At 44.4% G+C, this 60,948-nt stretch overlaps 1 protein-coding gene across 1 annotated transcript; it reads right to left on the bottom strand.

Annotated features, from left to right (window-relative positions):
* Positions 1–9,999: 9,999 nt before the first annotated feature.
* LOC143940874 (uncharacterized) lies at positions 10,000–58,091 on the bottom strand. Its single transcript, XM_077462670.1, has 5 exons — positions 57,735–58,091; positions 54,819–54,967; positions 53,522–53,690; positions 28,449–28,584; positions 10,000–10,408 (listed from the first exon to the last, which is right to left on the bottom strand). The coding sequence occupies exons 1-5, from the start codon at positions 57,781–57,783 to the stop codon at positions 10,126–10,128; spliced, it is 786 nt and encodes a 261-aa protein (XP_077318796.1). The 5' UTR covers positions 57,784–58,091; the 3' UTR covers positions 10,000–10,125.
* Positions 58,092–60,948: the final 2,857 nt, after the last annotated feature.

Genomic DNA, 60,948 nt, shown 5'->3' with positions numbered 1-60,948 from the left:
GCCATTCCCCCAACACTGTCTGTAGGGCTTGCGAGTATAGAGTTGGCGAATGCGCCATTCCTTGCGGTAGGCGTGTCCAGGTCAACTGGCGGTTTTTGAGACGGAACGCAAACCACGGTTGACATTCCTCCGCCAGGGGTACAGAAAAGAAAGCATTAGCCAAGTCTATAACAGTAAATGAGGAGCTATCTGATGGTACTTCTGAAAGTAAAGTATGCGGGTTTGGTACTAGTGGCGTTATTGGGACCAATATTTTGTTTACCGCCCTTAGGTCTTGTACCATTCTATACTTTACTGGGCCATCCCCCAATGTCTTTTTCTTGACCGGATACAATGGGGTATTGGCTGGTGACTGTATTTCTTTTAATGCTCCACTTTTGAGTAGAGCCTCCACTTGTAGTTCTATAGCTGCTTCCTGGGGCGCACTGAGTGGGTACTGTTTCTGCTGGGGGAGAACTGCTCCTGGAATCAGCTGTAGAGTAACCGGGGGTATGGGCAAAAGCCCAACGTCTGCTGGATGTGTTTCCCATAGCCCTTCCGGAAGGCTAGACAGAATTTGATCTATTTCCGGCGAGGGTGTATTGGACAGTTCTGGTTCTACTTCCAAAAACTGTATTTTATTACAGATTTCTATACCCTCTGGGTCATCTCCTATTGCTAAGGTGACCATACCATCTGGATGATAAGTAATGTTTGCTCCTATTTTCTGAAGAATATCTGCTCCTAATAAATTAGTAGGGGCTCCTCTGGAAATCAAAAAGCGTGACAAAAACATGTGATTCCCTATTTTTACTTTTAAAGGTTTAGTCAGTGGGGCATCGGACAAAAGACCGTCATAACCACTTATGGGTATGGTGTCACGGGATGTCATGTGTGGAGGGACTACTGAATCAGATAATAAGCTGCGTGATGCTCCTGTGTCAACTAAACAAGGAATATGTTTACCTTCCACCTTCATCAACATGTGGAGCATTTTATTCTCTGATTCAGCTAGGACTGGGGCAAGTCATGCGGTCGGATCGTCCCTATCGTTGGTACGCCTCTGTCTGTAGTCCCTCGTGTCTCTGTCCGTGTTTCCTTCCTGTTCGTCTTTTATTCTTTTCCTACAGTCTCTTTTTATATGTCCCACCTTGTTGCAGTAATAACAGGTAAGAGGTTTACGGGAGGAATTCCCTCCTTCATTGACCCGGGCAACAGTGTTAACTCCCGGTGTCCTTCTGGGTTTAGCTTCTGCTAAATCAGCCTCTATGCCTTGTGCTTTCTGCAACAATGTTCCTCTGTCCCGTATGGCTCTCCATTCGGGAGTACATGCCTTCAGTTTGTCACCTATTTGGGGTACTAGTCCTTCCATAAACTGTCGATTGAAAGCCCTAATGGTGACGGGTAAGGCTAAATCTAGACCTTCGTCAGCCATCATGCTTTCCATGTTGAGGTAAAATTCTGTAACAGTCTGACCTGGGGCCTGTTTTATGGGCGCTGTCGAACCCCTTTCCTGCTGTTTCCTTTGGCAAAATTCTCGTAACTGATTAATAAACAGGGGTCTAGAGTCTATATGACGGGGGTGTACTCCTGGTGGATTTGTCGCTGGATCCCCTTGTGGTCTATGTGGAGCAATTTCATTCATAAATTGATTAAACATTGTTAGTGTCATTTTATGTCTACACAAATCTTCCCCATCTTGCCAAGTTGCTTCATGTGTGTCTAGTAATTGTGTCACGAATCTACAGAATGCGGCAGGTTTTGCTACGGGATCAGGAGCATTCTGTATTAATGCCATAAGAGTGTCAGCCGACCAAGGTGCCCATGTCCTCAGAACGACTTGTTGAGTCACTGTAGGTGGCTGTCCTGCTTGACCCGCATTTGGATTATTTACTTGTATTACCCTAGTCCGACTGTGGACTGGAGCTACGGACTCTGGTCTTTGAGCTCCACAATGTACACATTCCTGTGCCCAGTCTGTATTCTGGGTACCGCATACTCGGCATACCCATCCTCTTCCTCTTAAGGAAGGATAAAGTTTTGGTCTTTCGCTACCTGGTGTGGTAGTGGTATAAGGAGGTGGAGTACCTTCCGTTTTTACTCCATCCTCGGGAGCAGAAGGGAGACTCTTGCGTCGGACCTTCATGTCCCATCCACCCTGTTCATGACAATACTTCCATCCCTCCTCTTTAGCCCTGTTGGAAACCTTAATTAAACATTGTATTTGTGATACCCATCTGTTCTGCAGGACCTCCCCCTGTCTGTCTCTCTTTATATTCTCCCAACCTTCTACACTTAGCCCATTTTCTCCATCCATTCCAAATTTCTTGAGAACCCTATTCGTGCCCTGTGCCTTGTCCTTCCCATACAACATTGTAATTATGTCTTTAACAGCATAACATTTCTGAGATTCCTCCTGGGGTTTACCATGTGTCTGGCCCATTTTGACAGTCCTGCCTAGGTGGCGTTTGGATCACTTACTAAGTGTCTCGTTGCCTTCTCCTCCTAGGGTGCCAAAATACTAAAAACCTCTCCTGGATGAGATTTCTGAAATCGAATTACTTTATATGCTAGCCAACTGACAAATATTATGACCAGACTGACGGCTACAACATATACAAGCATTCCTTTTGGTGGCCAAACACATATAACTAGATCTCCGGACTTTGTGGAGACCTTATTCCCTTCCCATTACCATGGAATCTCTCAGCAATCGTTTCTTATTCCTGCTTTATTGAGGCAGTCAGGACTTATACTTTCAACCCGTTTTTAGGCTCATGAATCAAAAAGCGTATATCAAACTTAAGTGTCGGACCCCCAAGTACTCTTACGAGTTAAGGGCGCATTCCGTTACCCATTGGGATGATATATGTTTCAATTCACACCATACAAACAGGGCTTATCTCAGTCACAACAGACAGATGACAAGGAGACAGACAAGAAACAACGGTAACATAAGTCAAATATTAAATTCAAGACTCGCTTACTACAGAGGTTGGTTTTACCTGAAGAACAATACAGACAGATCGGGTGGGCACAAATCTAAGAAGCACAGAGTTTATAAGAAAATAAAGCTTTTCTTACCTGCGCAGGTTTTGTCTGTGGTTCCTGATGTGCCCGACCTCTTCGTTCCGTCCTTATGTTCGTTCGCCTCTTGTAGTTTCTTTAGCGAAGTCCCTTGTTCGTGCGCCAAAAATGTTAGGTGTGACTACTGCAAGTCACCTATTCATAAGTTATGTTACCGTTTCCCAATTATTATTAGAGTCTTATCTAAGCAAGGAGACACGGAAAGAGTTCTCAGTATGTCTGCTCAGACGGTCACACTCACTCACTCTGAGGTCCTTTATTATCACACAGCTCTTTTTATACACTAAAAAAGACAGGCGTTAAAAAATGTTGAAACAAAACAACTTCTATAAAAGGCAATTTCTAAGTGTCTTCTGCTTTTAGAGCTGATGCAGCAGTTGACCCTTACGACATGGCTTCCTCTTTGTGTGTACGTGACTGCACCCATCCGGCCTTTAAGAATGATGTCTTTAAAACAACTGAAAACAGACGAGATAAGCATTTAGTGAAACATACTGTCAACCATTTTTATTCTTATACCTTGATCCTCACAAGCCACGTCGCACAGCCGCGCAATTGTCAGTTAAATCGACGCAGTGCCGAATCGCAAAAAATGCTCTGGTCTTTGGCCAGCCAAATGGTCCAGGGCTTAAATGGTTAAAGAAGCAATGAGGCTATTGCAGCGTCTTGCAACTGCTTAGCCATGCTTTTGGCTACATAACTCCAACATAGAATCCAAGCAAGCAGATATACACAGACACTGTTTACTTATAGTGTTCACTTTGCTTTACCCATGAGCTCCTGCCACAGATTCTTCCAGGGCTGGACTGGGCCAAAAATGTGGCTATAGACTTCATCCAGACCAGTCCAGGGCACAACACATCAGGGTACAGTACATCAGGGCACAGCACATCAGGGTACAGAGCCCAGCGCATCAGGGCACAAGGCACATCATTGTGCAACACATCAGGGTACAACACACCAGGCCACATCAGGGTACAGAGCCCAGCACATCAGTGTACAGGGCACAGGACATCAGGACACAGGTCACAGTACATCAGGGCACAACACATCAGGGTACAGGGCACAACAAATCAGGGAACAGTACATCAGGGTACAGGACATGATGGCACAGGACATCAAGCCGCATCAGTGCACGGGGCACATCAGGGCATAGGACATGAGGGCAGGGGCATATCAGGTCATGGGGCTCATCAGGGCATAGGACATTAAGGCACATCAGGGCACGGGTCACCTCAGGGCATGGGGCACATCAGGCCAGATGGCACATCAGGGCACTGGGCACATCGGGGCACATCAGGGCACGGGACACATCAGGGCATGGGGCACATGGCACATTGGGGCACATCAGGGCTCAGGGCACATTATGGCACATGACACAGGGCTCGGGGCACATTATGGCACATCAGGGCACAGGGTACATTATGGGGTACATAGCACATCAGGGCACAGGGAACATCAAGCCACAGGGCACGGGGCACATGACACATCGGGGCACGGGACACATCAGTGCCCACCACTGCTCCCTGTTGAAATCAATGGGGCAGCGCTGTGATACCTCCAGCAAAACGCGGCTGGCGCCACTTTACTGCTGACACCGGTGGCGGCACAGTGTGAAAGGGGTCTTAGTACACTATGTAGTCCTCTGCATTTTCATCCCAAACCTTACAAGTCTCACCTGCATAAATGGACTACCACTTGAAGGTAACCTATACTGAGCAAAGTATTTAAGTTGCCATTGCTGACACCCTTATAAAAATGCTATTTACCTGGGTGTCTCTGGCTTCAGTACTTTCTAAATCACTGTCCCTAATCAGCTTGTAACTAGTATTAACCACTTCAATAAAGGGCACTTTTACCTCCTTCCTGCTCAGGCCAATTTTCAGCTGTCAGTGCTGCCACACATTAAATGACAATTGCACATGCAACACTGTACCCATACTAAATTTGTATCATTTTGTTCACACAAAAAAGTGCTTTCTTTTGGTGAAATTTAATTACCACTGGGGTTTTGCTAAATAAACAAAAAAAGACAGATTTTTCCTAATTTCTGTTATGCTCCAGTTATGGTGTATATATCTAGAAATTGATCAATCCTGATGTACTGACGGCCCATCTAATTTCTTGAGGCCCAAAAATGCCAGGGGAGTACTAATACTCCCAAATTCCCCCTTTTTGGGATGTAGACAGTCCAAGGTATTTAGTAAGAGGCATGGTGATTTTTTTTGAAGTTGTAATTTTTTGGAAAATTAAGAAATTACACATATATAGATCTATATCTATATAGATATAGATATAGTATATCACAAAAGTGAGTACACCCCTCACATTTTTGTAAAGATTTTATTATATCTTTTCAAGTGACAACATTGAAGAAATGACACTTTGCTACAATGTTAAGTATTGAGTGTACAGCTTGTATAACAGTGTAAATTTGCTGTCCCCTCAAAATAATAATAAGTGTCAATATTTTGTGTGGCCGCCATTATTTTCCAGCACTGTCTTAACCCTCTTGGGCATGGAGTTCACCAGAGCTTCACAGGTTGCTCGCTTCTTCACCTTCCATTTGAGGATGCTCAATAGGGTTTAGGTCTGGAGACATGCTTGACCAGTCCATCACCTTTACCCTAAGCTTCTTTAGCATGGCAGTGGTAGTCTTGGAGGCGTGTTTTGGGTTGTTTTTATGTTGAAATACTGCCCTGCGGCCCAGTCTCCAAAGGGAGGGGATCATGCTTTGCTTCAGTATGTCACAGTACATGTTGGCATTCATGGTTCCCTCAATGAACTGTATCTCCCCAGTGCCAGCAGCACTCATGCAGCCCCAGACCATGACACTCCCACCACTATGTTTCACTGTCTTTGTACTCCTCACCTGGTTGATGCCACACACGCTTGACACCATCTGAACCAAATAAGTTTATCTTGGTCTCATCAGACCACAGGACATGGTTCCTGTAATACATGTCCTTAGTCTGCTTGCCTTTAGCAAAGAGTTTGCAGGCTTTCTTGTGCATCATCTTTAGAGGAGGTTTCCTTCTGGGACCACAGCCATGCAGACCAATTTGATGCAGTGTGTGGCGTATGGTCTGAGCACTGACAGGCTGGCCCCACATCCCTTCAACCTCTGCAGCAATGCTGGCAGCACTCATATGTCTATTTCCCAAAGACAACCTCTGTATATGACACGGAGCATGTGCACTCAATTTCTTTGGTCGACCATGGTGAGGCCTGTTCTGAGTGGAACCTGTCCTGTTAAACCACTGTATGGTCTTGGCCACTGTGCTGCAACTCAGTTTCAGGGTCTTGGCACTCTTCTTATAGCCTAGGCCAGGGCTCAAAATTTCAAGTCCTGAGCTACTAGCCAGGCCTCAAGGGTTACTCGCCGCCAGTTGCACCGCCCAACTCCAACCTTGCCCCACCCTCATAAATTATCTCATGAAATTACATATTAATGTTTTATGCAATTAAGTTATAAAAATATTAACTTTATCCATGTCCACCAATGCAGCCTGTGCCCAACGTGCAGCCTGTGTCCCACCATGTGCAGCCTACCTGTGGAGGGGAAGAGAGGAGAGCCGCCGGCTGGATGATCTGAGCAGGGAACATTACAGCTTTCGTTTCAATAGCTGTGTGTTCCTCCGCCATGCACGTCACATAAGCCCCTCCCCTTGTCCGGGGGAACTTTGATTCATGTCACCCGTCCTAGGATTGGACAGGTAATCTGTCTATCAGTCCCAGAAAAAGAGACGGGGCTTATGTGACGGTGCATGGCAGGGGACAGCTATTGAAACTAAAGCTGTGATGTTCCCTGGTCTGATCATCCAGCCGGTGGCTCTCCTCTCTTCCCCTCTGTGATTGGCGGTGCTCGACCCCCCCCCCCCCCCCCGGCTCCCAGGCAGCCCTTCTCACCAGCCCTCAAAATTCACTTGCAAAATGCAAGTGTGTGTGTGTGTAATTTTTGAGGGCTGGCCTAGGCCCTCTTTATGTAGAGCAACAATTCTTTTTTCAGATCCTCAGAGTTCTTTGCCATGAGGTGCCATGTTGAACTTTCAATGACCAGTTTGAGAGAGTGATAAAGTCACATGACACCGGGGAGGAAAAATGGCTAATTCGGCTCAATTTGGACATTTTCACTTGGAGTGTACTCACATTTGCTGCCAGCAGTTTAGACCTTAATGGCTGTATGTTGAGTTATTTTGAGGGGACAGCAAATTTACAGTGTTGTCACATGAAAAGATATAATAAAATATTTACAAAAATGTGAGAGGTGTACTCACTTTTGTGAAATACTGTATATATATATATATATATATATATATATATATATATATATATATATATATATATATATATATATATATATATATATATATATATAGTGTGTGTGTATACTGTCACCAGTGCAGTACAGCATCATCATATAACTGGTGTGACGGTGATCAGGGACACTGACAGTATGAAAAAAAAGAATAAAAATATAATAAAAAAATGTTTTTTGTTTTTTTTTTACAAATATTTTAACACACTTTGACCAGAGCAATATAATGTTACCATAGTAACATTGTACTACTCTGGGTAAGTAATCTGTATTTTTTTTGTACATATTATGTTTGCTTATAGCAATGAATTTCATTGCAAATGCAAGCATTTTACTGAATGAAATTGATTCATTCCGTTTGTTTAGCTGTAATTGGCCACAGCTGATCACATGGCGCAGATGGGCTGTGATTGGCCCAGTCTGTACCATGTGATCACTGTGACCAATCACAGCTAGCAACACAACACAATTGTACACAATGGATGGCTTGAAAGGAAGCCATCCATTGCTTAGGACAGTCATGTGAACTGATTGGTTACAGCAATCACATGGTACTGGCAGTGGGCCAGTACAATCAGTCATCGGATGGGTTCTGTGGATACAGCCGGTAACAGATTGTGTCGGAGCATGCCCCTGCAGGACCGCACGAAGCACGATCTGGTAGGACGTCATATGACATCTACCCAGATCGACGAGAGGCCAGTCCCCGCATCATTTGTCCATAGGCTGGGTGGCAACGGGTTAAAGACAGAACTCCTGATCTACATACTTGTTTTCTTAAGGATGCCACAAATGGCAGCCTACATGTTTCTCTCAGTAGTGGTTACCTGTGTGAAAAGGTTCTTCTAGGTCAGTGGTTCTCAACTCCTGTCCTCAGGACCCACTAACAGGCCAGTTTGCAAGATAACTGAAATACATCACAGGTGATATCATTTTCTGCTCAGTGATTGCAGTACTCTAGTCTGCATCTCCCCAAGGTAATACTTAAAACCTGGCCTGTTAGTGGGCCCTGAGGACAGGAATTGAGAACCACTGTTCTAGGTAAAGCATAAGTTGAAACTAATCTTAAAAAAAAAAGTATGTATTCCTAACTCAAAAAGTACCTTCTTCCTATTTGAGGGTGGCTATGTTTATTCTTCATGGTCCCACAGTATATAGGAGCCATCATTTCTTGATTGCTTCCAAGATGGCAGAGATAGAGGAGCACATGGAGGACATTAATTACATTATTTAATTAAAAATAGATTACAGGGCCATTAGGTAGTGACTGTGTATAGATAATATATAGAAAATGAGGGTATTGTTTAACCACTTGCTTACTGGGCACTTAAACCCCCCTCCTGCCCAGACCAATTTTCAGCTTTCAGCGCTGATGCACTTTGAATGACAATTGCGCGGGCATACAACACTGTACCCAAATGAAATTTTTATCATTTTTTTCCCACAAATAGAGCTTTCTTTTGGTGGTATTTAATTACAGCTGGGAGTTTTATTTTTCGCTAAACAAACAAAAAAAGATGCAAAAAAAAAAAATCATGTTTAATAGTTTGTTATAAAATTTTGCAAACAGGTAATTTTTCTCCTTCATTGAAGTGCGCTGATGAGGCGGCACTGATAGGCTGCACTGGGGGGCACTGATAGGCTGCACTGGTGGGCACTAATAGGCACAGATAAGGTGGCACCGATAGGCACAGATAAGGCAGTACTGATGGGCACAGATAAGGCGGCATTGATGGGCAAAGATGGGCACAGATAAGATGGCACGGATGGGTGGCACGGATGGGTGGCACTAAGGGGCACTGATAGGTACCACTGATAGATGGGACTGATGGGCACTGATAGGTGGCTTTGATAGGTGGCACTGCTGGGCACTGATGGGCGGCACTGATGGGCACTGGTAGATGACACTGATGGGCATGGATATGTGGCACTGGGGTGCAGCACCGTTGTTGAGGCAGATTGTGGGCACTGATGGGTGGCACTGTGGGCACTGATGGGTGGCACTGTGGGCACTGCTGGGTGGCACTGACGGGGGCACTTATTTATTAATGAGGTGGCACTGGCAGGGGGCAGGTGGGCACTGGCAGGGCTGGTCGTGATTGGGACTGATGTCTCGATCACGGCCGCCGGTGATCGGCTCTTTTTTTTTTCTCCTTGCGCTGTCAGCGTGAGGAGGAATAATAGCCGATTACCGGCTCCGTTGTATCACATGATCAGCTGCCATTGGCTGACAGCTGATCACGTGGTAAGGGGTCGGGATTGACCCCTTGCTCGGATCCGTGATCAGGCGAGTCTCATAGACTCGCCTATCACAGAGCGCGCAGGCCGCTCGTGCACGGGGCGACGTCAATAGACGTAGTCCCGGCAAAGGAGGTCTGCGCTGTAGCCGTCATTTGGCTATAGCGCGGATCTCTAGTGGTTAATGTCATTTACTTTCAGGTTTGTATTTCTGTACACTCTTGACTTGCTGTACATCTGTGCCTGAGAGAATGGTGCATATAGTCATTTAAGGGATGGCAGCAAGATAACAAGTGGCACATCTGCAATAAGGGATTATTAATTTGTTAGAAAATAAATATTCTGTTTCACAATATCACAAGCAAAAAGAAGATATGTCCTGTAAAGAGTTGTATTTAATGGACATGCTAATGTATAGTTCTTTAAAGATTATGTAGCTACTGGGTTGAGTTATATAAATCCAGCACTGAATTTGATGTCACATTTCTCCTTGGTACATGGTTTCACCTGTATCCAAGCCCTAAGTGTGTATGTGTGTAAAATTTCCTGGATTTTTCCTGTAAGTAATCCACGCTAAAGCCGAGGTCCATTACTTGGGAGCGAAGAGTCCTGTGGTCCTTTAGGTCAGACTCAAAGACAGTTTCTTGTAGTCGTCTCACTAAGGCCTGGAGTTCAGTGTTTAGGTTCTGCAGAGCTTCGTTTTCACTACCTAGGACATTTTTCTCTCTGATGGCAAGGTCACGCTCCCATTTGGCTATAGTGATTTTCTCTTCAAGTTCCTTCAAGCTGTCAAGACACAGTTATACAGACATTATGAAAGGGCAATCTCCCTGCAGTGCTCCCCCACAATGAAGAAAAAACAAATCAGTATATATTCTTTGTTTTTTTTTGTTTTTGTTTTTATTTCAAAGTGTTATCGACCAGGTTCCATGATGTCATGGGTCCTCTTCGCCCTTCTCTTCCTCCCATGATGGGCGGGAGGTAAATAATTTGAGTCCAGGGCAGGAAGGGGGGGGGGGGTTAGGCTTGATGTCCTGATCTTAGAGGAAGTGGCATGAAGGCTGTGGGTGCCATTTAACCAGAGCAGGGGAGGCAAGTCTGCAAAGCTGCTTTTTTTTTTTTAAAGTACAACTCCAGTCAAATACTAACTACAGTGCCTTGAAAAATTATTCATACCCCTTGAAATATTCCACATTTTGTCATGTTACAACCAAAAACCTAAATGCATTTTATTGGGATTTTATGTGGTAGACCAACACAAATTGGCACATAATTGAGAAGTGGAAGGAAAATAATAAATGGTTTTCAAAATATTTTACAAATAAATATGTGAAAAGTGTGTGCATTTGTATTCAGCCCCCTTTGGTTCCCCTAACTCAAAATCTAGTGGAACAGATTGCCTTCAGAAGTCACCCAATTAGTAAATAGAGTCCACCTGTGTGTAATTTAATCTCATTATAAATACAGCTGTTCTGTGAAGCCCTCAGAGGTTTGATAGAGAACCTTAGTGAACAAACAGCATTATGAAGGCCAATGAACACACCAGACAGGTCAGGGATAAAGTTGTGGAGAAGTTTAAAGCAGGGTTAGGTTTTAAAAAAATAAAATAAATATTCCAAGCTTTGAACATCTCACGGAGCACTGTTCAATCCAACATCCGAAAATAGAAAGAGTATGGCACAACTGCAAACCTACCAAGACGTGGCTGTCGACCTAAACTGACAGGCCGGGCAAGGAGAGGATTCATCAGAGAAGCAGCCAAGAGGCCCATGGTAACTCTGGAGGAGCTGCAGAGATCCACAGTTCAGGTGGGAGAATCTGTCCACAGGACAACTATTAGTTGTGCACTCCACAAATCTGGCCTTTGTGGAAGAGTAGCAAGAAAAAAGCCATTGTTGAAAGAAAGCCATAAGTCATCCCGTTTGCGAGAAGCCATGTGGGGGACACAGCAAACATGTGGAAGAAGGTGCTCTGGTCATATGAGACCAAAATTTAGCTTTTTAGCCTAAAAGCAAAATGCTATGTGCGGTGGAAAACTAACACCCTGAACATACCATCCCCACCGTGAAAGACAGTGGTGGCAGCATCATGTTGTGGGGATGCTTTTCTTCAACAGGGACATGGAAGCTGTTCAGAGTTGATGGGAAGATGGATTGAGCCAAATACAGGGCAATCTTAGAAGAAAACCTGTTAAGAGTCTGCAAAAGACTTGGGGCAGAGGTTCACCTTCCAGCAGGACAACGGCCCTAAACATACAGCCAGAGCTACAATGGAATGGTTTAGATCAAAGCATATTCATGTGTTAGAATAGCCCAGTCAAAGTCCAGACCTAAATCCAATTGAGATTCTGTGGCAAGACTTGAAAATTGCTGTTCACAGACGATCTCCATCCAATCTGACAGAGCTTGAGCTATTTTGCAAGAAGAATGGGCAAAAATTTCAATAGATGTGCAAAGCTGGAAGAGACATCCCCAAAAAAGTCTTGCAGTTGTAATTGCAGCAAAAAGTGGTTCTAGAACGTATTGACTCAGGGAGTTGAATACAAACGCATGTCCCAATTTTCACATATTTATTTTGAAAACCATTTATCATTTTGCTTCCACTTCACAATTATGTGCCACTTTGTTTTGCTCTATCACATAAAATCCTAATAAAATACATTTACATTTTTGGTTGTAACATCATAAAATAAAATATGGAAAATTTCAAGGGGTATAAATACTTTAGGGCACTGCATACTTAAAGGGGTTGTAAAGGTAAATGTTTTTTCACCTTAATGCATTCTATGCATTAAGGTGAAAAAAATCTCACAGTGCCGGCGCCCCCAGCCCCCCCGTTTTACTTACCTCACCCCTCGAAAGTCCCGCACTCGCCCCCGCCGTCCTCTTCACCGCTCAGCCTGGCCGCTGATTGGCTGGAGTGAATGGATTGAAGGCAGCGCAGACATTGGCTCGCGCTGCTGTCAATCACATCCAATGATGCGGCGCGCAGGGGGCGGGGGCGTGTAATACAGCGAGCGACTATAGCCGCCGGCTGTTTCACTGGAGCGCGTCTGCAGGTGCTTCTCACCATGCGAGGGAGCTCGCATTAACGTGAGAAGTACCTGCGGGAAGAAGCAGAGAAAGCCGCAGAGGGACCCTAGAAGAGCAGGTTTGGGGCCACTCTGTGCAAAGCGAGCTGCACAGTGGAGGTAAGTATAACATGTTTGTTATTTTAAGAAAAAATAAATTTACTTTACAATCCCTTTAAACCTGCCCCCGCCCCTATTCGAAGCCAATTCTAACCATCCTGTAAAGAAAGGATGTGTATACTTACCTATTCTGAGGATACTCTGGCCCTGTCACTTGATCTCACCAGTGCCAGCTTCAGTGAGGATTAGAGATTGCTGACAACGGCTGCAAAGCCTGGGCAATAAGGTCACCCATAGGCTTACTATGGGTCATCTGTTGTTGGCTGTCCCTCCTCTACACAGAAGCCAGCGCTGGGAGCCGAATATGTGACCAGACCAAAGTGCCCTTAGAACAGGTAAGTATAGACAACTTTCCTTTACAGGGTAGTTATAATAGGGTTAGAATGGGGGTGGGGGGGCTCAGACCTACCGCTCGCTCCAGAGACTAATGCTGCCGAGGTAGTGTGGAGGAGGAGGAGGGAAGGAGAAGCCGAGCGTTGAGGTGCCGAAACGAGGGGACGCTGCGAAGCTGTGACACCACCAAAGCGAGAGTAACGGTACATTCGGTTGACCGAATGGCGCAACAGTGGAGATATGTGGAGGTCGCCACAGGAAGCTCTCCCATAGAGGAACACCGATCCCCACGTAAGAAACCCTGTGAGAGAGGGAATCAAAGCGAAGGGAGGGATTGAGCGATACCCCCCCCCCCCCCGGTGGAAGAGACGTAAGACCTGAAGGTATGACTAGGAAAAGGGGGGTGGAGGAGGCGACCACACATAATGGATCACAAACATTACGTAGTTCCAAAGATAAGGCTGGTCACTCGACCGGGCTGACAGGCGTTGCTGCTGCTGCCGCCGCTTCTAAACTAGAGCGATATGCCCATACGCCTAATCAGACTCCAAACCAAACACCCAAAAAGAACGTGCAAGTCGGAGAGGGGCGGCCGCAGAGTACTGCAGCCGTGCAAACGGTCGGAAGGAAAAGCCAGGGCTTGACGACCGAAATAGAGCCGACAAGTTTAAATAAAGCAATATGTGTGGCAGTCCGGTCGGACACTACGGGTGTAATGGGTGGAATATCGGAAGCACAAGCGTCCGTGAGTAATCTCTCCTTGGAGAGGGGGATTGGACGGGACATTGAGATAAGTACAGAAGGAGAAATTTGGGTAAAAGGTAAAGAACCATCACTAAAAGAAATTCTTTCTGCGGTGAATACATGTAAATTATCATTGGATGATGTATCAGATCAATTAAAGCAGATAAGAGAAGATGGGATAAATCTTAAAAATGAAGTACAGAAAACTGCGGCCCGTATATCAGATATGGAGGAGAGAGTCAGCCAGGTGGAGGATGATGTACTCCCGCTGAAACAGGAGATGCAAATGATGAAGGGCCAGTTAAATTTGTGTATGGCTAAAATGGACAATATGGAAAATATTATACGCAGGAAAAATATCAGAGTTTTAGGTGTTCCGGAGAAAAGTGAAGGCAATAATCTTGCTGAATTTATGGAAATATGGATAAAGGATAAAGTAGGGAGTGAGAAGCTATCAAGATTTTTTGCAATTGAAAGGGCGTATAGAATTCCGTTTAGGATGGTGGAAGAAAGAAGTCATCCTAGACCCATAATCATCCAATTGCTGTCCTATAGAGATAAAGTTGTTATCCTTCAAAGAGCAAGAGAACTGCGTAACCTTGAATATAATGGGATAAAGATTTCATTGTATCCGGATTTTTCCCCAGAGCTGCAAGGACAGAGAGCCAAGTTTATAGAATGCAAAAAGAAATTGCAGAGTCTTAAAGTGAACTATGCATTGCTTTATCCGGCAAAGTTGAGGGTATCAGCATTTGGGGAAAATACATTTTTTAATAGTCCAGAAGAAGTTAAGTCGTGGTTGGAGGAAAATAAATGTCTGCTGCAACAGAGGGGAATGCTGTAATATGAAAACAGAAAGAAAATGGACATTTTTTTCCTTTTTTTTTTTTTTTTTTTTTGGACTAAGAGGGAATGCCCCCATATTGTTCTGTTTGTCTCCCTCCCTCTCGTCTTCCCCCCTTCCCCTTTTTTTTTTTTTTTTTCTCGGCAGTAATGTGGACTATTTTTTGTTATAGAAATAAGAGTAATGGGAGTGGGTGGGTAGGGCGAGTAGGTGGGGAGGATATATCACCCTGGGAGGTAAAAACGGTCATGTTGGAAGCCCCTTAGAAGGGCCCCAAGTGGGGCATGGGAGGGTTGGGGAGGGGAAAGAAAAAAGGGATGGGGAGTATCAATGGATGAATGATAGCGAGAGAAAGGAGGTTGAAAGGATAGGAAAGGATATAGGCAGGCATGGTAAAGGATTATTAATTACACAAAAAAAAAATATTTAAGTATAAAGTTGATGGGTGAAATTGCATTGAATACGGTGGTCAGGGAAAAAGGGCACAAGAAAATGAAATTAAGGGAGGCACAAGGAAATAATATTGTTCAATTTATATAAAATGTGTGTAAAATGTGCATAAGAAATATGGTAAATTTGAGATACAAAATATGTGTGGGACTAAAATTTTGGAGCACAGGGAAAAAAGAAAAAAGTAAGGGGGAGATCACGTATGAAAACACAGAGAAAGCACGTAGAATGGAGAATAAAAGTATGATATTGTGATTTAGGCTTTAAATATGGGAGTAAGCAGTAAGGTAGGGAACTTCACTAAAAAGGTTAAAATTTGTTCTTGGAATATACGGGGGGTGAAGGAACAGCTGAAGAGACGTGCGTTATTTTCCATGGGGAATATGGGTAATTATGGGATGCTCTGTTTGCAGGAGACCCACCTGGACCGTGATACAATTAGCGTGCTAAGACACAGAAAATATAGGATACAATATCATTCTACATACACCTCCTACTCAAGGGGAGTGAGTGTCTTAATAGATCCTGGGTCGGGCCTAACCTGCAGGCAGAGCATCATAGATGTTAAAGGGAGATATGTGTTCCTTTTTTGTGGTATAGAAGATAGAGTATGTGTGATTGCAACTGTGTATATCCCTCCACCATTTAATGCAGAAATATTATATGAACTGCTGAAGTTTATAAAGGATAAGCCTGGAATCCCAGTCATAATAGCAGGGGACTTTAATATGATAATGGATCAAAAAATAGATAGGTTCCCACAGAAGGTCGGTAGTAGGGAGGGACCTAATGGGTTGTTATTTCAATTCTGTGAAGAAACAGGTTTTGTGGATATATGGAGAAGGTGGAACCCCTTAAAAAAACAGTATTCTTGTCACTCTAAGACGTACTCCACCTTGTCCAGGATCGATATGGTGCTGTGTAATGAAGAGGCGCTGGGGATGGTAGAGAAAGTGGAGTACGAGCCAAGGGGAATTTCGGACCATTCACCGGTAATGTTTTTAATGACAATAGGGAGAGGATGTAGTAGAAGGGAATGGAAGATAAACCCATTTTGGTTAGAACTAATGGATAACATGGAGGGGGTAAAAGAAAATCTAAAAGAATTTTTGAGCATAAATGCGGGATCTACGTCCCTGGGAATAATGTGGGATACCTTGAAAGCCTTCTTAAGGGGGGAACTAATAAAAAAGATATCGCAGATTAAGAAGAATGGGTTAGCAAAGGAAATAGAAGCAAAAGAAAGGGTAAGGAGGTCAGAAGAGAGGTATATAAGGGCCCCCTCAGAAGAAAGTTCCAAGGAATGGGAGAAAAATCAGGTAGAATATAAAAGACTTATATGGGAGAAAGAAGAGAAGAAAAGGCAGTTCCAGAGGCAGTCCTTCTTTGGCGAAGGGGAACAAGTGGGGAGGGTATTGTCATTGATTGCTAAATCAAATAGTTCGTCCCCAATAATACCGGCGATATTGGACAGGGAGGGAGGTATGAGGAAGTCAACACCTGAAATAGTGGAAGAGTTTAGAAAATATTATGAGGAACTATATAAAGTTTCAAACTCTGAAGTAGAGGGGGAGATGCAGGAATTTTTTGGGAAAATAACATTACCCAGGCTGTCGGAGGAAGATAGGGAGGGCTTGGAAGCACCATTGACCCTGGAGGAGCTGCAAAAAGTAACAGCAGAAATGACAAATCAGAAAGCACCAGGTCCGGACGGACTGCCGATAGAGATTTATAAAAAATTTGGGGAGATACTTTTACCGGCTCTCCTACAGGTGTTCAATGGCGCTTTTGAAGCGGGACAGTTGCCGCAATCAATGATGGAGGCCACAGTGGTGGTCCTAGCAAAAGAAGGGAAAAACCAATTGGAGACCGCATCATATAGACCTATATCGTTACTGTGTTCAGATGTTAAAATCTTGGCAAAAGTACTTGCAACAAGGGTAAAAAATATAATATCAAAACTAATACATCAGGACCAAACTGGGTTTATCCCAGGGCGGTCCACAAATATGAATGTGAGACGCACCTATTTAAACATTCAGATTCCTTCAGAAAACAAAGGGAATAGAGCAGTTATGTCCTTAGATGCAAAAAAAGCCTTCGATAGCGTGGAGTGGCATTATTTGAGGAGGGTGTTGGCGGAATTTCAATTTGGTCCGAGATTTATGCAATGGATAAGAGTACTGTATACAGGTCCTAGGGCGAAAGTGAGAATAAATGGGGTATGTTCAGAGGGGTTCCATTTGGAGAGGGGGACAAGACAGGGGTGCCCTTTGTCGCCCCTGCTTTTCGCCCTCTTAAAGCCTCTGGCTATAGCCTTGAGAGAGGCGCAGGATATCCGGGGGTTTAAAAGAGGGAACGAAGAGGAAAAGGTTGCTTTGTATGCAGACGATGTATTGTTGTTATTAGGGGACACGGGGCCCTCATTGGTGGCGGCAATGACCCTGATAAAAGAATTAGGGTATTTCTCTGGACTTGAAATTAACTGGGAAAAATCTGCCCTCCTACCAGTGGATCCCCTCGATACCCCACTGCCAGTACAGGTATCCCAAATAGAAATAGTTAAACAAATGAAGTACTTGGGAGTGAATACGGCAGATCCAAGGCAGTATATAGCAGGGAATTTAGTTCCACTTATGTCAAAATTAAAGCGTAAAATTAGAATATGGAAGAACCTCCCTTGTCAGTAGCCGGTAGGTGCAACTTAATTAAGATGGTGTGGATGCCTCAAATATTATATGTTATACAAAACTCACCGGTTTGGATTCCAAAATATTGGTTTAAAAAAATGGAAAGTTTGTTTAGAGAGGTGATATGGAAGAACAGTGTGGCAAGAATTAGCTTACAAGTACTACAGAGACCAAGGGAAATGGGTGGGATGGCACTACCTAATATGAGATACTACTTTCTGGCTGCCCAATTACAGTATATGAGGGGAGGTAACCTGGTAGCAGTGACAGGAAGGGGGGGTGGTCCCCTGGGGAGGGATACTCCACATAATACGGTCGCGGAAGCCGTGGAAGCCGACTCATTTAGGACCAGCTGCCCCACAGTCCAACTGATGGTAAAGTGTTGGGAGGAGGTAAAAGTAATATTGGGGTATAGAGGATATACAGAATTCTCACCAATATGGGAAAATAAAAACTTAGAGGAAATTAAGAAAATGGGGAGATTAGTAGAATGGGATCGGAGGGGCGTACACTTCTTAGTACAACTATATAAGGACGGGAGACTGAAAACATTTCAGGAACTAAGGGATGAATATGGGTTACCGGCTTATTACCTCCTTAATTATATACAAATTAAACATGCGTTAGAGGCACAATTTAGAGACAGGAAGTTGGAATGGAGTAAGATGCCTGCACTCAGGAGAATCATAAGCTATAATATATCGAAAGGAGGTATTTCTGAGATCTATAGGTATCTAAAGGGAACAGAACAAGAAGGGGTAATAGAGGAGAAAAAAAAGGCAAAATGGGAAAGAGAGGTGGGCCCAATATCGGTAGAACAGTGGGAAAAGGTTCTGGCATTGGGGGCGAAAGTTTCCTTATCTCCATCACATAGTATATCTCAAATGTATTTAATCCATAGGGTATATTACACTCCTCTTAAAATGTTTAGATTTGGGAGTAGACAGGACGCAGAATGCCAAAGGTGTGGGGACCGAAGAGGAGATTTAATACATATGATTTGGCGATGCCCAAGATTATATAGATATTGGGTAGGAATAATAGGGAAAATTAATAAAGTGTTTGGGTTATCATTGGAAGTAGAAGCTAAAATCTGTATAATGGGATTGATAGAAGAAGAGGAGGTACGAGGGGATATCCACACAGCGGTTATTAGATGCCTTTTTCAGGGGAGGAAATTAATTGCGTTTAAATGGCAGAGGAGGGAAGCGCCTACAGTAAAGGAATGGATGGAAAGGGTGAAAGATAACATAAAAAAGGAGGAATACATATATAGGAAAAGAGGTAATTATGGGAAGTTTGTTAAAATATGGGGAAAGTGGGGTGAGCAATGAGAAAGGGTGAGTAAGTTGTAAGAGTGATGGATGAAGGAGGGAATGAATGAGAGGTGGGGAGGGGGATGGGAGAAGGGAATGAGTAATTTGTTTAAGTTTGATGTTATTTAAAATTTTTCTTTTGTATAAATTGTGAATTGAATATTATCGGCGGAGGGAATGGGAGGGGGAGAGGGTTGATAGGGGAGGGAGGATGGGAGGGGGGGATAAGGGAAATTTGTTTGTAAGGGGAATTATTGTATGTGATTATTTTGTGGCAATATTTGTAAATTTGAATATAAAGCAAATAAAATAAAAAAATTTAAAGATTAAAAAAAGAATGGGGGTGGGGGCAGGTTTAGGTATAGTTAGGATTTTACATGATTTCTACCTTAATGCTGCTATGGGGGATCTTATATTTGGCCTCAATCCCAAACTGCACGTGGGCTTTAAATTCAAAAATAAAATACAGCTTACCAATTCTTTTTTTTTTTGGCTTTCTTTTAACCTGGTTATCTGGCCAATAAATCTGTTGTTTTTCAACAGCACAAGCTTTCCTGCAGTTGTAGCAGTTAGAGCGTTGACACAAACAGCTTACCACTGACAGGGTTGCTTACAATGACTGGCTTTTATTTATTTATGCAAGGACCTCCATACCAAGGACTCCACTGCATGTAGCAACCGGACCACTCCTCAGAAGCGCCAGGTGTTACAGCAAGCCAGGACCACCAAAACCGGACCACCTCACAGCTAACCAGGGCCACCGCAACCAGGTAAGCTCGCACCCCCCCCCCCCAGCAATTGATCCAGGAGCTGCGTCCGACCGCCTTCGTGGGTCAGGAAGGAATTTTTTTCCCCACTGGTGCGATTGGCCGCCACTGCCAGGGTTTTTTTCGCCTTCCTCTGGATCAACGGGAGGGCCGTAGGTTTAGCATACCCCTACCACCCCCTCCATGTCCATTTCACACCATCTCTAGTACTACCATTCCGCCTCACCAACGGGTTCTATTCTGGGCAGGGATCTTCGCCCTAAAGCAAAGGTAGCTGGAATAGCCAGCAACTCACGACCCAAATACAAAAACTCCCTCCGCACAGGTGTCCCAAGATCAACTTGCGCGCTTACTAATAGCCACAGCACGGCGGCAAGTCTGATACCTAGCCCGTCCTCAGGTTAAAACCCTGATCAGGATCATCATCTTAGGCCCCCTAGTACTATCAACCTCATCCACGGACCATGTGCTACTTCAAATACTCAGCAGAAGTTCTCCACAGACTAAGGAATGCTAGCACAACATTGCCATCTTCCATACAAAAAATCCTTCAAAAAGAACTACTAAAGACCGGACGACAAGCAACCATCAAACACAGGAAGATATCTACTCAACCACAACAATTAGCATGCGCCTTGATTAACGCCAGGCCTGCAGTCAAACACAGACTGGAAGTACACGACTTCATCACCAAGAACAACTTAGATTGCCTCTTCATCACGAAAGCTGGCTAACCCCTGACTGCAACACCATCCTCACCGAACTACAGGATCCTAACCGAGCACCGGAAAGGAAAAAAAGGAGGAGGCCTAGCAGTGATCTTTAAATCTCACCTGGTGCTCACCAAACAATCTTCACACAAACCAGTGCCTTTTATGGAGACCCTGACGCTACATCTTCAATCAACACCCCATGATACCACTCATATTCTACTATGCTACAGACCGCCGGGACAACATCCCATGACACCACTCATATTCTACTATGCTACAGACCGCCGGGACCCAAGTCCAATCTTCTTTCACCCCTCACGGAGTTCATTGCAATACACACCCTAAAATTCAAAAATTTCCTGGCACTCTGAGATTTTAACCTCTGGGCAAACGAGCCCCAAGACCCTATCGCGACCGCCTGTATCAATCAACTGGAAGAACTGGGTCTCCAGCAACTGATAAAGACTCCCACACATGGGTCAGGACACACCCTGGACCTCATCTTTAAACAAAACATTGACATCAACATACTGGACAACATGACATTGCCATGGACGGACCACCACGCCATCAAATTCAAACTCTCCTCCAACATCACCCACGAAAAACGGAAACCTGCAACAACAACGCATTGGACCAGATCGCAGAAAAAACTGTACTCCGAAATCCTTCAAAACCACTTTATCCAATAAGATAACTACAATGAACTTAAGCCACTCTGCGGAGCAAACACTCAACTCCCTGAACAAGGCATTACTACGATCGGCAGACTCAGTAGCCCAAAACGCAGGACTCTCATCAGGAAAAAAAACTTGGGATGGTTTAATGGCTCCCTCTCTCTACTAAAGCAAGAACGCAGAAGAGCTGAAAGAACTTGGAGAAGAAATCCCACAGAGGAAAACCACTCAAACTACAGAGGACTCACGGAGAATTATCACAAAGCAATCGTCAAAGCTAAAAAGGATCATTTCTCATATACGATTTCAACAGCCTTAAACCGCCCTTGGGAACTGTTTAAAATAGTCACTCAATCAATGAACCCGGTATGCCTAGAGCCCCCAGCAAACGAAACCCAGGATTACTGCAACAAACTGATTTTTTCATCGATAAAGTCGAAACCATCAGGAAAACATTTTTTCAGAAGAAAACAGCCAACCTCAGCCATCAAAAACAAAAATATGATGTCTACACCAACATCCCACAACCGCCAAAGTTTTTACTGAACCCAATTACTGCGGACACCACTAAAAACATCATCAATAAACTTTGTGACAGTACATCCCCAATTGACATCATCCCCACAAAACTACTGAAATAATGTTCCGACATTGTGGCTCCCACTATAACGCACCTCATAAACCGATCATTCCAAGAAGGGATCGCTCCTGGCACCTTCAAACAAGGCATCATCAAACCCCTGCTAAAGAAACCTAACCTCGACCCTCAGGATCCAAACAACCGTAGGCCAATTACAAGCCTTAACACCATTTCCAAGATCATGGAGAAAGCTGTAGTACAACAGTTACAACTCCACCTGGATACACACAAACTCCTGGACCCGCTGCAATCAGGCTTCTGCCCAGGCCATGGAACAGAAAGAGCTCTCCTCAAGATATGGGACGACGCCCTCGAAGCAGTGGATGACGGAGAGTCATGTCTCCTGGTACTGTTAGACCTCAGTGCATCGTTTGATATAGTAAACCACAATACTCTACTCGTCCGCCTTACAGAAGTAGCAGGAGTCAAAGGTTCAGATCTCCAGTGGTTCAAGTCCTTCCTAGGAAATCGTTCACAGACAGTGAAACTAGGAGAATTCTTCTCTGAATCCCGGGCAGTCGCTTGCGGAGTCCCTCAAGGATCACCCTTGTCACCAGTCCTCTTCATCATTTACATCCGCTCACTCCTCCAAATTATCAGATGTTCAGACCTCTGCTTCCACTCGTACGCTGACGACACGCAACTCTATTTCCATATAACTGGACAAAGAGATCACCACCAACAACTAGAAAATTGCCTCAATTTAATAGAAGACTGGATGACCACCAACTCCCTCAAACTCAACGAATCAAAGACAGAGCTTCTTATCCTACACCCAAACCATAATTCCTTAACCAAAACCTCCTGGACCCCACCCGCCATCTTTGGGCAGACCATCCCCCCAAAGACCAAGGTCCAGAGTCTCGGGGTCATTTTGGACTCACAAATGTCAATGGATGCACAAATAAGAGCAGTAGTCAGTGGTTCTCACCATATGCTATGCCTGCTACGCAGACTCATCCCTTTTATCCCAAAGAATGACAAAGCAGTGGTAGTTGGAACAGTCATTAATTCACAACTGGATTACGCAAACTCGCTTTACATAGGATTACCACAATATCAACTTGCACGATTACAACTTATCCAAAACATGGCGGCAAGGCTGATAACAGGAAAAAAAACCCTGGGAATCAATCGCCCCTTCCCTGAGGAGCCTACATTGGCTAACCGTAAAGAATCGGATCACATTCAAGACCCTCTGCCTCACCCACAAATGCGTGCATGGAGACGCTCCTCAATACCTAATTGAGAAAATAAATCATTACACACCAAGCCGCAGTCTTCGATCAGCTAACAAAAACCTCCTCCTCGTGCCCAAATCCCGGTACAAATCAAAGGGGATCGGAGATTCGCTGTCCAAGGACCTCGGTTATGGAACACTCTACCAACCAACATCCACCTGGAAGAAAACCACCTGGCCTTTAGGAAAAAATTCAAGACCTTCCTCTTCTAGATGTAAGCTCTTCACAGCGCCTTGAGGCGATTCAGTTCGCGTTGTGCGCTATACAAATACTTCAAAAGATCATTGATGCCAGTAGTTATTTTCCCAAGACAAAAATGAGGTTCGACTAGTTTCACACCTCTGCTGGGCGATGTTGGCCCTATGAGGGCACCATCAGGTGGAAGGTAAATCTGCCGCTCCTCAAGGAACCCCTAGAAACCACTGGAGGAACCTTGGCTGAGAAAGCCTGCTCTAGACCACTGACCACTGTGTATATGGAAAAGTGTTAGGCAATACTCAGACCCCCGCTTAAAGTGTATGTAAGCCTGATTCATGAAATTTGAGCTGGGCACATATATCTGTAGTGTTTTTTTTTTTTTTTGTATCTCTTCAAAGCCCTCTGCCCTGTAGCTTTGTCCTGCTCCTGATAACTTTTGACAAGCTGACATAGATGGGAGATAGAAAGGCGGCTCTAAGCTTTGTGAGGCCTTTGGCAAAACTTAGACATGAGGCCCCACTCCAATAATGGGAAAAATAATTCAAGCAATAAAAATGAATTGCACTATACAGTGTACAATAAACTGATGGCAATTCACCCATGGCCAGTTCTCAAGTAGGGATGAGCCGAACACCCCCCGGTTCGGTTCGTTCCAGAACCTTTCGAACGGACCTAAAATTCGTATGAACTTTAGAATCCTATTAAAGTCTATGGGACTCGAACGTTTGAAATAAAAAGTGCTAATTTTAAAGGTTAATATGCAAGCTATGCAACAGACAATGCCAGCAATAAGGGGTATCTTCAGGTGTATACTGTGCTGGAGGCACACAACACACACTTTAACTCCTGCAGATGCCTGTATTAGAGAACACCAGCAATAAATGGTAGATACAGGTGTATACTGCGCTGTATGTACACAACACCCACTAACTCCTGCAGATGGCTGTATTAGAGAACAACAGCAATAAAGGGTAGATACAGGTGTATACTGCACTGGAGGCACACAACACCCACTAACTCCTGCAGATGGCTGAGAAAAGAACACACTGTCCCTGCCTATCTAGCACTTTCCCTGCACGCTAACACACTACACAAGGCCGCCGCGCTGGCGGCCTTATATAGTGTGGGGCGTGTACTAAACCTCCTGAGCTATAATTGGCCCCAGGCATCCTGCCTGTGGCCAATTATGGCTCTCCTCGCTGCCGGCGCTGTGATTGGCCAAGCATGTGGGGTCACAGTGCATGCTTGGCCAATCATGAGCCAGCAATGCACTGAGATGGCGTAGTGTATTGTGGACCGTTCGTACCACACAAATTTGGTGCGAACTGTCCACAAAGTTCTGAATTCTCCGAAAAGACGAACGACCGATGTTCGAGTCGAACATGCATTCGAATCGAACACAGAGCTCATCCCTATTCTCAAGGATTCCAGCATGTCATTGGATCATACCACAACAGCATATGCACTGCAACACAAGCTCCCTCTATATAGTGATGTCCGTTATGCCTACATTTCACATTACCCAACAAAGGCCATATATCCATCATCTATTTTCCTAAACCTATGCCCCATACTTGTATTTACTATGGTCAGTGAACCTGAATACAGAACAGCGCCTGGTGCTGAATTTCTTTTTTACAGCAGTGCCAGGAAAAGGCAAACTAGTATAGAGACAAATGAAAGCAGGGTCTGACTGGCAACTTTTGGCCCAGGGGGCAGCAACTTGGCCTACCTCCCACTCTCCCTCTCCCCTGCCAAGAGAGGGAGAAGGGGAAGAAAGAGTGGGGGGGGGGCAAAAGGGGTGAAAGAGGAGAGTGAAAGGGAAAAAGTGAGAGGAGAGAAAGAGGGAAGTAGGAAAAGATGTGACAAAGTAGGGGAGAAAATAGGGTAAAAATAATGGGGGGGGGGCAAAATAGGGGAGGGGAGGAGAGAGGGGAGTGATAGGAAAGAGAAAAGGGGGAGAAGAGGGGGAGAGAGAGGAGAGGGATGATAGGAGGAGAAAGGAGAGGGGGGAGGGGTGGGGTGAGAGGCAAGAGAGAGGAAGGGGGAGAGAGAAAGATGGGGAGGGGGAGACGAGAGAGAGAGGGGGGAGAAAGAGAGGGGGGAGAAAGAGAGGGGAGAGAGGTCAAGGGCAGGGGGGGTTGAAGAGAGGAGACAGAGGGGGGAAGAGAGGAGAGAGAGGGGGATGAGGGGAGAGGAGAGAGAGATAGGGGAAGAGGAGAGAAAGATGGGATAGAGGGGGATGAGAGGAGAGGGGGGTTAGGAGAGATAGGGAAGGAAGAGGAGAAGAGCTAGAGAGGGGGAGAGGAGAGAGAGAGGGGGGGAGAGGAGAGAGAGAGAGGGGGGAAGAGGGGGAGAGGAGAGAGAGAGAGGGGGGGGAGAGAGAAAGAGAGGGGGAAGGTGAGGAGAGAGAAAGAGAGGGGGAAGGTGAGGAGAGAGAGAGAGAGAGAGAGAGAGAGAGGGTGAGGAGAGAGAGAGGCGTGAGAGGAGGGTCACATGGAAGAGGAGTGGTTTGCTGGGTGATGGACAGAGCGGCCATGTGTAAGTGTGCAGAAAAATGGATCCTCCCTGTCATTGGACTCACCCCAATCTCATCAGACTACCAGCACCCAGAGCAGCCTCTGAATTGCCGGTGTGAATCCACAACACATGAGGGGGCTTCACCTACCAGTCAACCCCGCAGTCTGCAGCTCATTAGTCTCCGGACCAAGCCATGAGATGGTTTTCCCTCCGCTGGCCACGCCCACCTGTCAGCCATCTGGCGCGCCGATCTGCAGGATGTGCAGAAGACAGAGCATTTTCTGCAGGCGATGTGTGAGCGGATTCCAGAATCATCCTCAGTCATAGAGGACCTGTACAGGACAGGCTGACTCTGCTCACCTACCCTTTCATCACTGGTGCGGCCCTTTTCATAGGCATAATAGCAGCCAGGGGGCTGGTGACTCACACCGTACAGCCCGCGAAAGAGGAGGGAGGGTGTTAGCAGACAGTGCAGAGTCCCGGCATGAGGAGATCATTCCTGCACATTTGTAAGCAGCGCAATCCTTCTTCCCGATGCTGGGCTCTCCTCTCCCATTATAAGGCAAATTAGGTGGCCGCGAGGCCTTAGGCAACTGCATAATTAGAGAGCCGCCTCTGGATAGAAGTGTGTGTCAGGAAAGATTGATATAAATAGATTAGCAGACTGCTAAACTATTCACAGGCACGCTCTGCATATGTGGGGAGGGGGTGTGTGCCTTTCCTCCAATCAGTTGTCTCACAGTGCCTAGCAATAATCCCCTCCCTACTGCTGTAGGAGGGGATTATTGCTAGGCACTGTGAGACGTTCTATAGGAAGTGAAAAAATCTAATAGGATGTGCACTTTCTAAACAGTATCTCACAAAAGTGAGTACAACCCTCACATTTTTGTAAAGATTTTATTAGATCTTTTCATGTGACAGCACTAAAGAAATGACACTTGCTACAATGTAAAGTAGTGAGTGTATAGCTTGTATAACAGTGTAAATTTGTTGTCCCCTCAAAATAACTCAACACACAGCCATTAGAGTGTAAACTGCTGGCAAAAAAAGTGAGTACACCCCTAAGTGAAATGTCCAAATTGGGCCCAATTAGCCATTTTCCCTCCCCAGTGTCATGTGACTCGTTAGTGTTACAAGGTCTCAGGTGTGAATGGGGAGCAGGTGTGTTAAATTTAGTGTTATCGCTCTCACTCTCTCATACTGATCACTGGAAGTTCAACATGGCATTTCATGGAAAGGAACTCTAAAAAAAAAAAAAAAGAATTGTTACTCTGCATAAAGATGGCCTAGGCCAGTGATGGCGAACCTTGGCACCCCAGATGTTTTGGAACTACATTTCCCATGATGCTCAACTACACTGCATAGTGCATGGGCATCATGGGAAATGTCGTTCCAAAACATCTGGGGTGCCAAGGTTCGCCATCACTGGCCTAGGCTATAAGAAGATTGCCAAGACCCTGAAACTGAGCTGCAGCACGGTAGCCAAGACCATACAGTGGTTAACAGGACAGGTTCCACTCAGAACAAGCCTCGCCATGGTCAACCAAAGAAGTTGAGTGCACATACTCAGCATCATATCCAGAGGTTGTCTTTGGGAAATAGACATATGAGTGGTCCCAGCATTGCTGCAGAGGTTGAAGGGGTGAGGGGGGTCAGCCTGTCAGTGCTCAGACAATACGCCGCACACTGACATACTAAAGCAGAACATGATCCCCTCCCTTTGGAGACTGGGCCGTAGGGCAGTATTCTAACATGATGACGACCCCAAACACACCTCCAAGACAACCACTGCCTTGCTAAAGAAGCTGAGGGTAAAGGTGATGGACTGGCCAAGCATGTCTCCAGACCTAAACCCTATTGAGCATCTGTGGGGTAGCCTCAAATGGAAGGTGGAGGAGAGCAAGGTCTCTAACATCCACCAGCTACGTGATGTCGTCATGGAGAAGTGGAAGAGGACTCCAGTGGCAACCTGTGAAGCTCTGGTGAACTCCATGCCCAAGAGGGTTAAGGCAGTGCTGGAAAACAATGGTGGGCACACAAAATATTGACAATTTGGACATTTTCACTTAGGGGTATATGCACTTGCCAGCGATTTAGACATTAATGGCTGTGTGTTGAATTATTTTGAAAGGACAGCACATTTACACTGTTATACAAGCTGTACACTCACTAGTTTACATTGTAACAAAGTGTAATTTCTTCAGTGTTGTCACATGAAAAGATATAATAAAATATTTACAAGAATGTGAGGGGTGTACTCACTTTTGTGAGATACTGTAAAAGGTGAAGACAGCAGATATACTTGTAAAACTTATGTAGGGAGATTTGTTTCATCCCTGTATCATCTGAGGCTGTTCAAATTTCCACATCAAAATTCAGGAGACTAAAACAAAAAATGGAATTGAAAATGTTCTTTGTAAATGAAATGTAATTTGGTGATGGTAAAGAAACATTATAATAAATAGAGCCCTGGCAAAGACAGCTAATAAGAACAACCACTTACTTGCTCATGTATTTGTTTTTCATCCTTTTCATTTTCTTTCTAAGCTGTTCATTTTCCTGCTTGATTGTCCTGTCGTATTCCTGATGTAGTAATATTGCTTCATTCACTAGTTGCTTATTTTGAGGAACTGGCATAACTAAAAAACAGTACATAAATAGAAAAAATAATAAATGTTATAGAAGACAGTTCTAAAACACTGAGGACCTAAACACCTACTATAGCAGTATATATGTATGACTAACATAGGCTATGGACACTGCACAGCCACCTACATTGCATTTTATACACATTCTCTGTGTATAATAAAAAGGTCCCAGACTGGTACTCTGTCTGTATAGGCAATTCATCCAAGTACTTGTTATTGCAGCTCCTGCACAGTTTGTTCATCTTACTTAGTGGTTAGTGTACTATATCTGTATTCCAGGTCTTCAAACCTAGACCCATAAGCGTATGCATGAGGTGTGCCAGATGTGCCTGGGAACACCCTAATCACCCTGTGCACATTAGCATTATCGCTCTCTGTGTGTGTGTATATATATATATATATATATATATATATATATATACACATCACTCACGTTTGTAAATATGTTATTATATCTTTTCATGTGACAAAACTGAAGAAATTACACTTTGCTACAATGTAAATAAACTAACAAAATAACTCAACACACAGCCATTAATGTTTAAACCGCTGGCAACAAAAGTAAGTACACCCTTAAGTAAAAATGTCCAAATTGGGCCCAAAATGTCCAAATATTTTGTGTGGCCGCCATTATTTTCCAGCACTGCCTTAACCCTCTTGGGCATGGAGCTCACCAGAGCTTCATGTGTTGCCTCTGGAGTACGCTTGCACTCCTCCATTACGATATTATGGAGCTGGAGGATGTTAGATAACTTGCGCTCCTCCACCTTCCATTTGAGAATGCCCAACAGATGCTCAATAGGGTTTAGGTCTGGAGAAATGCTTGGCCAGTCCATCACCTTTCCGCTCAGCTTCTTTAGCAAGGCAGTGGTTGTGTTGGAGGTGTGTTTGTGGTCGTTATGTTGGAATACTGCCCTGTGGGCCAGTCTTTGAAGGGAGAAGATCATGCTCTGATTTAGTATGTCACAGTACATGTTGGCATTCATGGTTCCCTTAATGAACTGTAGCTCCCCTGTGTTGGCAGCACTCATGCAGTCCCAGACCATAACACTCCCACCACCATGCTTGACTGTAGGCAATACACACTTTTCTTTGTACTCCTCACCTTCTTGCCATCACACACGCTTGACACCATCTGAACCAAATAGGTTTATCTTGGTCTCATCAGACCACAGGGCATGGTTCCAGTAATCCATGTCCTTAGTCTGCTTGTCTTCAGCAAACTGTTTGCGGGCTTTCTTGTGCATGATCTTTAGAAGAGGCTTCCTTTTGGGATGATAGCCCTGCAGACCAATTTGATGCAGTGTGTGGCATATGTTCTGAGCACTGACAGGCTGACCCCCCACCCCTTCAACCTCTGCAGCAATGCTGGCAGCACTCATCCATCTATTTCCCAAAGGCAACCTCTGGATATGACACTGAGCACGTGCACTCAACATCTTTGGTTGACTATGGCGAGGCCTATTCTGAGTGGAGCCTGTTCTGTTAAACCACTGTATGGTCTTGGCCACCGTGCTGAAGCTCAGTGTCAGGATCTTGACAATCTTCTTAAAGCCTAGGCCATCTTTATGTGGAGCAACAACTGCCCAATTATGGGCCCAATTAGAGCATTTTCACTTAGGGGTATACTCACCTTTGTTGGCAGCAGTTCAGACATTAATGGCTGTGTGTTTAGTTATTTTGAGGGGACAGCAAATTTACACTGTTGTACAAGCTGTACACTCACTACTTTACATTGTAGCAAAGTGTCATTTCTTCAGTGTTGTCACATGAAAAGATAAAATAAAATACTTAAAAAAATGTGAGGGGTGTATTCACTTTTGTGAGATACTGGGGGTTATTTATGAAAGGAAAATCCACTTTGCACTGTAAATGCACTTGCAAGTGCACTGAAAGTTCACTTAGAAGTGTAGTCGCTCTAAATCTAAGGGGTAGATCTGAAATGAGTAGAAGCTCTGCTGACTTTATCATCCAATCATATGCAAGCTAAAATGCAAGCTAAAATGCTGTTTTTTTATTTTCCTTGCATGTCCCCCTCGAATCTACAGCAACTTTGTGGATTTTGTAGAAGCAATGCATACCTCCCAACATTTTGAGATGGGAATGAGGGACACCTACTAACAAATATATGTAGGCATAGGACACACACCCTGCAACACCCCCTTAAAGGTGAAATAACAAAAAAGGTTAATTAAATCCACAAGGACCTTTTTTTTCCACTACTATTCCTTTATATTGGCTTTTAAAATTTACAAATGCAGCAATTTAGAAATTGGATGAATGGTTTAGCACTGGGAAACACTTTTTGAAAGAAAAAAAGTGCATTTTATATACAACTATATAGATCAGACCAAAACGAGGGACAAAAGGTGGAATGAGGGACAGATATTGGTCCAAATCAGGGACATTCCCTCCAAATCAGGGACAGTTGGGAGCTATGGCAATGATGAATAGTCAGATGAATCTTTTGAAAAGCTTGTTTATTTCAGCCAGCAGAGAGCCACATACAAAACCAATTTCATCTAGTTTCACTTTATATCTTCCTACTTCCTGTTCCCACCCCTAGGTCCTAACACAGCTATGTAAATACATCACATACATATTCTACATTTTTCCCCTTTTAAAGAAAGGAATATGCATATATAAATTAAGTGTAATATAGAACCAACAAGGAGTGCAGCATAGCAAGGGACAATAACAAACTACAATATAAAACAAAAGAGGCTGAGTAAAAATCATTGTGTGATAAAATAGAAATGATTTGGTCCAAACTTCCCAGTGACACCTTAATACTATAGGCACCTCATCCTCTAATAATTCTAGAAATGGCGTATATGAAAGGGAAGGGGGAGGGGGAATGAAACAGGGGATTTTTCAACCATGCAGCTTATAAGAAAGTGATAGCAAAAATATAAAAATTCATAGAGTTTTATTTCAATGTAATAAAAATAGATTATATAAACATTAATAACAGATACAAAAATGTACAGAGGTTACTGAGTACATAGCTATTGGGTTTTGGGGATCCCGAAAATATTTGTTGATAAAGTGATCGCACTTCTTCCCAACATGTTTCGCACTGAGCTTCTTCAGGGGAATGTGCAACTAACAATAACATAAAAAGAAAAATGTTTTTTATGAAAACATCAATACACAATATAGTACAAGTCGGAATATATTGAAAAAACATGGTTTTTACATAATCATAAATAATCCCAATATGCTTGGTCCAATACGGCGGTGCTTACCCTGATCCAAAAAATACACCGCAACCCCGGAACCGGCAAAAGTTGGAAAGTAATTGTTTACGCCCGACAAGCAAGATCAGAGGCCCCCCAGCTCAATGGAGGACATAGATGGAGGTAAGCAAACGCTAAAAAAATGAGTAGAATAAAAAAGAAAAATAAGTCACTGGCAACCACCTATGCTGATTCGATTCATCAGCACCGCGGAATTATGGGGATTGTAGTCTGGACGTCGGCGCGACGGGCTTCGCGCATGCGCATTACCCTCCTCTGGTTGTCCGCATCGAGCCGGTGACGTAAGACGCCGGCTCGATGGATGGAGGAGTTATAAGCAGCGCAGTTCAGGGATACACTGATTAGAGGTATGACACGGGCACCGCTGCAATGTTGGATTTCCACTCCTTGGAAACCTAGATTCATTTGTTACTATATTTCAACACATTATACTTTCCTTAAACACCTCCACTTATATTTTCTTTATTTGTTTCTAGGTTTAGCAGATATTCAGGGGCAGCAAAGCGCTGCACTCACTAGCTGGTAAAAAGCAGTGCATCGAATTGGTTAACCTGCTGTGACTTTTTCACATTTATTGTATCTATATTGATACATAGTAACACAATTCAATCTTCCTTTATTTCTGAAGGTACAAGTACTTATTTATATTTTTATACCATTTTTACTCTTTAGTTACACATTTAAATCAGGCTTTAATTGATAACAAAGGTTCAATGTCTGTTTAATTATCATCCAATTGTGTCATTTATCATTAACTATCATAATTAATATATTATATATTCTCTTGATATGGAGGCTTATGCCCCAATTCCCCCATATAATTGAGGGCATTATAATGATTATTATACAGTCCAATTTATTTCTTTATATAAATTTAAAACGTTCTAGTTTTACTTATTTTTCTTTTTTATTCTACTCATTTTTTTAGCGTTTGCTTACCTCCATCTATGTCCTCCATTGAGCTGGGGGGCCTCTGATCTTGCTTGTCGGGCTTAAACAATTACTTTCCAACTTTTGCCGGTTCCGGGGTTGCGGTGTATTTTTGGATCAGGGTAAGCACCGCCGTATTGGACCAAGCATATTGGGATTATTTATGATTATGTAAAAACCATGTTTTTTCAATATATTCTGACTTGTACTATATTGTGTATTGATGTTTTCATAAAAAAACATTTTTCTTTTTATGTTATTGTTAGTTGCATATTCCCCAGAAGAAGCTCAGTGCGAAACATGTTGGGAAGAAGTGCGATCACTTTATCAACAAATATTTTCGGGATCCCCAAAACCCAATAGCTATGTACTCAGTAACCTCTGTACATTTTTGTATCTGTTATTAATGTTTATATAATCTATTTTTATTACATTGAAATAAAACTTTCAACTGCACCGTTGAAAAATCCCCTGTTTCATTCCCCCTCCCCCTTCCCTTTCATATACGCCATTGTGTGATAAAGTTTTGGAACTTTGGATTGGATTTACACAATCTTCCACATCAAATAAAAAATTGTGAGTCTTTCAAGTCTATTATGTGTTACATCCGTTGGTGCAAGTGTCAATTGCCACAGCAGCAGATGGCTGTGCTTGGGGTCCTGAAGTGATCATATGCACATGGGCAGTGGCAGTTCAGTATGATTCAGGTACCTATAGGAGGTGACGACGGTTCCTTACATAGGTCCTACCATCACAATGGACAGCATAGCTGTTTGGTTGGCAGGCCTTTCCATGAACAGAGGCCAGTTTGTCAAATCCACGGGTTGTCTCCATCCTTACCACCTGCCCAGACTCCAGAGGGGAAAGGTGTCTGGCCGATTTGTCATGCCGTATCTTTCCTTTTAGCCTGGTCATGCCATCCCTAGGAGTGTTGCGGAGTACGGCTGCATAAATGTCAGAACCATCATGTGCACATTTCTCTAGGAGATGCTTGGCCGATCTTACACTACGCTCTGCAAGACCATTGGATCTGGGGTAATTGGGACTGCTAGTGACGTGATGAAAATCCCATTGGTGAGCAAAGTTCCTGAATTCTCTACTTGAAAATGATGTTGCATTGCCAGTCATCAGTTGATAGACAATTCCATGTGTTGAGAATATCCACTTTAATGTCCAGATCACTATGTTACTGGAAGTGTTTGGGAGAACATAAAATTCTTACCAGCCAGAGTACGAATCTATCAAGACCAGGTAATCCTTGTTTGACCACTCAAATATGTCTGCTGCTGTGATAGACCATGGTCTGTCAATTATTTGGTGAAGAGTTAAAGGTTCTCTCATCTGGTGCTGTCATAGAGCGTTGCATGGGGCACATCTGGAAACTTCTGTTTTAATGTCGGTGTATATAGTGGGCCAAAACATGGTTTTACGTGCCCTTCTCTTAGTTGAATGAATGCCAGGATGACCTTGATATGTCAAGTAGTATTTTTGAAGAGAGTGAGGGATTACATATCTCTGATCATGCAGGATTAATCCATCATCCACTGTCAATTCATCCCTCATAGAGTAGCATTGTCGGATATCATGTGGGATTTCCTTAAAGGAGCCAGGTCACCCATTGAGAATGATGTCAATTAGGCGCTGACAGGTGGCATCTGCCTGTGTTTCTTGCTTTAGTTCCTGAATTATTCTGTATGCCAACTAGGGATGAGCTTCGTGTTCGAGTCGAACGCATGTTCGACTCGAACATCGGTCGTTCGTGCGTTCGCCGAATTCCGAACGTTTGGGCCGTTCGCGGCAAAATTCGTGTGGCCCACAATGCACTGCGATGGCGCAATGCATTGCTGTCTCACGATTGGCCAAGCATGCACTGTGACCCCGCATGCTTGGCCAATCGCAGCGCCAGTAGCGAGGAGAGCAATGGTTGGCCACAGGCATCCTGCCTGTGGCCAATCATAGCTCAGACTGTGTAGTGCACGCCCCACACTATATAAAGCCGCCTTTCAGGCGGCCTCGTGTAGTGTTTGTTAGCATCTGAAGCAGTGGGTGTTCTGTGTACCTTCAACACAGTTACACACCAATCGTTTTTGGCTGATTTACTATTTTGCTCTTGTGTAGTGGTTACTGTCTGTGCCCTGACCGCAGTATACACCACTATATTCACCTCACCTATATAGCTAGTGATCTAGCTTTAATAATAGAGCTTGCAGTCAGTAGTGTTAGTGCGTGCTGTCTGCGTGCTCTGTACCCAGTACATACCACTATATACACCTACATAGCTGTTCTCTATTTGAGCCCGATTGTCATTTGCTGGAGTTATTGGAAGTTGTGTGTGCCTCCAGCACAGCACAGTATACATCTGTATATACCCCTTTAACTCTGCTGTTTTCTGGTTATTATCTGCGTGCCCTGACCGCAGTATACACCGTGATATTCACCTCACCTATATAGCTAGTGGTCCATCTTTAACAATAGAGCTTGCAGTCAGTAGTGTCACTCAGGAGATAGTGCGTGCTGTGTGCCTGCTCTGTACCCAGTACATACCGCTATTATCCACCTACATAGCTGTTCTCTATTTGGGCCCGATTGACATCTGCTGGAGTTATTGGAAGTTGTGTGTGCTTCCAGCACAGCACAGTATACATCTGTATATACCCCTTTAACTCTGCTGTTTTCTGGTTATTATCTGCGTGCCCTGACCGCAGTATACACCGTGATATTCACCTCACCTATATAGCTAGTGGTCCATCTTTAACAATAGAGCTTGCAGTCAGTAGTGTCACTCAGGAGATAGTGCGTGCTGTGTGCCTGCTCTGTACCCAGTACATACCGCTATTATCCACCTACATAGCTGTTCTCTATTTGGGCCCGATTGACATCTGCTGGAGTTATTGGAAGTTGTGTGTGCTTCCAGCACAGCACAGTATACATCTGTATATACCCCTTTAACTCTGCTGTTTTCTGGTTATTGTCTGCGTGCCCTGACCGCAGTATACACCGTGATATTCACCTCACCTATATAGCTAGTGGTCCATCTTTAACAATAGAGCTTGCAGTCAGTAGTGTCACTCAGGAGATAGTGCGTGCTGTGTGCCTGCTCTGTACCCAGTACATACCGCTATTATCCACCTACATAGCTGTTCTCTATTTGGGCCCGATTGACATCTGCTGGAGTTATTGGAAGTTGTGTGTGCTTCCAGCACAGCACAGTATACATCTGTATATACCCCTTTAACTCTGCTGTTTTCTGGTTATTGTCTGCGTGCCCTGACCGCAGTATACACCGTGATATTCACCTCACCTATATAGCTAGTGGTCCATCTTTAACAATAGAGCTTGCAGTCAGTAGTGTCACTCAGGAGATAGTGCGTGCTGTGTGCCTGCTCTGTACCCAGTACATACCGCTATTATCCACCTACATAGCTGTTCTCTATTTGGGCCCGATTGACATCTGCTGGAGTTATTGGAAGTTGTGTGTGCTTCCAGCACAGCACAGTATACATCTGTATATACCCCTTTAACTCTGCTGTTCTATAAAAAAGGCATCTGCAGGAGTTAGTGGGTGTTGTGTGCCTCCAGCACAATATAAACTACCCAACTACTGTTTTACCCAACTCCCTTCAGGCCATTACCATGTCTGGAAGGCCAGCAAGGAGAGGCAGACAGGCGCGAGCCGATAAAAGAGGGCAAGCAGGCTCTGTGTCTAGAGACAACAGTGCTGGTCGTGGACGCGGTGCATTGTCATCAGCACGTGGCCATGGGACATGCTTGTCCTTCTTTTCTGCAGCTGGACATGTTGAACCGCAACATGCCAACGACTTGGTAGAGTGGATGACCAAGCTCTCTTCATCCTCCTCATCCTCTCTCACCCAGTCTCAGGGTAGTAGAAAAGCAGCTGCCAACACATCGTCGTCCCTCCTCTCAATGTCATCATCAGTGACTCCTTCCCTAGACCCACCACGTCCTCCTGAGGAGTCTCCTGAACTCTTTGAGCACAGTGTTGGGTACATGCTCCAGGAGGATGCCCAGTGTTTGGTGGGCTCTGATGATGACACTCAGCTAGAGGAAGGCAGTAGTGTGAGCACAGAGAGAGGGGATGCTCAAGAAGGACAGCAATCTGGCAGTCATGTTCCACAAGCTGCAGCATACTGCCAGGTTTGCTACAGCGATGAAGAGGGAGGGGATGATGAGGGCACTGACTCCACGTGGGTGCCTGGAAGGAGGGAGGAGGAGGAGGAGGAGGAGGAGGAGGAGGCACATGTCCAACGAGGCAGGATGCCCTCCGGGGGCCAGCTTAGGGGCAGCACACCGACTGAATCACACCGCAGAGCTCCGCCTGCGCAGAGCGCTTCCTCTGCGCAGAGCGCTTCCTCTGCGCGTTATTCTAAAAGTTCTTTGGTGTGGGCCTTTTTTGAGACGAGTGCATCAGATCGCACCGCTGCTATTTGCAACATATGTCTCAAGCGTATCTCACGTGGCCAAAACATCAGCCGCTTGGGCACCACATGCTTGACCAGACATATGTTGACCTGCCATGCAGCTCGTTGGCAAGCATACCTCAAAGACCCACACCAAAGAACAAAGCGGACCTCTCCTTGCTCCTCATCAGCTGGCATCTCCAACCCCACTAGACCTTCAGTCCTCTCTGAAACCTGCTCTGAGAGGAATGAAGGTGTAGAATTAGGTGTGTCACAGCCAAGTGCTTCCGGGAACTCTGCTAGTGGTACATCCACGTCCGATTATAGCAGACAAATGTCCCTGCCCCAGCTGCTGGACCGGCGGAAGAAATTTACTCCCAGCCATCCACATGCCCAGCGGTTGAATGCTAGCTTGGCTAAATTGCTAGCACTTCAACTGCTGCCTTTTCAGTTGGTAGACTCGGCCCCCTTCCGTGAGTTTGTACAATGTGCGGTTCCTCAGTGGCAGGCCCCCAAACGCCACTTTTTCTCACGGAAGGCAATTCCGGCTCTCTACCGGCATGTGGAAGGCAATGTCCTTGCCTCGCTGGACAGGGCGGTCAGTGGTAAGGTGCATATTACCGCTGACTCATGGTCCAGCAGGCATGGACAGGGACGTTACCTGTCTTTCACGGCCCATTGGGTCACTCTTCTGGCTGCTGGGAAGGATGCAGGACAAGGTGCAGTAGTATTGGAGGTTGTTCCGCCACCACGCCTCCAAAATGCTACTATTGGTTGTGACACACCTCTCTCCTCCACCCCCTCCTCTTCTTCTTCCTCCATGGCCTCTTCCAGTGCTCTGTCCTCAGAACCAGCGGTGCTCCGTAGGCGTTGCAGGGGCTACGCAAGTATGCAGGCAAAACGATGCCATGCCGTGCTTGCGCTGGTTTGTTTGGGGGACAGGAGCCACACTGGGGCGGATGTTTTGTCAGCTCTGCAGGGGCAGGCCGAGAGGTGGTTGACGCCACGCCAGCTTAAGCCAGGAATGGTGGTTTGCGACAATGGCACCAACCTCCTCTCCGCCCTCCGACAGGGACAACTGACCCATGTGCCCTGTGTAGCTCACGTCCTTAACCTGGTGGTGCAGCGGTTCTTGGGCAGGTACCCCGGCTTACAGGATGTCCTGAAACAGGCCAGGAGAGTCTGTGTGCAACATTGGCCATGCTGCAGCGGCTGCACACGCAGCAGAGGGCCATCAATGAGTACCTGTGCGACTACGGCACCAGGACAGGGTCAGGAGAGCTTGGTTTTTTCTCACCATGCCAGTGGGGCATGATCAGGGATGCATGCACTGTCCTGTCACCGTTTGAGGAGGCCACAAGGATGGTGAGCAGTGACAGTGCATGCATCAGTGACACTATACCTCTTGTCCACCTCTTGGAGCATACGCTGCGTGGAATAATGGACAGGGCACTTGAGGCAGAACAGAGGCAGGAAGAGGAGGACTTCCTTGCCTCTCAAGGCCCCCTTTATCCAGACAGTGTTCCTGCTGTGCCACCCATCACACAGGAAGAGGGTGAGGAGGAGGAAGAGGAGGAGGAGGATGATTGTGTCAGCATGGAGGTGGAGGCTGGCACTCAGCATCAGCAGCAGCAGTCTTATAGGGATGATTTACAGTCCCAAGAAACACGTGGACTTGTACGTGGCTGGGAGGAGGTAGCTGCGGATCATGTTGTCCTTAGTGACCCAGAGGACTCCGGACCGAATGCCTCAGCTAACCTACGCTGCATGGCCTCCCTGATCCTGCAAAGCCTGCGGAAGGATCCTCGTATTCTTCGGATCAAGGAGAGGGACCATTACTGGCTGGCCACTCTCCTTGATCCACGGTACAAGGGTAAGGTTGCCGACCTTATCTTGCCATCGCAGAGGGAGCAGAGGATGAGACATCTCAGGGAGGCCTTGCAGAAAGCTCTGTGCAACGCGTTCCCAGAGACTGGGAGGTCACAAACTCCTGGTCCTGGACAACGTGTTGCTGAGGCATCAGTCAGAAGGAGCGGTGGAGAAGGTGGCCGTCTGACTGATGCTTTCAGACAATTTTTTAGTCCGCAGCCCCAAGGTATGATTGGTTCCAGCACCCATCGCCAGCGTCTAATTTACATGGTGCAGGAATACCTAGGGGCAAGGTCAGACTTGGACACCTTTCCCACTGAAAATCCTCTGGCTTACTGGGTCTTGAGGATGGATCACTGGCCAGAGCTTGCACAGTATGCAATTGAGCTACTGGCCTGTCCTGCATCCAGCGTTCTTTCGGAACGCACCTTCAGTGCTGCTGGTGGCTTCGTTACCGATCACAGGGTGCGCCTGTCCACCGAATCAGTTGATCGACTGACCTTCATCAAGATGAATCAGTCTTGGATCACCCACAGCTACCAAGCACCTGAAGCTGATGTAACCGAATAATTTTTTTTGAAATACCACATCCCTTCAAGACTGCCTATGCTGATGCTGAGTGACTGTCCTGTTATGTTGATTGTCTATCCTCTTCCTCCTCCGCTGATATGTTGGAAGAACATTTTTGGTTCTGGGTGATGCCAGCAGCCCAATTTTTCTGCCCCTGTTTAACAGGGGCGTTTAAGTACAATTTTTGATGCAATGCTTTGCAGCAGGGCTAATTCCTGCAAAAAAACTAGAGTGTATGGCAGAGGTTGCAGTGTGATGGCACCAGTGCCTAAGGCCCAATTTTTCTGCCCCTGTTTAACAGGGGCGTTTAAGTACAATTTTTGATGCAATGCTTTGCAGCAGGGCTAATTCCTGCAATAAAACTAGAGTGTATGGCAGAGGTTGCAGTGTGATGGCACCAGTGCCTAAGGCCCAATTTTTCTGCCCCTGTTTAACAGGGGCGTTTAAGTACAATTTTTGATGCAATGCTTTGCAGCAGGGCTAATTCCTGCAATAAAACTAGAGTGTATGGCAGAGGTTGCAGTGTGATGGCACCAGTGCCTAAGGCCCAATTTTTCTCCCCCTGTTTAACAGGGGCGTTTAAGTACAATTTTTGATGCAATGCTTTGCAGCAGGGCTAATTCCTGCAATAAAACTAGAGTGTATGGCAGAGGTTGCAGTGTGATGGCACCAGTGCCTAAGGCCCAATTTTTCTGCCCCTGTTTAACAGGGGCGTTTAAGTACAATTTTTGATGCAATGCTTTGCAGCAGGGCTAATTCCTGCAAAAAAACTAGAGTGTATGGCAGAGGTTGCAGTGTGATGGCACCAGTGCCTAAGGCCCAATTTTTCTGCCCCTGTTTAACAGGGGCGTTTAAGTACAATTTTTGATGCAATGCTTTGCAGCAGGGCTAATTCCTGCAATAAAACTAGAGTGTATGGCAGAGGTTGCAGTGTGATGGCACCAGTGCCTAAGGCCCAATTTTTCTGCCCCTGTTTAACAGGGGCGTTTAAGTACAATTTTTGATGCAATGCTTTGCAGCAGGGCTAATTCCTGCAAAAAAACTAGAGTGTATGGCAGAGGTTGCAGTGTGATGGCACCAGTGCCTAAGGCCCAATTTTTCTGCCCCTGTTTAACAGGGGCGTTTAAGTACAATTTTTGATGCAATGCTTTGCAGCAGGGCTAATTCCCGCAAAAAAACTAGAGTGTATGGCAGAGGTTGCAGTGTGATGGCACCAGTGCCTAAGGCCCAATTTTTCTGCCCCTGTTTAACAGGGGCGTTTAAGTACAATTTTTGATGCAATGCTTTGCAGCAGGGCTAATTCCTGCAATAAAACTAGAGTGTATGGCAGAGGTTGCAGTGTGATGGCACCAGTGCCTAAGGCCCAATTTTTCTGCCCCTGTTTAACAGGGGCGTTTAAGTACAATTTTTGATGCAATGCTTTGCAGCAGGGCTAATTCCTGCAAAAAAACTAGAGTGTATGGCAGAGGTTGCAGTGTGATGGCACCAGTGCCTAAGGCCCAATTTTTCTGCCCCTGTTTAGCAGGGGCGTTTAAGTACAATTTTTGATGCAATGCTTTGCAGCAGGGCTAATTCCTGCAATAAAACTAGAGTGTATGGCAGAGGTTGCAGTGTGATGGCACCAGTGCCTAAGGCCCAATTTTTCTGCCCCTGTTTAACAGGGGCGTTTAAGTACAATTTTTGATGCAATGCTTTGCAGCAGGGCTAATTCCTGCAAAAAAACTAGAGTGTATGGCAGAGGTTGCAGTGTGATGGCACCAGTGCCTAAGGCCCAATTTTTCTGCCCCTGTTTAACAGGGGCGTTTAAGTACAATTTTTGATGCAATGCTTTGCAGCAGGGCTAATTCCTGCAATAAAACTAGAGTGTATGGCAGAGGTTGCAGTGTGATGGCACCAGTGCCTAAGGCCCAATTTTTCTGCCCCTGTTTAACAGGGGCGTTTAAGTACAATTTTTGATGCAATGCTTTGCAGCAGGGCTAATTCCTGCAATCAAACAAGAGTATATGGGAGAGGTTGCAGTGTGATGGCACCAGTGCCTAAGGCCCAATTTTTCTGCCCCTGTTTAACAGGGGCGTTTAAGTACAATTTTTGATGCAATGCTTTGCAGCAGGGCTAATTCCTGCAATAAAACTAGAGTGTATGGCAGAGGTTGCAGTGTGATGGCACCAGTGCCTAAGGCCCAATTTTTCTCCCCCTGTTTAACAGGGGCGTTTAAGTACAATTTTTGATGCAATGCTTTGCAGCAGGGCTAATTCCTGCAATAAAACTAGAGTGTATGGCAGAGGTTGCAGTGTGATGGCACCAGTGCCTAAGGCCCAATTTTTCTGCCCCTGTTTAACAGGGGCGTTTAAGTACAATTTTTGATGCAATGCTTTGCAGCAGGGCTAATTCCTGCAAAAAAACTAGAGTGTATGGCAGAGGTTGCAGTGTGATGGCACCAGTGCCTAAGGCCCAATTTTTCTGCCCCTGTTTAACAGGGGCGTTTAAGTACAATTTTTGATGCAATGCTTTGCAGCAGGGCTAATTCCTGCAATAAAACTAGAGTGTATGGCAGAGGTTGCAGTGTGATGGCACCAGTGCCTAAGGCCCAATTTTTCTGCCCCTGTTTAACAGGGGCGTTTAAGTACAATTTTTGATGCAATGCTTTGCAGCAGGGCTAATTCCTGCAATCAAACAAGAGTATATGGGAGAGGTTGCAGTGTGATGGCACCAGTGCCTAAGGCCCAATTTTTCTGCCCCTGTTTAACAGGGGCGTTTAAGTACAATTTTTGATGCAATGCTTTGCAGCAGGGCTAATTCCTGCAATAAAACTAGAGTGTATGGCAGAGGTTGCAGTGTGATGGCACCAGTGCCTAAGGCCCAATTTTTCTCCCCCTGTTTAACAGGGGCGTTTAAGTACAATTTTTGATGCAATGCTTTGCAGCAGGGCTAATTCCTGCAATAAAACTAGAGTGTATGGCAGAGGTTGCAGTGTGATGGCACCAGTGCCTAAGGCCCAATTTTTCTGCCCCTGTTTAACAGGGGCGTTTAAGTACAATTTTTGATGCAATGCTTTGCAGCAGGGCTAATTCCTGCAAAAAAACTAGAGTGTATGGCAGAGGTTGCAGTGTGATGGCACCAGTGCCTAAGGCCCAATTTTTCTGCCCCTGTTTAACAGGGGCGTTTAAGTACAATTTTTGATGCAATGCTTTGCAGCAGGGCTAATTCCTGCAATAAAACTAGAGTGTATGGCAGAGGTTGCAGTGTGATGGCACCAGTGCCTAAGGCCCAATTTTTCTGCCCCTGTTTAACAGGGACATGTAATTACAATTCTTGATATAATATTTCACAGGAGGGCCCCTTCCTGTGCCCACCCAGAGTAACTGTGAGGACTTATAGTGTTGTGGCACCAGCACCACAACCACCAAAGGTCAATTTTTCTACCACTGTTCAACAATGGCATGTAATTACAATTCTTGATATAATCGTTCACAGCAGGGCGCTCCAGCGCCCACCAAGAGTCACTTTGAGGGCTTACAATGTTGTTGCAAAACCAACACCTTGTTCCGCCATTTCTGCAGAGCATATAGGGCAGGCCCCTACTTTCAAACATCCAATTTACAAACATCTCCTACTTGCAAACGGAAGGAGACAACAGCAAGTGAGATGAAAAAAGATGGATGACAAAACAAATTATACAGGGGTGATAACCCTTCCCTATGTTTTCCAAAAAGCTTAAAAATATTTTTTTTGACTGGAGCTACACTTTAAAAATGTACCAGTTGAAAATTACAAACAGATTCAACTTAACACAACAAACCTACACAGTCCCTGTCTTGTTTGCACCGCCTGTATACTGCTGTTCTGAGTATATAGGGCCTGGGGGCCACACGCATTTCCTTTTTTTAATATGGGTACAGGGTTCCCCTTAATATGCGTACAAGACCCAAATAGGCTGGTAATGGGCAGGGAGGGCTACCCATGCCATTTTTCTGAATGATTTTCAACCATATTGCAGGAACCAGATATAACATTAAAACCGCAAGCAGTTTTAAATGGTGTTATTTCCGCTTAATGTCATTTTGTGCAGGGACTGTTCTAAACACGGGAAACACGTGGCACTTCACAGGCATACTACAGACACCCACCAGGCACCATATTTAAAGGAATATTTCACTTTTTTTTTTCACTTTAGTCGTCATTAAAATCAGTGCTCCCACCAAAACGGTAGTTTTTAAAACTTTTTTTTGCAGTGACCCATGTCCCCTGAGGCAGGAGGCAGGTCGCCAAACCCTTTTTAGGACACTATCTTGCATATTAGCCGTTAAAATTAGCACTTTCCAATTCGAACGTTCGAGTCCCATAGACTTCAATGGGGTTCTAACGTTCGTACCGAACGCGGGGGTCGTTCGCAAGTTCTGGTGCGAACCGAACCGGGGGGTGTTCGGCTCATCCCTAATGCCAACACATCATAATCTTCAATAGCGTCAGAGCTATCAGAAGTGGGGAGGTGTGCACGTGAAGGAGCATCCGCAAGAAACAGTTCACAACCACATTTATAGATTACATTTAGGAGGTAGCGTTGAAGCTTTAACATCATTCAGTGGATGTGCACAGATGCTTTGTGCAGGGGTTTTCTCAGTATGGTTATAAGTGGCTGATGATCTGTCTCCACAGTCACAAGGCGGCCATAGATATAATTGTGGAATTTTACACAGGCAAATACTAGTCCCAATAATTCCTTCTCAATTTGTGCATAGCATGCTTCAGTCTCAGTGAGGGCTCTTGATGCAAAAGCCACAGGCCTCCCCTTTTGAAGACAGACTGCGCCAAGACCATTTGGTTATGCCAAGAAACCTTTGCAAGTCATGCTTGTTTTCTGGAGCGGGCATTTAATGGATGACCTTGTTTTTATTCTGGGTCAGGCTCGACGCGTTTATCTGTGAGAAGGTGTCCAACATATGGCAGCTCTGAGACCTTGAAGCGACATTTGGTAGGGTTGAGCTGCATATTGATGGCTTTGACATGGTCTAGTACGCATTTAAGTAGTTTGTCATGTTCTTCAATGGAGGATCCCTAAGTCAAGATTTTAACTATGACTATTTCACATGACTGTCCAGCAAAGAGCTACCGTATTCTATACATCTCTGAAAGACTTCACTTCCAGTTGAAATTCCATATGGCATCCGTAAGCATTTGTATCTCCCATATGCGGTCATAAATGTTGTGTCATGAGTAATGATGATTCCTCATCCAGAGGGATTTGGCAGAATCCACATTTTGCATCTGGAATGCTAAAGACCTTTGCCTGTGGCATGTCAGCAACCACTTTCTCTTTTTAAATGGGTGATAAGGCCTCAGGAGAGCCTTATATCAAAGCGAAGTTCTGCTAAAAAAAAAGAAAAAGTTAAAAGTCAACAGCTACAAATACTGCAGCTGTTGACTTTTAATTATCAGACACTTACCTGTCCCAGGGTCCAGCGATGTGGGGGGGGTGAAGCTTCGCTAGTCTCCCCCTCCTTTCTGTGGCGCCGGCATTGTAAGTGTGGGCGCACAGCCGGGCACCCACTGCGCATTTGCGAGCTGAGCCCACGCGCCGTGACTGGCCGGGCAATCATCTAGGACCTGTGATGTGTCCCAGATGATTGCCGAGAGGGAGGGGGGAGAGGTGATCTCCCTTCTGGTGTCACGGTCGAGGCTTGGACATACAACATTTTGCAAAATGATTCCATTTGTTGCATGAGTTACGCCTTTTGTCAAAAGCTAGACACATGTTGCACCCAGTAGCATATTCACTACCACAGTTGCTACATTTTATTCTGTTGCAACACAAACACTTCTGCCTCTCTTTTTAGTTCTTTAGTGGCCCTTTCAGAATGTTCAAACAACATACACGAGGGCTGTTTCCAGTGTTAAATCTTTCTTCCCGACTGAACACAAACTGCATCGTTGTAGATCCCACATACAATCATGTCACATAACAGTTCATCTGTGCACCAAAAATAGGATTATTATAACAGCTTACCTGTAAAATCCTTTTCTTGGAGAACTTCATGGCACACAGAGCCTTAAATAATTATTTTATGGGTTACTTTTATAGGCCACCTTCAGGTGTTGACACTGGTATACCAAATACAGGAAGTTGACTCCCCTATATAGCCCCTACTCCTTCCAAGAGTACGTTGGTTTTTGTAGCCGAACAACATACTTAAACCCCATAAAAAGAGGGGCAGGATCCATGTCTGTGTCCCATGATGTACTCCAAGAAAATAATTTTACAGGTAAGCTGTTATAAAAATCCTAATTTTCTTTATCATACATCATGGGACACAGAGCCTAAAATATTTACTTAATGGGACGTCCCATGGCAATGCTACTTGAGGGGAGGGAGACACAACCCGTAGGGCACCCCCAGACCTGAGGACTTATACTGCTGCCTGCAGCACACTGTGCCTGAAGGCGATATCCTCATCCCTCCTTACATCCACCTGATAACATTTTGTGAATGTATGCACTGAAGACCAAGTTGCTGCCCTGCAGATCTGAGCCATGGGGGTCTGGTGACGCACTTCCCAAGAAGCACTAACCGCTCTGGTAGAGTGTGCATTGACTTGAAAAGGGGGAATCTTACCCTTTAAATCATAAGTTTGAATAATAACTTGCCGAATCCACTTAGCGACAGTGGATCTCAATGCTGTCTGTTCTTTCTTAGGACCTTCTGGCAGAATAAATAAGACATCAGTCTTACGAATCTGAGCAGTCGCCTTTAAATAGATTTTCACTGCTCTCACCACATCAAGACAATGTAGTGACTTTTCTTCCCTGGAACATGGTTTTGTAAAAAACGATGGCAAAACAATATCTTGGTATAGGTGAAAACCTGAAACTACTTTGGGCAAAAAAGCATGGCCGAGGACATAACACCAATCTGTCCTCATGAATAATAAAATATGGCTCTTTACAAGAAAGAGCAGCCAATTCTGAAACCAGCTTCCTTGTCAGAAGGACTAAGGGAAAATGCTGTAACAGTTCAAATGGCTGTTTTTGTAACACTGACAAAACTAAACTCAAATCCCAAGAGCTCAAGGGTGATTTAACTGGCGGATTAATCTGGATCACCCCTTGCATAAAACCCTGGAATAAAGAATGCGTAGCAAGCGGTCTTTGAAATAAAATTGCTGAGAAAGGCTGAGACTTGGCCCTTAATAGTACTCAGGGCCAACTTCATTTCTACACCTAATTGTAGAAAGGTAAGAATTCTACCTATGATATATCTCCGAGGGTGACAACCTTTGGTTTCACACCAGGAAACACAAGCCTTTCAAACTCTATAATACATAGTTCTGGAAGCTGGCTTCTTTGCATTAATAAAAGTTGAGATAATAGACCCGGAAAGCCCACATTTCTTCAGAATGTGGGTTTCAATAGCCAGGCTGTTAAATTTAATGTTCGTAAAGTAGGATGGAATATCGGCCCCTGAAAGAGCAGGTCTGGCCTTAGTGGGAAGGGCCATGGGACCTCCACTACCATCTTTATGATTTCTGTGTACCATGACCTTCTGGGCCATGCTGGTGCTACCAGAATTATCGGCTTTCTTTCCAGCTTGATCCTGCAAAGAAGTCGTGGCAGCAACCGAATAGGGGGGAATGCATAGATCAGTGAGAACTGATCCCACGGGGTGAAGCGACCATTCCCCTGAGAATAACTGCTGGCGACTTATGTAGTCCACGTGCCAATTCTCTACTCCCAGGATGAAAACTGCTGATAGGCATGGAACATTCTTTTCTGCCCAAGACTCTTGATGCCCTCTTGGTGATTGATATAGGCCACAGCCGTGGCATTGTCGGATTGGATCCTGACAGGACAATTCTTTAACCTGGAGGTCCAGATTTTCAAAGCCAGACACGCTGCTCGAATCTCTAGGATGTTGATGGGCAGGGTTCTTTCGGATCTCGACCACTGTCCCTGGACAGTTGTTTTCTCTAGTACTGCTCCCCAGCCTGAGAGGCTGCCATCTGTCATTACTACTTTCCAGATAATTGGTCTGAAGGATTTTCCTTTCGGCAGATTCTGGGTTAGTAACCACCAACTGAGGCTTTGGGACACATTTGGGGACAGCCGCATTGGCAAGTCCAAAGCTTGCGTCGTTTTGTTCCAAGCAGACAGGATACTGTTCCAGTATCGAATGGAACTGTGCATAGGGAACTGCTTTGAATGAAGCTACCATCTTTCCTAACAACTCCATGGGATTTCTTTTTGACCTGACCATCCGTAACAGCTCTCATATGGAGCTGATCTTTGCCGGAGGCAAAAACACCCTTTTCTGGGCTGTGTCTATGATCAGGCCCAAATACTCCAGCTTTCTTTTCAGATTTAACCCCTTCCCGCCAAGCGTACACAGGTGTGCGTACTCGGCTTCCGGGGGTTATACCGGGATGATACCTGCAGGCATCATCCCAGTACCGTTTTGCAGAGCGGGCGATCGGCTATCCAGCCATAACAACCGATGCGGCTAAAAGCCGCTCAGCTGTTATACCGGAGGAGCGGGAGGGGACTTCCCCCCCTCCCGCCACCTCCCACCGCTCAATCAGGGGCACCGATGCATGATCTGATGTGTCTGGCTGCTGGGCAGGGACTGGAATGAAGCTGTAAGTGGCTTCATTCCAGTCTCCTAATGGTAAACACGGAAGCGACATCATGACGTCACTTCCCGTTTACTCGGCTGCCAATGGCGCCGGATTAAAAAAAAAAAACACTATTCAGAATCGCCGAAAATGGCAATCTGAATAGTTTGAAGTGTAAAGGAGGGATCGGGGGTCTTTTAGACCGCCGATCCCTCCATAAAGAGTACCTGTCACCACCTATTACTGTCACATGGGATGTGACAGCAATAAAAGTGATCAAATTTATTTATTTTTTTAAAAACTATTTATACATTTTAAAATAAATAAAAAAAATTTTTTTTTAAAGTGCCAGCCATCCCCGTGAGCTCGCGAAGCAAAGAAAACGCATACGGAAGTCGCGCCTGCATATGATGTTCAAATCACACATGTAAGGTATCGCTGCAATCGTCAGATCGAGAGCAATAATTCTAGCACTAGACCTCCTCTATAACTCGAACCTGGTAACCGGAATTTTTTTTAAAGCGTCGCCTATTGAGATTTTTAGGTACCGTAGTTTGTCGTCATTCCACGAGTGCGTGCAATTATAAAGTGTGACATGTTTGGTATCTATTTACTCGGCTTAATATTATCTTTCACATTATGCAAAAAAATTGGGCTAATTTTACTGTTTCGTTTTTTTTAATTCATGAGAGTGTCCATTTTTCCAAAAAGTTGCGTCTAAAACACTGCTGCGCAAATACCGTGTGACATAAAATATTGCAACAATCACCATTTTATTCTCTAGAGTCTCTGCTAAAAAAAATATATATAATGTTTGGGGGTTCCAAGTAATTTTCTAGCAATAAATATGCATTTTAACTTGTAAACACCAAATGCCAAAAATAGGCTTAGTCATGAAAGGGTTAAGGAAGATTTGTCTAGGTTCAGAATCCAACCCAGACTTTCCAGGTAACTGGTTGTAATGCGTAGACTCTGCTCCAAGCAAGCCACTGACTGGTCTATTAACAATAGATCGTCTAGGTACGCCAAGACTGTTATGCCCTGTGCCTTTAGCCTGGCTAGAGATGGGGCCAGTACTTGTGAACACCCGTGGTGCTGTGGCTAGCCCGAAGGGCAAGGCTACAAACTGAAAGTGTTGATGTTCTACTTCGAATCTCAGAAAATTCTGGTGAGCAGGAAATATAGGGACATGGAGATATGCATCTCTGATGTCGATGGATGCCATAAGTTATTTTCCTTGTAAGATTGAAACTACTGACTTGATTGACTCCATGCGAAAGGAGCGGATCTTCAGGAACTGATTTCGATCCTTAGATCTAGAATGGGTCTGACATCCCCATTTGGTTTTGGTACGGTAAATAGGTTTGAATAAAACCCCAAACCTTGCTAAGACAGGTATTTTCACCTACTTCCGGGCATAGACTCCCATGTGAGTCTATGCCATTTCCTGTACCGGCGCGCTTTCTGCTGGGACACACACGGGTTCCAGAGACAGCACGGACCATTCCCATTGCGCTGCGCGACTCGTGCACGCACAGTAGGGAACTGGGGAAGTGAAGCCGCAACGCTTCACTTCTGGATTCCCTCGCTGAGAATGGCGGCGGCAGAGGCCGAGCGATCGATCGGCCTCGGCTGCCGACATCGATGGACCCTGGGACAGGTGAGTGTCCATTTATTAAAAGTCAGCAGCTGTAGTATTTATAGCTGCTGGCTTTTAATCATTTTTTTCCAGTGGAATCCCTCTTTTATTAGGGGTTCCACTCCTTTGGACCTTTAGCCTCAGGACAACTTTAGGTAATGTAGCAAGACCAAAAAGAGTCCTGGTTCCTAGGATCCAGCTGTTAAAGAGAAGCGTTACAGGCAAAACCTCATTCTGCTATGCGAGGCACGCGTACGATCCTGTGGCCCAGTGGCGTGGTTGGATCCAGTTGTGGAGGCTTTTAAAATCCAGCATGGATCCCTTCTGGAGCTCCTCAGAGCACATCTTCACTTGTGACCAACACCTTAAACACGGGCGAAAAAACTGAGGTACTCGTGGAAGGAGGAGGGGTTATATAGGGGAGTGAACTTCCTGTATTGGGTACACCAGTGTCAACACCTGAAGGTGGCCCATAACCCATTAAGTAATTGCTTAAGGCTCTGTGTCCCATGATATACGATAAAGAAATCACATTTTATAGCCAGCAGTCTCAGTGTGGCTGCATAGGATTGTATTCCTTCATCAGGTTTCTGAGCCATCGTGTTAAAAGCATGTCTGTCAATTATCACATTATGTCGTGGCAAGCATATCTCATCAAATTTCTTGATTAGGGCATCAGGGACCTCTCTGTCCTCATTATCTTGAAAATGAAATGGCTCATATTTATCTAGTGCATCTGAACCAGCAGAATTGAGAAGAGTGTAAGCTTGTACCTTCTTTGACTTGTCTGAGAGTCCTGCTTTGCTGTACAAGCGTCAATTCTCTTTTGAATTTCAGCCAGTTGTTAGCAATGCCATTATTAAAGATTAGGGGTTGTATGCTATGTAGATTCTGAGCCATGATGTTTCAACGATTCCACTTTTGTCACCATGTAGATTTTGTAGAAGCAATGATGAATAGTCACATTAATCTCATGAAGAGCTTGTTTATTCCAGCCAGCAGAGAGCCACATGTAAAACCCATTTCTTCTAGTTTCACTTCATAACATTGTACTTCCTGTTCCCACCCCTAGGTCCTAACACAGCTATGTAAATATATCACATACATATTCTACAGTGGATAAATTGCCTCTCTCAGCCTTCTCTACCCTCAGACTAAAACTGGCCATATGCATACTGTAGCATACCTCCCAACTGTCCCTGATTTTGAGGGACTGTCCCTGATTGTGATTTGGAGCATGTCCCTCTGTCCCTCATTCCTCCTCATTTGTACCTCATTTTGGTCTGATCTATATAGTTATAAAAAGTGCATTTTATATACCTTTCAAAAGGTGTTTCCTAGTGCTAAACCTTTCATCCAATGTCTAAATTACTGCATTTGTACATTTTATAAGCCAATATAAAGGAATAGTATTTGTAAAAAAGCACTTGTGGATTTAATTAACTTTTTTGGGGGTTAATTCTCCTTTAAGGGGGTGTGACAGGGGGCGTGTCCTATGCCTACATACATTTGCTAGTAGGTGTCCCTCATTCCCATCTCAAAATGTTGGGAGGTATGCTGTAGAATGAGCTCAACAAAAAAAATATACTATGAGGATGGATGAAAAAATGCCAGAGCAGCGGTTGCGTCTAATTCAATGCAACTGTTCAGCTGACAATTTTACGCTTGGCCGCTTAAATGATCCAATTGAAAGATGACAGGGCTGATCACTAACTGCATTTCAGCCAGTTCATCAAGAATCAGACACAGTGTACATTCAGTTTAGGTGTACCGTGTGTAGCTATGATATTGGATTCTGATAGCCAGTCAACCTGGGTGCAATGAGATAGCACAAAATAGTGAACTTAAACTTGAGAATACATTTGGAACTAGACAATTCTCTGTTTACTATGACCACAATGGCCCTGTATTGATGGGCTTTTGTTGAAAACAGAGCTGCTTCTCTCCCCATATAAGTCAATGGAAATGCAAAAGCAACTTGAAGCAGGTCAGATGCAGGTCTCATACACCTTGTCCATGAACTGTGAATGATCTCAGTAGGAGGCTGATTCATGAAACAAAAATCAAGAAAATTTGAATAGTGGAGTTGTTGCCAATTGTCAGGCTTCCCTAATTGTATGTAAAGAATAGAAAGAAAATGGAAAAAGAATTCCAAAAGGTTGCTATGGGCAAGACAGTATATAACCTTCTCAATACATTCCAATATATACACTATGTCAGAGAAACCACAAGAAATGGAAGGAAATTTCTCCAAAGGGAAGGAAAAGCCCCTCTAAAAGAGTTACCATCAAACCCATTGGAAGACTTTTTCCTCACCCCTGCTCAGGTGAAACCATACGATTTTGAATGTCACCACATTCTGTTCTATTGACAATGCTCACTCTGCCAAATAATAATAATAATAGTAAATTTGGTAAATTTTCTTTCACTATACAGGATTTAAATAACACCAACAGTTTACGCAGTGTTTTACAATATAAAAGGGAGACAATACAGTTATAATACAATAAAATACAAGAGGATTAAGAGGGCCCTACTCAGAAGAGCTTACAATCTAATAGGATGGGGCAGGTGGTACAAAAGGTTGTAACTGTGGGGAATGAGCTGATGGAAGTGGTAAAAGATTAGAGATGTGATAGGCTTTCCTGAAGAGATGAGTTTTCAGGGATTGCTTGAAGGTAGCAAGAGTAGGGGATAGCCGGACAGGTGGAGGTAGCGAGTTCCAGGGGGTGGGAGAGCCTCTGGAGAAATCATGGAAACAAGCATGAGAGGAGACGAGAGAGCTTGAGAGTAGGAGGTCTTGAGAAGAGCGGAGAGGACGATTTGGGTGATATTTGGAGACAAGATTGGTGATGTAGCTCGGGGCAGAGTTGTGAATGGCTTTGTATGTTGTGGTTAGTATTTTGAATTTAATTCGCTGGGTGATTGGGAGCCAAATTAGGGATTGGAGGAGAGGGTTGGCAGACACTGAGCAGTTGGTAAGGTGGATAAGTCTGACAGCAGCATTCATGATAGACTGAAGAGGGAATAGCCTATGGAGAGGCAGGCCAATGAGAAGGGAGTTGCAATAGTCAAGGCGAGAGATAACAAGAGAGTGAATGAGGAGCTTGGTGGTTTCATTTGTTAAAAAGGGGCGAATTTTAGAGATGTTACGGAGGTGAAGTCTACAAACTTTTTCGATTTGAGGCTCAAATGACAAGTCAGAGTCTAGGATTATACCTAGCACCCTGGCGTGAGAGGAGGGACTGAAGGTTGCATTGTTTATTTTGATGGGAAAGTCATGGAGGTGGGCGGGGGGATATTAATAGCTCAGTTTTAGAGAGATTTTGTTTAGGGAAGTGGTGCGACAGTCATGCTGATATGTCAGTTAGTAATGTGAGAGGAGACTGGGAGTGAGGTAAAGAGTAGACTTGGAGTAGACAGGATACAGACAGAAACATCAAAAAAACAAAAAAAAAAAAAAACATCTTATTGAGCTTTTAATAATTTCCTACTCTATTTAAAACTAATATTTGTGGCTGCAAATACTGTATATTATCATTATATTATATATTATTTAACCCACTACTTTGAGAACAACATTTGTGGTGGAGAGAACCAATAATAACACACATTCTATGCAAAATGCAAAAATCTTACCTTCAGGTAACTCATCATCGGTTTTGTTTGCTGCCTTTTGAAGGATCTGGGCTAGGTGAGGGTGATCAGTCTCATGCAGTATAGCACAGAACGTTGTAAAAACATGGTGGTCTGCTCTTTTCAGTATATCAATTAGTTTGGAAATCTTCTGCTCTGGAGAGTCTTCTAGCTGCATTTTTAAAATATTATATTTAATGTAAGAATATGCATGCGACATTGCTGACAATGAGATGGAATTTACTTGTATTAAGTGTACATTTGTGTATACAACTGATACAAACTAAAGTGCTCTTCAAACTAGCCATCACCATTATACAGTAGAAGGTAATATCCCAGACCTCACTGTACATTGAGGTTAACACTATTTTAAGACCTGATGTGTTTTGGTTCATACCTTTTCCATCAAGTGAGGGAGTGTGTTTTAACTGAAGAAGGTTGTTGCATCTACTTGGTTTTGTCATTTTTGTTGTAGATGGATATAACTTTAAACCTAAAAAGCCCACTAAGGATAACTTATTGAAAAAAAAAAAAAAACGTAGACAAAACTGGAACTCTATTCTTCACGGGATGCATCAACATGGTTGATTAGTTTTGCATTTGTACCCTCTTTTCCCCCAATAGTCATGCCTTTGTATAATATATAGTACATTTTGCCTGGATCTAATTGGATTCTATCATCTAATGCAGCAATTGACAACCAGGTTTCTAAAGGTTACTAGGAGATTCTTGATCTGTGGATTATTTACCTCTGATTTGATAGTGCCTGCATAGTTCTGGGGCCATTGTCACTTGGCAGTGCCAGTTAGATGACACAAATGATCTTTTTAGTTGTCTATAATTGTGGAATTCTGACTACCAAAGTAAAAAGAGCATTCTTCCCACTGGCCACCAATGTAAAAGAGGCATGCTTCCCGCTGGCCACCATAGACTAAGTTTTAACAGGGGTTCTCCGTGACCTGAAAATAATTGTAAGGGTTCCTCTAGGGCAGTGGTCATCAACCCTGTCCTCAAGGCCCACTAACAGGCCAGGTTTGCGAAATACCTCACAGGTGATATAATTTGCTGCTCAGTGATTGCAGTATTCTAGTCTGCATTTCCCCAAGGTAATACATAAAACCTGGCCTGTTAGTGGGCCCTGAGGACAGGGTTGATGACCACTGCTCTAGGGTAAAAAAAAAAAAAAATGATGAGAAGGGTTGATCCAATGTGGTGAAACACCAGAATAAACAGTCACAATAGATACCACATGAGGCAAACATTTTAACGTGGCATGCATGTAATGGTTGAATGTCCTTACCTCCAATAGACCTATCTGATCAGTTGTCAATATTCCATTTTCCTTAAGCCTCCTATAGACTGGAGAGGTGAGAGAAAGGTGCTTCACAATGAGTTTGCGGTAATGCTGGAGAATGCCACCGTGGATGTCTTTTCTTCCAGCAGAACCCACTAAAATTCAATATACAAACACAAAATACATACAGTAAGTAAGACTAGTAGACCACGCAATATCATAATGAAAAAAGTGCAGGTATATTTATCACAGAGATCTAAATAGTAGCCTGCTTAAAGCGGAGGTCGGCTGAAAAAAAATATTAAAAGCCAGCAGCTACAAATATTGCAGCTGACGGCTTTTAATATATGGACACTTACCTGTCCAGGGAGCCCGCGATGACGGCAGCCAAAGCTGATCTGTCTGTCGGCTCTCAGCTACTGCCGCTGCCATACTTGGTAAGGGAAGCAGGAAGTGAAGCCGTGTGGCCTCACTTCCTGGTTCCCTACTGCACATGCACGAGTTGCGCTGCATGTCCTCATTGGTCCCTGCTGTGTTCTGGGACCTGTGTGTCTCCCAGAAGACAGCAGGGGAGGATAGAATAGGTGCCGGAAGTGGCGTAGGTCACCACGGTGATCTATGCCAGGAAATGGGAGAAAATACCCGTATTAGACAGCTATCTGCTCCCTCCTCCCCCCAGAAAGGTGCCAAATGTGACACCGGAGGGGGGTAAGATTCCAAAGAGTGGACGTTCCATTTTTTTTTTTTTTTTAAAGTACACTCTTGTCATGGCTGCTGGTCAGTATGAATCAAACCACTCTGATATTTCATTTGTTGGATTAAATTAGCTCTGTCTCAGGTATAAAAGGAACATTTTGTATAAAATCTGGTTGATCCAGCTGCTTTCTATCTCCAACTTCTCTCCATGTCCCCAATTCAGCTAAGTATTTCGCTGCTGTGGTGGCAACACTGCACATGTTCAGTTTTCAGTGAGTTTCTATGCTGAGTATTTCCTCTCTAGCACATCTGAGCAGCCCATGTGATTGGAGGCACACATGTGAGCGTATACACAGTGGTAAATTACATCACACTAGGTAGTCCGTAATCATCCGATTTCCCCATAGAGGAGAGCGGTCTCTCTGATAAGTCCTTCCCTGCACAGTGTGCAGAGACAGACTTGTCATCCACTGGCTCAGCGGGGATCAACTGAGTAATCTCCGCTGAGCCAGTGGATGAGTAAAAACAGACAGCCCCGTGTGAAAGGGGCCTACAGTGTACATTTTCTTTCCCCTCAAAATAACTGAACACACAGCCATTAATGTCTAAACCACTGGCAACAAAAGTTAGTGAAAATGTCCCAATTGGACCCAAAGTGTCAATATTTTGTGTGGCCACTATTATTTTCCAGCACTGCCTTAACCCTCTTGGAGTTTACCAGTTTCACAGGTTGCCACTGGCGTCCTCTTCCATTCCTCCATGACAACCTCACAGAGCTAATCGATGTTAGAGACCTTGCTCTTTTCCACCTTCCGTCTGAGGATGCCCCACAGATGCTCAATAAGGTTTAGGTCTGGAGAAATGCTTGGCCAGTCCATCAACTTTACCCTCAGCTTATTTAGCAAGGCAGTGGTTGTCTTGGAGTTATGTTGGAATTTTGCCCTGCGACCCAGTCTCTGGATTACTGGAACCATGTCCTGTGGTCTGATGAGACCAAGATAAACTTATTTAATTCAGATGGTGTCAAGAATTTGTGGCGGCAACCAGGTGAGGAGTACAAAGACAAGTGTGTCTTTCCTACAGTCAAGCAGGGTGGTGGGAGTGTCATGGTCTGGGGCTGCATGAGTGCTGCCAGCACTGGGGAGCTACAGTTCATTGAGGGAACCATGAATGCCAACATGTACTGTGACATACTGAAGCAGAGCATGATCCCCTCCCTTTGGGCAGTATTACAACATAACTACCCCAAACACACCTCCAAGACAACCACTGCCTTGCTAAAGGGTAAAGGTGATGGACTGGCCAAGCATGTTTCCAGACCTAAACCCTATTGAGCATCTGTGGGATTATAGAGGAGTGGAGAGGACTTCAGTGGAAACCTGTCCCCCCCAAACAGGGTTGATAAATAAATATATATATATATATATATATATATATATATATATATATATATATATAAATATAAATATATATAACAAAAACAATGACGCAGTCCATGCGTTATTAGTGCCACTGTCACATGACATAAAAAAAAAAAAAGTAATCAGTATAGGCGAGTACTTGAAAAAAAGTATCGGTACTTGTACTCTGTCTTAAAAGTGGCATTGGTGCAACCCTATTAACAATACTCTGAAATCAGTTTGCAGAATTGGATCAGATTTTGGTGCAGACAAAAAAAAAATAAAGAAGTCCTGCACGAGTTTGGCACGAATGCAGTGCAATTTGAGCCATACAAATCCATAGCTCAAATCACGCCCCAGAGACACCGCATGTAATTCGCACAGGAATGTACTTTTGGTGGTGTCCAATTCCGCATGTGTGTGAACCAGAGCTCAGGGACTTTTTTTGGTTCAATAGACTTCAATGAAGAAGCTGTAGAAAAGCATGTAGTGTGTTTTTTGCCACAATTTGTGTTTTTTAATCTGCCTAACAAATAGGCCCCAAAAAAATAAAACAATTTAAGCGTGGTAAAGCAAATTGCAGCTGCCAAGCTGAACCAAGCCTAAAGATATGCACAAGTAGCAAAAATAAAGGAAAACGAGTTCTCGCAGTGCCAAAAATCTCTCTTCATTACAAGGCCACATTACTCAAACAAGAAAATCCTAGGACTGTCTCATCAGATTCATTGATCAATCATTGCCACTATGAAAAAGCTACCTCTGCTTTTGTTTTCTGAACAATCAACAAAATGCTAATAAAGTTACTTCCATTGTAAATTGTACTTACAAAACACAGGCTTCTTCTCAAAGCTGACTTTCTTCCTCAGGGTGCCCATGGTGCTCAAATGTCCATTAACAGATCATAGTCAGTGGTGGTTTCAAGGTTTTACCAAGAAATCCTGGTCTTCAGAGGATATGTATTATCAAATGTATTCTTTTATAAGATACAAAAGCAACAATGTGTGGATATACATTATGCATACTGGACGTCCTTATTGTTCAGTGTTTGAGGTCTTGTATTTTAGTAGAAGTGGTTGCCATGAGAGAGGGAGTACCTCCTCCACCTTCTGAAGAGCCTTTTAGAAAAAGTTGCCTAGCAGTTTTATCTCAAAGCTGTACAAACTCTTTAATCTTCTCTTTGTTTGATCTTACTTCCTAGTGAGCTGTATTATTAGCATGCATTTCATAATAGCAGCAAGGAGACTAAAGTCTAGTACACGTTACAAGTTTTTCAACTCCCTGAAACAAAGATACACAAGTCGACTTGTTTGTTGAACATTCAACGAAGCAACATACTGTATGTCTGTTTTACATATGTATGTGATATTATAATGTTGACTTAAAGAAGATGCCCTCAGGTTCAACCACTTGCACGGTCATGCAGCACTGTACCCATTATGAAATCTTTATTTTTTTTGTTTTTCACACAAAATAAAAGCTCTCTTTTGGTGATATTTAATCACCACTATTATTTTTTGCTAAATAATAATAAAAAAAACAGGCCTTTCAAAGTTTTTTATAAAATTTTGCAAACAGGTAATTTTTCTCCACTGATGTGTGCTGATGGTCTGCATTGACTGATGAACAGGGCAGTGCCCACCAGTGTAGATGTCCCTTTTACACAAGCCAGTTGCCGGCTCTCTCGCTGTTAGCATGAGGAAGGGAATACCAATAATCGGCTTCCGTTTACATTGATCAGCTGGGGTTGGACAAAGCTGATCACGTGGTACTAAATGGCTCTTTACCTCAATCTGTGATCAGCAGTGCTCAGAGGACATCATATGACACCCTCCCAGAACTGGCGGCTATAGCGCAGTCAGCAAATGGTTAAAAAGATTGTTCTTTTCCATACCTGGAATTCATTGACTCAATATCAACATATGTACTTCTATTTGTACTACTTTTTTGTATACTTAAATCGTAAAACACGACAGTTTTTTTTTTTTTTTTTTTTTAAACAGTACAAAGACAGATTATATACAAAAATTGATCAAGGGTGGCTATTATTGGGTAAACACCCTTCCAGTGTTAAGCTGGCTATAGATGGATCAAAATTCAGGCATGTAGTAGGGACTGGCTGAATTTCAGTGTGGCTGTCCCCACTCAACAGAAGTTGATTGTTCATATGTTTTTTGTCAAATTGATATGCTGGGAATAATGAAAAAAAAAAAAATTATATATATTTTACACTCTAAAACATGTTACCTAACTCCCCACGTTGTGCCCCCCCCGCCTCCCAGTATGACGTCACATCCAGTCCTGCACAGTCTATATGCGCCAGGCTGTTTTGTTTCTAGTGTTCTTCACAGTTCCTGACCGCAGCATCTGCTTCTTGGCTCCTGAAGACAGACTGGGGCTCAATAGCAAGCCACACTGGGTGTATTACATGTTCTTATGCATCTTGTGTGTTGCCACTTTTAATAAAGTCTTTTCCTATACACTACACTTATATGGCACCCTCTGCAGTTTCCTTTATACCCACTGTCAGAATATCACCATCCTCTTCACTTGTGGACTGAATCTGTTAGAGTCTCATGTTTCAGGATTTCCCTCAGATGAAATGGCTGTGGTAATTCCTAAGGCAGTAAAACTGATCAAATCACTTGTGCCAAATAATGCAAAGCCTGAAAAACATAACCTGTTGATGCGCCTTGAGGACTGGAATTGAGAAACACTGATCTAGGTCATAATGTGGCATTCATGGTTTGCTCTACTCTAAGCAGGTTTGTGGCCTGCGTTTTCAAACATGTGCCTGCACCCTTTCCAAAACATGGCCACAGGGAAACTGCATGGTAGTCGCAAACATGCTGTGGGTTGGAGGTGACATTAAGAATGAATGGTAACCCTGTGTATCTCTACAGAGCAGCTTGACTGGGGGTGCAGAACAGCTGCAATTACCGCAGCCACCCGCTCAAGTGCGAGCCCAAGAGAAAAAAAAAAAAACCCTAGTTAGACTTACCGGTAACGGTATTTCTACGAGTCTCAGGACAGCACCTGGAGAGAGCGCAGCTCCACCCACTTTTCCCAGGAAACACTGCAGTTTAATTTAAAGACCGATCACTTCCACCATGGCCTCAGTTGTTCATAGAGTACCTCTAGCCATGCTAAAATTAGATAAGCAGAACATAGCAAAAACACTAAATTTTTCAAATACAATTAGGGCGGGTCATCGGCGCTGTCCTGAAAGAGTCGTAGAAGTACCGTTACCGGTAAGTCTAAACTAGGGTTTCCTCCCTTCGTCTTTCAGGACAGCACCTGGAGATAACAGCGTACTTACTCTAGGGTGGGACCACCGCCTGCAGAACTTTTCTGCCAAACGATTGATCCGATGCTGATAGCAGGTCCAACCTGTAGTGGCGGGTTAAGGGGGAGAAACTTGTCCACGTAGCCGCTTTACAGATCCGACTCAAAGAGGCCCCTGCTCTTTCTGCCCAGGACGCTGCTACTGCATGAGTGGAATGGGCGGCTACCCCTGTGGGAGGCTCTACTCCAGATGCTCTATAGGCTTCACTACTAGCCATTCGCAGCACCCTAGCTATAGTGTTTTTGGAAGCACTATAGCCCTTACGTGGTCCTTCGAACAGGACGAAGAGAGAGTTCGACTTCCTGAATTCTCTCATGATCTCTAGTGTAACAAACATCTTCTCACATCTAGGCTATGGAAAGACCTTTCTTTAGAGCTGGGTGAAGGACAAAAAAGGTAGGGAGAATTATTTCCTGTGTCCTATGAAAGGCTGTTGAGACTTTGGCAGAAAACCCGGGTCAGTTTTTAGCACTACCCGGTCTGGAAATATGTAACAGAAAGGTTCTGCTATAGATAGGGCTTGCAACTCGCTTACCCGTCTAGCTGCTATAACTGCCACTAAAAGAATTAGCTTAAGTGACCATAACTTGATCGTTACTTCCTCTGGGGGTTCAAAAGGTTTTTTGGTCAATGCTTGTAAAACCAGTGATAAACTTAAAAAGGTATTGGCCTGGCTCTGGTCACTGCCTTAAAAAAC

The sequence above is a fragment of the Lithobates pipiens genome, unplaced genomic scaffold, assembly GCF_037356315.1.
Source record: "Lithobates pipiens isolate NorthernLeopardFrog02 unplaced genomic scaffold, aLitPip1_a1.2 Scaffold_3, whole genome shotgun sequence".
NCBI classification, from domain to species: domain Eukaryota; kingdom Metazoa; phylum Chordata; class Amphibia; order Anura; family Ranidae; genus Lithobates; species Lithobates pipiens.
The sequence above is the reverse complement of the archived record's forward strand: the minus strand, read 5'-3'. Positions and strand labels throughout refer to the sequence as shown.

What these genes read in the sequence shown, in the direction of transcription:
- LOC143940874 (XM_077462670.1), bottom strand. Translation starts at nt 57,783, where the DNA reads ATGGGCACCCTGAGGAAGAAAGTCAGCTTTGAGAAGAAGCCTGTGTTT. An exon ending in ATCAGATAGGTCTATTGGAG is followed by an intron (nt 53,691 to 54,818) that starts GTAAGGACATTC and finishes TTAAAAATGCAG; the next exon opens with CTAGAAGACTCTCCAGAGCA. An exon ending in AAAAACAAATACATGAGCAA is followed by an intron (nt 10,409 to 28,448) that starts GTAAGTGGTTGT and finishes GTGTCTTGACAG; the next exon opens with CTTGAAGGAACTTGAAGAGA.